This window comes from Cupressus sempervirens, chromosome 9 (assembly GCF_028749045.1).
Source record: "Cupressus sempervirens isolate cs-2001-9-10 chromosome 9, ASM2874904v1, whole genome shotgun sequence".
In the NCBI taxonomy this organism is placed as follows: domain Eukaryota; kingdom Viridiplantae; phylum Streptophyta; class Pinopsida; order Cupressales; family Cupressaceae; genus Cupressus; species Cupressus sempervirens.
Window position 1 is genome coordinate 216,686,643 of NC_143126.1, and position 72,089 is coordinate 216,758,731.

At 35.4% G+C, this 72,089-nt stretch overlaps 1 protein-coding gene across 1 annotated transcript; it reads left to right on the forward strand.

Annotated features, from left to right (window-relative positions):
* The first annotated feature begins 7,635 nt into the window (after positions 1-7,635).
* On the forward strand, positions 7,636-47,727 carry LOC149538281 (uncharacterized). Its single transcript, XM_089799646.1, has 2 exons — positions 7,636-8,269; positions 46,978-47,727. The coding sequence occupies exons 1-2, from the start codon at positions 8,120-8,122 to the stop codon at positions 47,335-47,337; spliced, it is 510 nt and encodes a 169-aa protein (XP_089655772.1). The 5' UTR covers positions 7,636-8,119; the 3' UTR covers positions 47,338-47,727.
* The last annotated feature ends 24,362 nt before the right edge of the window (positions 47,728-72,089 follow it).

The window sequence follows — 72,089 nt, forward strand, 5'->3', positions numbered from 1 at the left end:
TTTCTTTATATCTTCTACCTCCTAGTCCTTTTGACAGTAGGTCCAACTCTACCTTTCTTAGTCAGTAAAGGAGAGGCTTGTTCCTCTTGTGCAGGTAGGGATACCTCATGTGCTTCATATTTTGGGGCTTGTTCTTATTCTTGTTCTAGCAGATGCACTTGTGGAATATCCTAAGTTTGAGCTACTTCTTCATTTTGAGGCTCTTCTTCTTGTTGGGGTTCTTCAGCTTCAGGTTCAGCTTGCTTTGGAGAATCTCTTTTCATCTTATTCTTCCCTTTGTCTACCCTGAAGTAACCAACTTCCCTATCATGATTATATACTATTTTCGGCTTGACTGGAGATTGCATAGGGAAAGTTGATACTATTGTTTTTGCACCTTTACCCTTAACAGGGTGTTTTGTGGCCTGAAAGATCACAACGTGAGGAACTAGGTCCAGCTTAAAGGGCTTCTTGATCCAGTACTTTTTCAATTGTATTATATGTCTCGCCCTAGAATTGATATATGCATTCATGATTGGCCTATCAAATATCTTGTCATGATTGCATAAGGGATCCAAGACCTCTTGAGTGTCTTGTTGGACAACCTTTAGTGGGAACTTATTCTTCAAGGTGCTTCCTTCTAGATATAGAGTCATCCTACAATAATCCCTAATTTGGATATCATAGTCATCTATCGCGTTCATCCAATGATCTTCTACTGCATCTTCAAGAATGAATTGTTTTCCTGCCAAAAGTTGAACTTTTCCAATATTATCAAAAAATGGTCGAGGAGAGTTGTAATCTTCCAAAGGATATTGATCCCATTCTACATGAAAGGTCATGATATCATGTTTCCTCTCAACTTCAAATGGACCTATAATGATGGGCCATATCTAGGTCTTCTTATGTCATTTCCTCACTCTGTCATATGCAAATGTGAGTTGTCTCACAATCTCCAATAAAATGAGCCTATTCGATGGATATCTCGGGAGTTTCTTCAGATTCACAATTGTGTCAACTACCCTTAGGTAGGTGAATGTCTTGAACTGGATGTAATAGGCACCCATCTCTAAAATCCTTACCACTGCTTCTACTAACATCCTCTTGGCATAATCACCCTCAATGAATCAGATGATTGCAAAAATGAAAGCATCATTGACTATTCTATATTCTTTTCTCTGATCCAAGAGCTTCTTCTTTTCCAGTTGGGGGTATACCACATAATGTCAGGGATTAGCATCTTGCATGCTTTCATTCTTATACAATCTTGGATATTTAGTTGTCCTTGATGCCAGTAAATACACTGAGTATGATGTAATGTAAAACTTGGGGTCGACTTTGACTCCTACCAATTGCTCATCTAAGTTTTCAATGAGTATTGTGGCCCAATCAATTGACATTTTAGTTGTTCTTGTTAGAGTAATTATTTGTTTGCACTTATTAATTAAATCACTTTGATTTAATTTAATAAGTTGCCTATTACTCTAGTTTTCTTAAGCTATCTTGTAGGTGCATATAATTAATATTTTATTAATTATAATGTGCAACCCTAGCTTATTTAGGTTTTAGGTTACCCTTTTCGGGTTTCAATCTCCTTTATAAGGATTGATCTCTTTGTAATTTATTGAATCCATTGAATAATATTTTTCTTCATCTAAATACAATTTTTCTATTTTCAGATCAAACCCTTGCCTCTTCTTGTCTTTTTCTTCTCCGTGACAGGTTTTCTACATGCAGGTTTTCTTGGGCTTCATGGATTTTATTGGCTTATTTGCTCAAATCCTACATGGTATTAGAGCCAGATCTGCTATAGCTTGTTTGGTATTTGGAGAAAGAGGGAGAACAAGGGTTTGGCAGATTAGATCCAGTGTTTTTTCAAGTTTTTCTAAGAAAATAGGGGGGTCACTGATTTTCAGAGTAGTTTGAGGCCAAACGGATGTCATAGATGGATTCAGAAGGCCTCAAAACCCCCATTTCCATATAAAATTTATCTGATTCAAACAACATTGATCTAGGAGGCAAAAAAAATTTGTTTGACAAGGCCGTACAACCCTTGGCACACAATTTGAGGCACAAGAATTAAAAAATTGCAAAAAAAAATCATTTTAGGTGGTTTTTGGCCACAGCAGTTAACTAACCACTAGCGGCACCGCATGGTAACCGCTGGCTGCTCCACCGGTGGTTGGGGGGTGTTTTATGTTTTTTATTATTATTTTATTAAAAAAAAAAAAAATTGCATTTTCAAAGGCCCTATCGGTTTTTCTCCGTAACTTGAGCATACAAAAGTATTTTTTCAATCTAAAAAATGTGTTGGAAAGATGGTTTTGAGACAGAGATATTTGTGTAGGTGTTTTTGAGTTTTGATGCAGTTTGGTTGCCTTTTTTGGCAGTCAAAGTTAGATGTTCTATTTTGCACTCCGGGAGGCATATCTTGAGCATCCGATCTCTGATTTTGGACTTCTTTATATTGTTGGAAATTTGTTTCTACTCTCTTTCTAGTGATGCTAGCTATTGTTCTAGATTCTAATCTAGGCACATTTTATTTAGTCATATGCTTTTTTTCATTCTAGTGGATATCCTGGTTGTTTTAGGTCTGAGGATCAATTTTGTTGCTCCAGATGGTTCGTTTTGGGTTGTATCTTCTGTTATATCAATCTTATGCTTGTTCTAATCATTATTGATATTCATTGTAAGCATCTTTATGCAAACACATTGAGATAAAGTGCCACTCTTGCATTTCAGGATCCTTTTCATCATTGTGATTTGTTGTACTCACACTATTTTATAAAGTGCTATGGGGGGGGGATAGTTGTTTTTCATTTTGTGCCCTCTTCCTCTTTTGCCTCATGCAATGTCGGTCACACATGCCTTTATAGGTGTCTATACCTCACTCTCGATGTGTCTGGTTCCTATGTTGTAGGAGATTTTTGACCCACCTTTTCAGTTGCCTGTCACCTCACCTCGTCTGCATTATGGGGGGGGTTATTCTTTTGTTCTAATGCTCCCTTGGTTCGATGGTTCATTAGTGTGAGCTATGTATTTAGTACCTAATCCTACATACTAGGTGATTGCAGTGGCTGGCTACTTATGCATTTCAGTGAGATGGATCATCTACCATATAGGCACTCTCAATTTGTGCCTTCTATTTCCATGGAGGTTCTACAGATCAGCTCTTTTTGACAGAGTTTTGCGACTTTTCATGCTTCAATGGTTCTCTTCATGATCTCTCTTTGTTCCCTATCTTTTGGAACATTCTTTGCTATCTCTTTTTGGAGTAGGGTTTTTCCCATATGGTTTTCTCTATTTCTCCATTTCATAGAGATTTTGTTGTGATTGGATACCTGATTAGGCCTTGTTGCTGGGACCCATCTCTTTGCTTTCATAGCTGTGTTAGGTTAGCTTACCACCTAAGCTTCGCTTAGGGGGGGTGTTAGAGTAATTATTTGTTTGCACTTATTAATTAAATCAATTTGATTTAATTAAATAAGTTGCCTATTACTCTAGTTTGCTTAAGCTATCTTGTAGGTGCATATAATTAATATTTTATTAATTATGATGTGCAACCCTAGCTTTTTTAGGCTTTAGGTTACCCTTTTTGGGTTTTGATCTCCTTTATAAGGATTGATCTCTTTGTAATTTATTGAATCTGTTGAATAATATTTTTCTTCATCTGAATACAATTTTTCTATTTTCAGATCAAACCCTTGCCTCTTCTTGTCTTTTTCTTCTCCGTGACAGGTTTTCTGCATGCAAGTTTTCTTGGGCTTCGTGGATTTGATTGGCTTATTTTCTCAAATCCTATAGTTCTGATGATCTCAATGAAATGTACCATCCAAATATTCAGGTGCCCAGCTGCTGCTAAATCCATAACCCTGCTCGGAAGCACAGTGGAGTATTTGATGTTATCCTTCATGTATCCTCTAGTCATATCTACCTTGCTTGCTTTTCTTCCCACCAGTGTTTTATCAATCAAGAATGATGATTATATGATCTCTTTAGCTTCCTTTTCATTTTCCCTATACCATCTTTCGGCTTGATGGTAAGTAATTTTCACATATTGATTGGCTCTTAGGAGATGGAAATCTTTCTCAATATTTCTCGGTCTTAAGTCCATGACTATCTCCCCTATTGTACTCTTCACAACTCTTTCTTCTGACACAATTCTTTGCCAAGGCCATGACAAGCTTTGAATATTGCATTGATGTGGGATGTGAGGCCGCATTAACCAAGCTTGATTTGATAAGTGTTGAGACCATCGGGGACCTCTTCTTAGGCTTGTTGCAAAGTACTAGGAATGCATTCCAATCTATATGTCTGAATTTCGTATCTCTAATTTTTGAATGTGCATCCTAAAAGCATGATTTCTTAGGTGCCCCTTGAAACTTGAAAACAACTATTTTTGGAGCCATCTTCTCTACAAGTGAGGATGATGAGGAAGCCATTTTATTTACACAAAATAAAACACATTAGTCTAGAGGGGTCAAAATTAAACCTTAACAAACCTAATTACCAAACAACCAAACCCAGAACCCTAAAACCCTTGTGAAACTAGTCAAATCCCCTTTTTAGCTTTGTTTATGGAATTTAGCACACCTTGCACACCTTGATAGGTGCACTAGGTGTGCTTAATGACTAAAAAAATAGTCATTTGCACACAATTATGTACCTGTGCAGGTACTACACACATTGCATGTGCAAAGGGGACTTGGTCGGCTTTGCAAGTTTAAGAGTGCAAAAAATGGTGCACACCTACACACTGCACACCATTACAATAGGTTCTTAGTTTGATTAATAAAGGTGTGCATGTGTGCACCTCCCTATGGTGCGTACATGCACACCTTTTCCTTAGGTTTAGTCTTAGTGTAATCTTTTAAGTTTTTAAAGGTGAAGAAAGGTGCACACCTGCACACCTTGGATAGATGCACACATGCACACCTTTCTTTTATTAACTTAGTGTTTTGGTGTGTAGGTGCATGGAGCTTGCACACCTCTAAAGGTGCGGAGGTGTGCTCACAACTGTTGTAGGATGATGTATGAGGAAGGAGGGGGGTCCTAGGCTTTTATAGGCTCGGGATGAAGCACACCCTTTGGGGGGTGCATACCTGCACATGTGCACATCTCCAAAGGGGAAAAGTGTGCGCTTGTGCACTTAGCGCACTTGCGCACCTTGAGAAGGTGCACATGTGCGCTAGGTGTGCTAGTGCACACCTTTTTGCACAAAATCACCATTTTGTTTTAAATTCTTCAATCTTGGCAGATGGGTTTTTCAAGCAGAGGACTAACTAGGACCCAGACTCTAGGTGGAGTCCTAGAAAAGACTCAGACCTCGAACTAGGGGTCTAAAAAAGAAAAAAAAGTACTAGGGGGTTCCCATTTCTAGGAGAAATGGGGTGTGTGTTATGAAACCACAACATATATGTTCAACGTGACAACTTGTAGATCCATGATAACGTATTTTGTATAAGAAAATAATTTGTATTGGAAGATTGTCTAAACTCTCCAACTTAGGTGAAGGACTTGGCTAGTGCATTATATGTGAGTTTTTCTTTTGTAATCTTATGTATGTGATAGTATGTACTAGACCAAACATTGCCAAGTAGTGGGATTCTTGAGTTGAAATATGGATATTCTTGGATGAATGCATTGGGATGTTGTTAAGAGAGTGTATAGACATTTGAATGACACTTCTAAGTATTTCTTCTATTTTCATAGTTATCCTATTGTATCTCAAAATTCTATGAGCATTCATGAACATAGGGATATGTGGATTCACATTGGGGAGGTGGTATCAATAGTAGAAGATCTACTAATGGTTATGTTTTAACTATGTTTGGTGGTGCTATTAGTTGGATAAGTGGCAAGGTGTAGTCTTTTTGTCTACAATAGAAGCATAGTATATGCCATCTACTCTTTCTTGTAAGGAAGTAATTTGGTTGATATGGTTGTGTTATTAATGTGGGTATAGAGATGAAATCATTACTATATGACATGATAGTAATTTTCTTGGCAAAGAGTTTGACTTTATATGCTAGAATAAAATACATCCATCATAAGTTTGACTATTTTCTTTTATTTGATCCTGTAATATACCCAAGAATGAATGGATACTATTCTAATTTTCTATTCTCTTTGTCCTTTCTTGTTGGAGCCTTGATAATCTCTTACTTTGGGATAATCGTACAATCCTATAATTGTATAAAGACAAGAAACTTTAAGGCTACAAGGAATTAAGGGGAGGTCATAGATAGATTTCTCTTTTGTCACTTCTATGTTGTTCTCTTTTGACATGAGCAATGTAAAATTATTTGCATCTTGTATGAAGATTATGGATTCGCATGACACCTTTTCATACTAACAATTTGGTATTAGGTAGTAGTGGAAAGTGTTCTATTTGGTAGGTTGATTTAGGTATCATAGAGAGACAACTAACATGCAAAAATGTAATCACTTGCAACTGACAAAGCATTGTCAATATGTTCTTGATATGATGTAATTTCATATTACTAAAAGCACCTTGGTTGTAAGAGCAGTGGTGATATAAGCAACTTAAACCCCATAAACCAATTTGATGTATGTATATAATTGCTAGTCCGGGCGAAGATTTGATGTATTCACCATATTAGGATTGAATAAGTCTTGGGCTAAGTTGGGGTTTTTTTCCTTTCCCCATTCTTTTCCCACTAGTTCCCACACTTGAATGAGGTGTACAATAAGTATTTTAATATTAATGAAAGACTCTTTGAGGCTAAGAGCTATTATCGATCCAAAAAATATAAAATAATATATATTATTTCCTATAATGTGACATAAATTACACATTAAACTTTTTCTTAAGAATATGTTCAAAAACATAATTAAAATTCTAAAAAGATCTTTTAAACATTATATAGTTAAATAACAAAACAATAATAAAATAAACTATAATTTATATTTATATGAAATAATTTTGTATTTTATTTCATTCTATTAAAATTTTAAAAATAAAATCTTATATTATACCAAAAATAAATTATATAAAATAATAATAAAAATTATATATTATAGTTCTTAAAAAATTCAAAAAAAATCTTAAAATTCAAATAAACATTAAAAAGTGAAAATTAGATTAAAGTGACAAAAACAAAGCAATTTCCATTCAATTAATTAAATAAGAGAAAAAAAAATCTTTAAAAAATTAAAATTACAAAATTGATCAAATAAAACTATATATATTAAGAGCCTACAATACAATGATAACTTATGAACCTGTTATCTAAGAGGTCTTGAATTTAAGTCTACTAAAATTTAACACATAATTAAAATTTTCTTTCAATAAATAATTATTAATCTATAAGTTTTGACCCATCACCTATCAAACAATATAATTTATTTAAATAATTTATTTAATCATTAATTAACACTATAAATTTATAAAATATACAAATATTATTTGCGTTGTCTACCATTCCAAAATAAATAAATAAATTTGATTACAAAACAACATTAACAAGTTCCAAAAATTTAAAAATTTAAAAATTTAAAAATACTATTTTCAAGTCGCTATCACAGCAAGCCACCTGATACACTATATAATGCGATTGCTAGCCGGGTTCCTACCTTTAGTATTATATTTGCTTGAAGAAAAGTACAATTTTTTATAGCAAGTAAACGAAAAAACGAAATATGAATTTGTATAATTCCTTCCCGGCTGAGTCCGACGATGAATACATACGTTCTGAATCTCTTTGGGCTTACGGAATGTGCACACACAATTTACATAGTATTTGAAGATATAAATATGTAGTTTGCTGCTGGTAAACATTGCGGAAACGCTTCAATTCTGCTCATAAAGTACAATCTGACAATTGAGTACAATAATGATTTGGGGACTATGATTTCAAAATTGTAGATTTGATGTGGGTGTCAAGAATTTGCAGGCGGTGACATTCTATTACCAGTGCTTTCCTTCTGGAGATTTTTTATGGTGCTTGGACCAGTCTAACACCGTCACAAAAACTATTAGTCTGATGTCTTAAACTTCCATTGATCACACAAATATCAAGCAACTAATTTTCTGGCTCATAGCCTTCGCCTTTCCCTTGTTTTGACAGGCAGCAAGAAGAACGTCCTTCTAGTTGAACATTCTGTAATAGTACTTAATATGGCAGAAAATGCAGTGGAAAAAGATTTGGATTTAATCGAGCTGGCCTTAACTCGTATTCTGAGAGACAGTCCACGAGGGGTTGGCGCAGTTTCTAAGCTTGGTCAGGATGAGGAGGACAGACAATTATTGTTGAGACTGTTGGACCAGGTAATTCTATTCTCTAAGAGCAAACATTCCCTTTGAGCTGTATAATATGTTTATGATTTCGTGGGGATTGGAATTTCTGTTGAAATAATTATGATAAACTACTGAAGGGTGCAATTTTTTGATATGATTCATTATTGTTTCTGATGCACATGACCCTTAAGGCTCTGAAGCTCTGCAGTATATCTGGTTTGCCTTAATAGTTCTTAGATTGCTTATTTTATATATATATATTGCCTTAATAGTTCTTAGATTGCTTATTTTATATATATATATATATATCCCTTAAGGAAACCAATAAGGGTTCTTTGCATGGTACCCCTTTTATCAATCTTAAGGTATCCAATTTCGTAAACCTTGTGGCAGTTCTGGTGTGCATCTAGTTAAGAAAATAGAGTAATACTAAGCGGCAAACCAATCTCCACTCTAGCCCTCTGAAGTATTTAAGCTCAACATGGAGTCCCTTGAAAATGTATAAGCACAACATGCAGTATAAAGCCTTTGATTTTGAAGCTTTCAGAGTGCGGTCTCATGAATGGGGCCTTCCTAAAAAAATTCAGTGGGCGTTGTTGATATTTATAAGGATTATTTTGAAGTGGGAGGTCCCATGAATTTTGTACTAGAGTTTATTCTTAAAAAATTTAAATCTCATAGTTAATGGAAGCAGGTGGTCTCATGACTTTTTTTATTTAACATATTTAATTCATCTAGTAAATAAATAAAAATGTTTTAAAAACTTATTGATAAGAATTTGAAATTGTTATATTATTAACAATTGGTAGAAGAAAAGCTCAAGCTGGTGAGGCAATTTCTAGTCCCCCACCTTTTCCACCCCCTCAAATCTGCACCCTAAAATGTAAGGTGAGCTGCACTTGCTGAGATTTTTTTTAGGAAAATTGTAAGGTGAGCAGTCTTATGAATCTTGTAGTGTGCTTTACTTTAGAAGTTTGAACACCTAAGTTTTAGGAAATGTTCCTAAATTTTATTTTTTGGTAAAGATTTTCTTAGTTTTGATGAAAATAAAGTGTATCATTTTTTGACAAGTGGCTGAATTTTGTCCTAAGCTGGTGGGGACATTCCAGCCCCACCTATTTTCACCCACTCAAATTAATAGGCCTAAAAATGCAGGGCTCCTATTGTAAAGGAAAAGATTCTGATTAATTATGCAGCCCCCCAAAAAATTCCTATGGGACCTATTGGACCTAAAAAATAAACTTGTAGCACCCCCTCATGGAACCCCTGCCTAATTCCATTTGAGTAGCTATGGCTTTTAGAGAATATGATTTATGATATTGGAATAATAAAACATGGTAGACCATGAAGTACATCTCAAAGGCAGCTTATGCCAAAATGTGCACTGTCATTTAGTTTTGATTTTGAGCTGGTTAGGCTTAAGGCTGAAACTCAGCCCCACGTTGCATAGATTTTTGCAGTTGAAATCTTGGCTTTTGAGAATTTCTCCAATGAGGGGCACACTGGCCACACTAAAGGCTAGAGCATCCTGAGTTTACACTATACTCCTGGAGGAATAACTCCTAATTTGCTGATAGACCAAAGGTGACACCCTGTGGCTTCACCTCTGAATTGCAAGCTTGACTTTGGAAAGTATGTGCAGTAAGGATTATGCAGCTGGTTGCTGAAGGCCAAACATCCCTTGGATTATATGTAATTGTTGAATGAATCAACCCTGAATTTCGGCAGCAGCAGCAAGCAGGCAGTGCTTGCCGAAGGCCAAGCAATCCTGGTGACCTTAGGTTTACATCTAATTATATTTTAGGGGTCATGCAGTGGCTGCCAAAGACCGAGCAATTATGTTAATCCCAAGATTTAATTGTGTTCATTGATTGATAAACTAATTTTAAATTTGAACTGAATGGATGCAATAGCATCCTGCCTTGGCAGAAACTAAAAATAGATTAAGATGTAGCATTAATGGGACTTAATTTAACTAATTAGTTATCATTATTTTACAAGTTCCTATCACAACATACCACCTGTTGCACTTTATAATGCAATTGCTAGCCCTATTCTCTCCTCTATTAGTATTAATGTATCTGCTTGAAGAGAAGCACATTTTTTAATAGCAAGCTAATAGAAAGAACTATATACAAATTTGTACAATTCCTTTACAGCATAAACTGATAATGTATATATATGTTCTGAATCTCTTTGGGCTTATGGAATGTGCACACACAATTTAAAGTGTTTTGTATATTCAGATATGTAATTTGTTAGCAAACATTGCATGAACCCTTCAAATCTGCTCACCAACTATAAATTACCAATTAGATACAATAATGATTTCAGGACTACGATTTGGAAAGTGTAGATTTGATGAGGGTGCCAGAAATTAGCAGGCAGTGACATCCTATTACTGACACATGCCATGCTTTCTTTCTGGAGATTTGTTTTTGAATGCTTGGGCCAGTCTAACAGTACCACAAAAACTATCTGTCTGATCCCTAAAATTCCATTGATCACACAAAGATCAAGAAACTAATATTCTGGCTCATAGTCTTCGCCTTTCTCTTGTTTTGACAGACAGCAAGAAGAATATCTTTGTATTAAAGCACGCTGTAATAGAACTTATTTCCACTGTTGTTGATGCATGAGGACCTAGGGTGTAAGAGCAATCTAGATGAAGTTGAAGGAATAAAGCTCTGATTTTCCTGCAATTTATAGTGACTTTCGGTGTTTACATGTTCTGTGTGGGCTGATACAATAACATACGTATATGAAAGTTATATGATTGTTTAGAACAATGAGTTAGCTTCTATTTGCAACTGGTTTGAGGTCCTGTCACTCTTTGTGGAGAGAGATGTTGAATTTCTTTTACAAACAGCTCTATGACCTAGGTTTTGTGGGTTTTGTCAAAGAAAAATATTTTTCAGACCATTCCATCAGTGAAATCTTCCCAATCTCGGTGGCATGGATATTTTAAGTATGCTTTTACTATTTTTGGTGGTTGCAGAGCAGGAAGTTGGGGTTTTGAGTGTTTTCAAGCGAGCTCTAACTTGACATCTCAATGTGGCAAACTAGAATTTGAAGAACATTTGATAGTCAGTCATTGAAATAATGGAATTTGTGGATGAAACCTTGGAATCAGACTATTTTTGACTCAAGTTGACTGCAGATATCGGTTTTATTAGTTTTTCAAACATTAGGAGTTAGGATGTGGGTTTGGGTTCAAGTTCGGGTTCAAAGGACTGGTTTGCCAATACGATTTTTAAAAAAAAGGAGTTTGTGTTCATTAGTACAAAACATGTAATTCTTTAATACATTTATATATATATATATACATATTATGAAGCCTAGAAGCATGAGTTAAGATTAGAATGTCACATAATATCAAAACAACATTTAAACAACAAAAACACCTTAAATTTGTAAGCGTAGTATCATGAATCATGATATTACCATCATAGCATCATATACTTCAAGTCCAACATCAAAGATTCAAAACATTAAAATGTCAAGTGATCAATCATAACATCAAGTTCAACTATCATTGTTTCAAGTTCAATAAAATGGATTAAGAATTTATTGATAGTCATCTTCTTCGTCATCATCTTCTTCTTGTTCATTGACATTAGCTGAATCACAAACATAGCTAAGGCCAATGGGATCAGCTGCACCAATAATATTATTGTTGTCAAAATCTTCAAGTTCATCAAGTGCAAGCCAAGAAGTGGGAGCATCCAAGTCCGCAAGATCTGCATATATATCCCACCTCTTTGTCTCTCCTTCAGTGTATTCTTTATCCTTGTGTGAGGCAAGATGCGATTTGTAATGCACAAATACCAAGTTCTCTTCTATTTTTTATTACAACCTATTGTGCTTTACTGAGTGGATGAAAGAATATGTGCTCCAATTTCTTTTTGATGCTAATGAACTAGAAAGGTATGAAAACAAGACAAAGTAAACAATTAAAATAAAATTATCTATCTTATAAAATAAAAATTACTTGCAATTTATGAAGACAAAGTAAACTATTTAAAAAAAAAAAAAAAAAACTTGTGATATAACTTTGACTGTAAGGGGCTGCAACGTTTGGAATCTTTGGTGATGGAGGTACTACCAACTATGATCATCCTTCCTAAACCAATGTTAAAGAACATCATTTCTTAGACCTTTTGCATTGACAAACTCTATGAATGTGTTCGTAATCAAAGCTAACACATCATCATCACGAAAGAGTCTTTCAAATGCTTCCTTGTAGCCATCACACTTATAAATCTCTAAATGGTGGCAGCCTTCCTGGTGGATCAATATATTGGGTGCTATAACATTTGGGCATCAATGCATAAGCAAGAAATATAGAGGAATGGTCATTTGTTCCATTGTTCTACACATATTTTGTGCAATTGTTTGAAGTTCTCCTGAGATCTTGCTCTTTTTCATTTACAATTTGCTTGATCTTCTCAAACATTGAGTCCGTGTCATCATAGATCTCTCCAAGGCAAGGCGTATGCATGTCAGCATACCAAAGCATGCTCATAATTGGCTCGGTGAACTTAATGAGATACTTACGTTGCCACCATGAGTCATCCAATATCCTTTTCTCTATTTTGGTTGCCCTCTTAGAGTTGCTTTGCCTCCATAGAGACCAATTTTTGTTGATTAGCATATTGCAAAGTGCCACTTTCACTTGCACAAGTCATCTGAAGATGATTAAGTTTTAATGCTAAATAGGGCTCAACAACCCATATAACGTAAATTAAAGAGAAAAAATACAACTGTTAGAGACATACTTTTAAAAAGAATACACATCACACAATCAAATTATGAAATTCAAAAATTGTAAAATACTAATTTTATCCTTTTAAATAAATTTACAATCTTGAGTTCAAATTCACTTACCTTCAATAGCTCCAAATGTGAGAATAACTAATTATTCCTTGAGTCATATGGTGGTTTGTGATGAACATTTGGATGTCCTCGGCCTCTTCATTTCTTTGATCTACCCAATTTTGTTCCCAATCTTTTGTAGCATAAGTGATTAAATGGACGATACATTGTATCCCAAAGATATGCTGGCACCACTCTTCAACCAACAAACCAATAGTTCTACAATTCTTTGTGTTGTCCGTTATGACTTGAACAATGTTTTTAGCACTCACTTGTTCCACGGTGGAGATGAGAATGTTAGCAATAAATGGCCCATATTTTACTTGCCCCTCATAATCCACAGATTTCAAAAACATTGCCCCTTTAGGGGTCATCGCCATGACATTGATCAAGGGATGACTTCTTGCATCTTTCTACCCATCTGAAACGAATGATATCCTTGTCTCAATCCATGAATCCCTTATGGGCTTCAGTGCATCATCAATCCCTTGACCTCTCTATCCAACCAGGTGGTCCCTACTCTCTCAAAACTAGGGCCCCTATACGATATATCCTCTTGGAGCTTCATTGGCACTTTTCAACATCTTCTTCCAGTATGGAGAGCAAACACCACTAAAAGGGAGCCCATTTGCATATAAGCATCTTGCCACATCAATATTAGCGATTTCCCAACTTCATTTTGAAATGTAGTTTCTAGTGGTCCCTTTCTTTTGCGTGTAATAGGAGCTTCAAAAATAGTATCAGGGCCAGCTGAGGTAGTATAAAAGGGGTGGTCTTCTATCACAACATTTGTAGAAGGGGATTGCATTCCCTTTGCTTTTTAAGTTTTATTGCCAATAATTGTATTTTGTCTACATGTTTTTGTCTCTTTTGTTGCTTCATGCTCTACAATATATCTTACTACTATTTCATTTGTTATAGCTGCATTTTTTTTCCAGGGCATTTCATAACTCCTCTTCCAAGATTCCACACAAATGACCTACTGCCTAATAATATGAACTATTCATTTCTACATCACAACCTCAACATTACAAATGGAATACACCACCTCCTAGAAGGGGTCTGATAATATCTACATACTTCCACAAAGGAGAATCAGAATGGAGTTTTATTCTTTGTTTAGTATTACCTACTGAGGAAGAGATAGATGCCATTATAGTTCCTTTTCATATGGCAAGAAATTTTATACATTTCAATCTAAAGACAAGAGAAAGAAAATTTCTTTAATAAATAGGTAGATCTAATGGACAATGAAAGAGAAATGAAAAAAAACACTTGGACGAAAACAAAAGAAAATGGAAAAATGACTTACATATTCCACTCATTGTAAGCTTGCAAAGGCACATGAATGAGGCACAAACACTTGAAGAAGATCCACAAATCAATCTTCCGAGTCCTTGAACAACCAAACTCTTGCTCAACCACTTATTTGCTCCATATCAAGAGAAAATAACCTATTTGCACACCACAAATGAGATTTAGAAGTCAACATAAGTTTACAATCCACTGTTTATGGTTGTGGATGTCAAAAATAATAATTTGCAATATAAAACAACTTGGCTGCTGACTTTGACTGCTCGCAAGACCAAGTTCACTACTAGTTTGATTGAGGTTCACAATTTTTCCAGCTGGACTGCCTGGATCCGAACTGGTTATGGACTGGCTCGAACCAGCCTTCTGTAGACTGGACCCTATCTGTATGTACAGGCAGACCAGACCAAGACCACAGACATGTTCGTACTGTGGCTGGTCTGTGGGCCCAAACATGCAAAGTGGACATCCTAGATTAGGAAGGTATTTCCTTTGGTAAAGTGTAATGTTCCCAAATAGAATATCCTCTAATATTCTGGTCTTCTCCCTAATTTCTGATTTGTGGAATGGATATTGTATAAAATATTGAAGGGTAATCACAAGAATGATGTCAACTATTAATAATGAAGCTATTTCTCCAATATTCAATATGGACATAACAAGCTTGCTCACAATGAATTTATCAATTCTGATCAACAAATCGATTACATCTTGTATGTAATTTACACCTAGTAACATAGACAATCACTAAACAAGGAATTTGGATGTCAAATGAAAGGTATACTTAAAGATGCTCACAATGTTTATTTGTTTTGATCTAAATCAAGTCTCCTTTATCTTGTTGTTGTATTTCTAATGTAAGATACTGACGTTGGCAATGCTACTGTTTGGTATATGCACCTCCACTGTATTTTCTTAAATACATCTAAAGCAAAGGCTTTCAATTATGATCTTCGAAGGCCTTGTAGTTGTTATATCTCTGATATATATTCAATTGCATATAATAGTCTTCTCTGAAGCAGGGTGTATATGTGAATGTATAATGACCTCTGATAACACGGTGACAATGTATGATCAATGCCACAATATTTATGTAGAAGAGACAAGATAGAATACCTGCTAGTGGCTCTTTGATTATGTATTGCTCAAGCAATATACTTCTATTATATGGCTATGCTAGATATAATGCGGCTTCTTTTGTGATTCAAGAAGATTTGAGTTTCAAGGTGAACATAGTGTTGATCTCCTAATGCAATGAATGATCAAAATATGGTTCATTTCCCCTATTCGATATTGAATGAATTTTAAATGTAGGTTTCCTTATTTTATTCCTTAATTCGTTTTGTGTGCTCCTGACTATATCCTCCTTTTTTCCATTGTGTACCCATTATATATGTGCCATGATGGATGAGTCACACATTACAATGAATCTGAACTTTTAGTCGCACAACTTCTAGCACGTTGCTTATATTCTTTTACTTGTTGTTAGAATAATACTCTTATGTTTAAGGGATGCGACTAGTGCCTCCTCTCAGTCGCCTCTCTTCTTAAGCATCACATAACATTTTAGGGATTTTATGCTAATTGTGTGTGCCAATTGAGAAATATATGTTTATCAATATATTATCACAATCAATATTTTTAATCATTAATTATCTTGTTAGAATATAAGACTTAATTGTAAGCCTTACTGATTGATTAACAAAAATCGCTCACATACTATATATTGCATCTTAACGTGACATTTTTATTGATCACATTTGTATAATGTAAGGTAAGAGAAATTAGAGTTATCATATTCTTTCCTCATATGATAATGGTTGCTGGCCTCGTACAGGCTCTTTATCTCTGCATGCTACCACCGCTTACTTGAATATGTATCTTTTGTATTACCAACACTGATATATAATGTACTAATCTTATTTGTAAGCCACGTCATAGACTATGTATGGCTTACTGTCTTGTTCATCTATTTGTTCATATAATGTATAATGATCCATGTGTTTCTCTATTCATTGAGCTAAGTATATTGGTCGTATAGATTCATTTTGTCTCCTTCAAGACTTTTAATTTTACTATATTATTTCATCCACATTTTATATCATATTATAATAATATTATATTACAATTAAATCATATTTATATTATAGTTAAAAAATTGATATGTAATATTAAATCAGTAATTATATTTTAATTAAATATTATAATTATACTTAATATTTTTTATACTTACTATTCATTTATTAGATTTTATTTTATTTCTATTTATTATTGAATTCTATTTGAGAAAAAATTGGGACATTATAATCCGCCCTTCCCAAGATTGCTTGTCCTAAAGCAATGAAATCTTTCAATGTGACACCTATCCGATACAATGATCCTATAAACATAATTTCAACATGAGATTAGAGCAATCAAATTTGAAGATGTTATCATAATATTCAATTTTAAAATGCATTAGAATAATTCAAAGGTAGAACTTATCTTGTTTTATGGTAGCACTTGTGATCGCCTCTGCTAAGTGTTGCTTTCTTCATGGATGAGTAAGTCTTGAGAGATTTAGTCTCTATCTTAAATTCTTTTTAGGAATTACAACATTTATTTAGAATGTCCTCTTCATTTCAACACTCATTGAGAATGCTCTTGATCCAATCTTGACAGAATATCTTCAATCTTGACACTTGCTAAGAATGTCCATGATGCTCGACACTCACTAAGATTGTCCTTTCTTTTTTACACTCGCTGAGAATGTCCTTGATGCTTGGCACTCACTAAAAATGCCTTGATTCCCTATCACTCACTAAGAATGTCCTTGGCACTTACTAAGAATGCCTTGAATCTTTGACGCTCACTAAGAATGTCTTTGATTCTTGGCACTCACTAAGAACATCATTGATCTTGATACTCACTAAGAATATCCTTGACCTCAGCGCTCACTAAGAATGCCTTGACCAATCTGACACTCACTAAGAATGTCTTGAATTTTGACACTCACTAAGAACGCCTTGATCTGATTTGAGACTCATTGAAAATGTCTTGGATTACAAGAATCACTAGAAATGCCTTGATCTTTTGTTGGATGTTTCTTTATTATCCGCTTCTTTTATTTTATTTATTTGTCCTCTTTTTCTCTGATGATTATATTTCCATGGTTCTTTAGATTTGAAACATAAACTCTTCTCCATTAGTTCATCTCTTGCTTGGCATTAATAATCTGCACTCTGTTTTTCATTACATACATAACATTTTTTCCCTCTATTGTCCTTCTTTGAATCTTTATGCATGCGTTCAATTTTGGTAAACATCTTAGGTCTTTTTTTTGAAGAATTTGATTCAACCTTCCTTGCCTTTCTTATGGCTTCCTGCAAGTTTTGAGGTTCAAGTGCTTTCACAAAGTTTTTGGTGGAGTCTTTAAGTCCTATAAACATATAAAGCCTCTTTTGGGATAGATTTGAGACCATAATAGATAATCCTTGAAATTTGTGGGTGAATTCTTTCATGATTCCAGTTTGTTTGAGCTGGGTTAGTTCTTGGAATACCATTCAAAGTCCTTATCATCAATTCTACTAACAAGCCTTTGGTGAAATTCCCCATAGGAGTTTACTTCTTAGTGACCTAGGGAAATAAGCCCATGATGCCACCACTCATGCGCTGCTCCTTCCAAGTGGAGTATTCCAAACTAAAGTGTGTGTTCTCCTATCATAGGGCTCAAAGTGAAGAAGGTATTCAATTTATGTAACCATGTGTGCAATATAGTCTTCTTTGACCCATCAAAATTTGGACGTGTCACTTTGTTGACTTTGTGTTTGAGCTCATTTTTTTCATGGCTTTTGGCTGTCTCCCTTCACTTATCTTCACAAAATTCCCTAAATGATACCACTTCTCTAATGTGAGGTTCTAGAGATGCATAAGCTCGTGCAATGTCTTCAACTCTAGTCATTGGTTGTTCAATTCCTTCTCTTGGTATCTCTATTTTGAGTAAGAATGGGGGTTGGGGTATCTCAACTGTGAAACATACGTTATAATTCTTTGGGTGGTTTGAGCTAGTGTTTCTTGCATGGGTAGGGTGACCTTTCAAATAATTAATTGAATTTCCCATATTTTGTAAAGCTTGGAGGAAGACTTGGATTAATCTTTCCATTTGGCTTATCAAAGTTTGGTTTGTTTGCTCCATATAGGATCTCATCTCATTCGCCAAGTCATTCTTATGGCTTTCCTTGTTCTTCTCTTGTAAGTTTGCATAAGTTGCTACTCACAAGATGGCAAGATTATGCTTTGATACCACTGTAATGTTCCCAAATAGAATGTCCTCTAATATTTTAGTCTTCTCCCTGATTTCTGATTTTTGGAATGGATATTGTATAAAATATTGAAGGGTAATCACAAGAATGGTGCCAACTATTAATAATGAATCTATTTCTCCAATATTCAATATGGATATAACAAGCTTGCTCACAATGAATTTATCAATTTAGATCAACAAATGGATTACACCCTGTACGTAACTTACACCTAGTAATGTAGACAACCACTAAAAGAGGAGTTTGGATATTAAACGAAAGGTATACTTTGGATATTCTCACAAAATTGATTTGTTTTAATCTAAATCAAGTCTCCTTTATCTATCGTTGGTGTATTTCTAATGTAAGATACAGATGTTGACAATGCTACTGTTTGGTTTATGCAATTCCACTGTCTTTTCTTAAATACTTCTTAAGAAGAGGCTTTTGACTATGATCTTCGAAGTATCTTTGGCGTATATTCAATTGCATAGAATAATCTTCTTTGAAGTAGGGTGTATATGGGAATGTATAACGACCTTTGATAACACAATTACAATGTATGATCAATGCCACGGTATTTACGTAGAAGAGATAGGATAGCATACTTGCTAGTGACACTTTGATTATGTATTGCTCAAGAAAAGTACTACTTCTATTATATTGCAATGTTAGATATATTACGGCTCCTATTGTAATTCAAGCAAATTTGAGTTTCAAGGAGAATCACAATGTTGATCTCTTAATGCAATGAATGATCAAAATATGGTTCGTTTTCCCTATTCAATGTTGATTGGGATTTTAATTGTAGGTTCCCTTTTCTTATTCCCTAATTTGTTTTGTGTGCGCCTGACTATATCCTTCTTGTTTCCTCCGTGTACCCATTATATATGTGCCACGATGGATGAGTCACACCTTAACAATGAATCATGACTATTAGTCATGCAACTTCTAGCACATTGCTTATATTGTTTTACTTCTTGTTAGGAGAATACCTTATGTTTAAGGGATGCGACCGGTGCCTCCTCTTAGTTGCCTCTCTTCTTAAACATCACATAACATTTTAGGGTTTATATGCTAATCGTGTGTTCTAGTTGAGAAATATATGTTTATTGATCTGTTATCCCAATCGATATTTTTAATCATTAATTATCTTGTTAGAATATAAGACTTAACTGTAAGTCTTAATGATTGATTAATGACAATCACTCACATACTATGTATTGCATCTTAACGTGATGTTTTTATCAATCACCTTTGTATAATGGAAGGTAAGTGAAATTAGAGTTATCATATTCTTGCCTTATATGATACTGGTTACTACCCTTTTGCAGGCTCTTTATCTCTGTATGCTACCACCAGTTACTTGAATACATATCCTTCGTATTACCAACACTGATATATAATGAACATAATCATATTTGTAAGCCATGTCATAGGCTACGTATGGCTTACTGTCTTGTTCATCTATTCTCTCATATAATGTATTATGATCGATGTGTTGTTTGTTCATTGAGCTAAGTATATGGATTGCATAGAGTCATTCAGTCTCCTTCAAGACTTTTAATTTTACTGTATCATTTTTTCGCATTATATATCAATTTATAATATAATGTTATAATTAAATCATATTTATATTATAGTTAAAAATTTGATATGTAATATCATATCAGTAATTATATTTTAATTAATTAGTTTTTTTATTGTTTTAATACTTACCATTCATTTATTAGATTTTATTTTATTTTAATTAATTACTGAATTCCATTTGAGAAAAAATAGGGACATTACATAAAGTGACCTAATAAGGCCTTAGCACAGAGGTTGTGGACCTATTTTGGGTTTGTCATTTTAAAAACAACACTAGGAAATGTTAGCATGTTGTGGAGGGTGGTGACAGCTATCTAAAATTATAGACATCAAGTTGTCATCAGGGATATGTTTGGAAAAATACTCTGTTTAGTAGAAACACAAGGCTACAAGCCGGTTATCAGTTTTGCTAAGGAAGTGCTAATAATTGAGTGCATGGACCTGAGTTTCTTGGTTTTCTAAGACTCTTAAAATGGTATATGGTCTGAAGAGGTCAGTCATGACGCTGAAACATGTTTTGGTAAGCATCTACACTTTGTATGGAAAAACACTTAATTATTGAGGAATGATGTATGGATATGAGAGAGAGAATTGCCTTCCAAATTTGGCTAGTAATTGAATTGTGTGCAGACTTGCTGATTGTGTGTGTTGTGTGATTAAGGTCTTCACTACACCAGTTTGGTATCATAGAAAAGGTTTTGATTATAAGTGGGATAGTGAATGAAAGTGTAAGAGTAAGACCAAGATGCCTCCAAAAGGCACCTCTGCAGCTGAAGAGATTAAGAAGCTGAAAGAGCAGATTTTCATGATGGAGAGGATCTATAAGGAGTCTCAAGAAGCAGCCCTGGCTCGGATAGAAGCCTTGGAGAAGAATTAGTGGAAAGGAGTGGTCAGTGATGACCAAAGTGACAAGGAAGAGGGTGAGAGCAGGAACCCTCCAGCAGGAGTCCAAAGTGGGGAAGAGCCAATAGTGGACCCTAATGAAATGAGAATGATAAGGATGCTAAAGATTGTCAAGGTTGATAATCCTCCATTTGCGAGGTTGAAGTTCCCATGTATGGTGGGAAAATGGATAGCAAGGAGCTATTAGCATGGAGTAATGCTCGTGACAATCTCTTTGAATTTAAAGAGATAGAAGGCACTAAGAAGGTGAAATATGCAAAGACCCAGTTGAAAGATCCAACACTCTCATGGTGGAACTATATCCAAGAAGAAGAGGTGAAAGAAGATCAGGAAAAAGAAAGAGCAGCAAGGAAGGGGAAAAGGAAAGAATTTCAGAGGTAAGGGGAACTTTGGAGGTAGAGGGCAGTCTTACAAGAAACAAGGCAAGTCTAGTGGCAATCAAGAGCAAGGTGGTAAGCATGAGAAAAGTTTGGATTCAAGGGCAGCTTTAGGGGCAGAAGACCTAATGGAAGGGATGGTTCAATGAGCAAGGACGAGGTTCAAGTGCCTTTTTTAGTCGGTGCTACAATTACAATCAGTTTGGCCACCCTTCCTTCAAGTGCCTAGACAAACAACGTACAAGCTCCCATGGTTGTGAAAGAAGACCTCACATTATACATGAAAATGAGTGTGAGAGTGTTAACTCTCATTCACAGCAGTCCAAATGCCAAACTGAGATGGGCGAACCTCTCATAACGAGGACTTAATTAAGGTGCCAACTGCCAAAGAAAACCCCACAAAGAAAGTTCCTGTTTAGGACTAGAAGTCAGTCACATGGCAAGGTATGTAAGATGATCATTGACTCTAGTTGCATTAGAAATGGTAGAGAAGTAAAATTTGAAAAGGATTCCTCACACTAACCCATACAAGGTGTTTTGGCTCAATAAAGGTCAACAAGTTCTTGTGAATGAACAAACTGTGTTGAACTCAATGTATAGGCATATAGGCACAGAATACAATGTGATATAATTCCTACATATGTATGTCACATGCTCCTAGTAAGGCCTTGGCAATATGATCTAAGAGAAAACCATGATGGACACTAAAAGATCCCTGATGGATCTCTTCTACTGATCTGCTATAATTTTATTATTTTTAAATTTTTTTTCCTTATTTATTAAAATTTTCTTGTAGAGCTAGATGAAAGTTGTAGAAGGGTTTGATTGTTTTACTTTTTTGATGATTTTGCAATAAGTAATAATAGAAGTACAATAACATGAACCAATTCTGAAAATGTATTCCAAATACAACCAAAGCCATTTCACTTCAAGCGGATTTTTGATTATAAAGCCTAATTTGTAACCAGATGAAGATTTACAATAATATCCAGATGATTACAACCAAGGATAAACCCAACCTGAAGGCATGAAGGAGAAATATGAGCCCAGAAGGAAGCTACGACCAAGTTCTAGCTCTCAAATGCTACACGTGGGAAAGAATATGGCTGTCAGGTGCTGTCGTATAGCTGCAAAGTGCCCACACATGGATAGAATGCCCAAACCCCAGCTAAAACTCTGACTCAATATTGCGTTCCCCAAAAGAAACAATGCACAATCTCCAAGATGCTTCTGACTGCAACGAATCCAAACCACTGTTTTGGGGGCTACGTCCCAAACAGGCAAAGCAAGTGGGGTTGGCGTCCCAAGTGCTGAAAGCTCAATCAAAGCCCAAATCACAAATCCAAGATGTAATATGTCAATAATGCTTTCAAACTTTGTCTTTACCTCCTTATAACCCACAAAACTTAGCTCGAACCCTAAAAGTGTCCCCATGTGGCATTGGGTTATAAAATAAGATATTTCTCATTTTTAAAGTGGTCAAGTATCTAGAAAATGACCTTTTTCCCAATAGAAAGAAATCCGTTCACCGAAATGCTCTGAGTCAAAAGAGAAATATTTAGAAAAGTTCAAGACCTTTCCAACGAGCTATTACACCAAGGGATATTCACCCAAATGAGGCCAAAAAACCCCTTATTACTCCAAAATGGCTATAACTTAGCCTTATTTAAATTATTAAAATGCTAACTGAGGAGAATATTTAAATATATTAAAAATATTTCCCAAATAGCGAACTGATAGCCAAAACACCTCTACAAGGTGAAACTGAACTCATCACCTCCTGTGTGATGCCGAAGAATCTTAAATAACTGAAAGTCTCATCCCTCAAAATTAGGGATACTCCTAAAATATAGGAACATCTCTGAATCTCCCAAAACTGAAACCATAGAATGATCTCGTAGAGACTCAAGACTATAACCCATCTCCACCTCCTAAAATGTAGGAAACTCCTACAATTAAGGAACTACTCTCAACTGCCCTCCTACTATCTGAAACTCCAGATCTGAACATTGTATACCCTGACTGAGTCTCTAAACACCACTACCAGCCTACGAGACTCCTAATAGGCTAACTCTATCATCTCTGATGTCCACTCTAGAAAGGGGACATGACAATCCTCCCTTCCCGGAGATTGCTTGTCCACAAGCAATGAACAAACTCCTGTTGCGCCACTTTGATATACACTCCTGGGTGTGTGAAATGAAGCAACACCTCAAGGTTCGCCCAATCAAATGCACTACATAGGATAATACCAGGATCCCACACTGGATGAGAGTGTTCCCACAACCAAGGTGGTAACATATTGGAATCCCTGTGAGACAAGGCGTCAAACAAAACAACACCCGGATTCCAACACCATCTGAACTAGCACCCATCCATCAAGTATAAATAGGGATAACTGGAAACCTCTATCATGCCATATCTCTCCACAACCATTGTGATACCACCATGAAAGTAATAATCATCCAAAGCATCATGTCTACTAATACCCACATCATCCTGTAACCATGATCTCGGATGAAGTCTTTGTGATATAGATATGATAGCCCATGTCGGAAACTGCTTGACATAATGCTAGATCGTTTGCTGGTCCTACCAACCAATCCTTCCAAACTGCTAAGTCAAGTGCCTACGGTCAATAACTCTATCCTCTAAAGATTGGAGCGCACTATCGCAACACGGATAGTATAAGTCCTACTTCAATATCCCCATAGCCTTATGAAGAGCATGGAAATCTACCATGGAAAATCTTCCACTATCCTGCTCATCAGTCATAAGAGCACTCCAACTGAGTGTAGATAACATCTATCGAGTGACATCAAAGTGCTCAACCACTATTTCTACCCTCCTGTCATCAACCCTGAGTTGTCTAATCAAGCGATGAGGAGTCTAAAAATGATAGTTCTCAGGCATGTGTACTACCTCTGAATTTGTGCTAGGGTAGAATACTGTGTCGGAGTCATTTACATCATTGTAAGGAGTATCTAGTATGCATTCACTAATGCATGTATCCTCCTTTATAGTACTGCAACTTTGTACCTCTGAGATCACCTCCTCTGTCAATGATGAAACTACTGTCACCACACTATGATCACTCTCATCAACTCCCCATGTGTCTGCACATACAACCAAATCACGATCTTGGGATTTAGTGTCACTATGAGTACACACTACTTTGATTTCTAGGGTATGGTCTAAGAAATCAGACTCATCATGACATGAAGTCTCATCACCCAATGCCTCTGAAATACCTATGTCCGGATTACACTCTTGTGCAAACTCACCAAAATAATCCTGACCCTCTGTATTACTTGTTGTTCCATCCAAATCAATGCTGGCCTCTTCTTCCGTTGGAAGAAATAAAGTTCTAATAGATGATTCCCTTTGTTTCCTTGCATCATCTATCTGATTGTGACATTCTTTGACTCTTTGGAGACATTGATTTGCTTGGGCAGCAAGTATCTTTGCTTGAATAGCTCTATCTAACCAATATTTATTCAACCTTTGACAATGTTTTATATCATCTACCCCAAAGTACACAAGATCAGGCTTATGATGACTTGTACCATTCCCATCATCACATCCCATGCTTGCACCATGTGTACCCTCAAATATAAAATACAAATCATTGTTCTCTTCTTGACCAAAGGACACCACATCTTGAGGTAACGAAGTTGTGTCACTGCTGTTATGAACTTCAGAATTATTATGATGTGTTCTAGTTATATTTTTGACACCTTTAAGTGTATTATCATAGAAAGCCTCATGGCCACCACTTGCATACAGCCCTTCATGACTATTCCCAAGTGAAAGAGTTACCATATTACAAGAAGGAGGGTGTAAGCTATCGCTGCCCCAAATCAGAGTTGTGGGAGCCTCCTCCATGCTTCCATTCCAATCATCAAACAACACCCTATCTTGATTCTTCACATGCTTAGATAGAAGTGGCTCAAAGAAGTCTTCAACTTGGCTTCTATGAGATTCAAAATCAGACTGCCTACATACTAAACTTGTCATCCCATTCTTAAGTTGAATACCATCATCAAGATCATTACCTCCATTTGAAATAAATGTTGCCTCATGATTTGAACTGCTGTTGCAAATTTCAGAATAGGCCTCACACCTTGGTGTCACATTTCCAACATCTCTAATGGTTTGTCCCCTGATTGTAATCTCTTCCAGTTTGTGACCAATGGCTTCTTTATTATCATTTAATATTTATTTCTCCTTTCGCTACAGAAAGGAGCTTGTAGATACCCAATTATCATCTGCTTCAAGTACACCCATATATTCTGTAAAGGAAAGGAGGTTGCATATCTCCTTAGGAAGAGAACAATACTGATGGTAGCTGCTCATAACTGCAACATTGAATGTCTTGGCAAGAGGCATCTTACTTGTGCTTGTTAACGAAGATGAAGCCTTAGAGCACCCATTTTTATTTCTAGCCATGGTATTGGCATGTAACTGAACTAATTTCTTTTCCAACAGGTTGGCTGGTTCTAGGCTCTGATACCGCTGAAAGATCCCTGATGGATCTCTTCTTCTGATCTGCTGTAATTTTATTATTTTTAAATTTGTTTTCCTTGTTTATTAAAATTTTCTTGCAGAGCTAGACGGAAGTTGCAGAAGGGTTTGATTGTTTTATGTTTTTGATGATTTTGCAATAAGTAATAACAGAAGTACAATAACATGAACTAGTTGTGAAAATGTATTTCGAATACAACCAAAGCAATTTCGCTTCAAGCAGATTTTTGAATATAAAGCCTAATTTGTAACCAGATGAAGATTTACAATAATATCTAGATGATTACAACCAAGGATAAACCCAACTTGAAGGCGTAAAGGAGAAATATGAGCCTAGAAGGAAGCTACGGCCAGGTTCCAACTCTCAAATGCTGCACATGGGCAAGAATATGGCTGTCAGGTGCTATCATACAATTGCAAAGTGCCCACACGTGGATAGAATGCCCAAACCCCAGCTAAAACTCTGACTCAATACTACGTTCCCCAGAAGAAACAATGTACAATCTCCAAGATGCTTCTAACTACAATGAATCCAAACCACTATTTTGTGGGCTACGTCCCAAACAGGCAAAGCAAGTGGTGTTGGCGTCCCAAGTGCTGAAAACTCAATCAGAGCCCAAATCACAAATCCAAGATGTAATATGTCAATAATGCCTTTGAACTTTGTCATTACCTCCTTATAACCCACCAAACTTAGCTCGAACACTAAAAGTGTCCCCATGTGGCATTGGGTTATAAAATAATATATTTCTCATTTTTAAAGTGGTCAAGTATCCAAAAAATGACCTTTTTCCCAATAGAAAGAAATCCGTTCACCAAAATACTCTGAGTCAAAAGAGAAATATTTAGAAAAGTTCAAGACCTTTCCAACGAGCTATTACACCAAGGGATATTCACCTAGATGAGGCCAAAAAAACCCTTATTACTCCAAAATGGCTATAACTTAGCCTTATTTAAATTATTAAATACTAACTTAGGAGAATATTTAAATATATTAAAAATATTTCCAAATAGCGAACTAATAGCCAAAACACCTCTACAAGGTGAAACTGAACTCGTCACCTCCTGTGACTGATGTCGGATAATCTGAAACAACTGACAGTCTCATCCCTCAAAATTAGGGATACTCCTAAAAAATAGGAACATCTTCGAATCTCCCTTAACTGAAACCATAGAATGATCTCGTAGAGATTCAAGACTATAACCCATCTCCACCTCCTAAAATGTACGAAACTCCTACAATTAAGGAATTTCTCTCAACTGCCCTCCTACTATCTGAAACTCCAAATCCGAACACTGTAAACCCTGACTGAGTCTCTAAACACCACTTCTAGCCTACAAGACTCCCTGATAGGCTAACTCTATTGTCTCTGATGTCCACTCTAGAAAGGGGACATGACAGACACCTAAACACATACAAAATTGTAAAGATGGAGATTCTTTTGAATTGGCCCCTCTACAAGATGAACCTCTGAATAGACTAATTTGTTCTAATGTTGTAGCGGTGAAAGAAAAGGAGTTTTTGCAGATTCTGAAAGAAGAGAACGGACAAGGATATGCTTTGATAGCTAAGCCAAGTTATCCATCTGTTTTTAACTTTTAGTAGAAAACAAGGAAGAGAGTCTACTTAAGGAAGTCCAAGCTTTGTGGGACAAGTATAGTGATATAGTGGTGGCTGAAATGCCAAGTACCCTGCCTCCTACTAGAGATATCAGTCATCATATTGATCTGATCCCTGGCACAAGCTTACCAAATGAAGAAATGTACAAAATGACACCGAAACAAGATGAGGAGATAAAAAGACAAGTACAAGAATTGTTGGATGATGCTTTGATTAGAGAGAGATTAAGTCCCTGTGCTGTACCCACAGCGTTAGCACCTAAGAGAGATGGAAAATGGAGAGTGTATACTGATTCAAGGTCTATAAACAAAATTACAATAAAATATAAGTTCCCAATGCCAAGAATGGAGGACGTAATGGACTTTTTGGGGAGTGCATGCTACTTCTCAAAGATTGATTTGAAGAGTGGATACCATCAGATATAAATTGGGAAGGTGATGAGTGGAAGACAACATTTAAACAAATGAGGATCTATAATACCCTTTGGGTTATCTAACACTCCTAGCACCTTTATGCGGTTGATGAATGAAGTGTTGAAATATTTCATTCGCAAGTTTTTTGTTGTGTACTTGGATGACATTCTTGTCTTTGGCAGGACAAAAGCAGATCATTTGCAGCACTTAGACATTGTTTACCGTTTAAAAGAGGTAAGTGAAGAAAAATTGGTAATAAATCTTAAAATGTGTGAGTTCATGAAGAGCTTATATACCTTGGGTTTGTAATATCAAAAGGTACCTTAAAAATGGATCCTGCAAAGGTTGATGCTATAATCAATTGGCCTACTCCAAGGTCTGTCCGATCTATAAGGAGCTTCCATAGGCTTGCTAATTTTTATAGGAAGCTGATAAAGAACTTTAGTCACATTTGTTCACCTATGATTGACACCATAAAGGGGGATAAGAAAATAAAATTCAATGGACTGAGGAGGCAGAGAAGAGTTTCAAATATTTGAAAGAGAGGGTATCCAAACAGCTAATCCTTGCCATACCTGATTTCCATAAGGTATTTACCATTGAATGTGATGCAAATGGATTTTCTATAGGGGCAGTGTTGAGTTAGGAAGGAAGACTGATTGCATTTTTCAGAGGCCTTATTTGTTACCCAAGGAATTCATTTTGTTTGCTGATAACCATACATTGAGCTACAGTCAAGACAAGTTGAATTTAAGACATGTCAAGTGGGTGGAATATATGTAGAGTTATACATTCACCATTAACACAAGAAGGGGCAAGCAAATAAAGTTGCACATGCTTTAAGCTGTAGGGTTAGTTTGGTGCATGAATTCATGAAATCAGACTTCAAAGTGTGAGTTTGGTGACCTTAAAGGACATGTATGCTGCACATGAAGATTTCAAACAGGTATATGACACTTGTGTTCAGTTCAAAGACTATTTTCATGAAGAATATTCTGATTTTTTAGTACAAGCTGAATTTTTATTCAAGAGTGCTCAGTTGTGCATTCAAAAATGCTCTATGAGAGCTAATCTCACAAGGGAGAAGCATTATGGATCTCTTGGGGCACACTTTGGTGTCAATAAAACTTTAGAACAGGTTAGAAGATTTTATTTTTGTACCCAAAGATGTAGAAGGATATCAGGAAGTTTGTAGAAAATTGCATGATATGTTAGAAGACCAAGGGAACTACTTCAAATGTAGGCCTTTACCAACCTTTTCCTATACAAAATAAGCCATGGGGGAGCTTAAGTATGGAATTTGTTTCGGTACTACCTAGGACTCAAAGGGGGTATGATAGTGTCTTTGTTGTGGGGGATAGTTTCAGAAAAATGACACATTTCATCCCTTGTAAATGCACTAGTGATGCTTTAAATATTGTAGGGTTATTCTTTAGGGATATTGTAAGGATGCATGGTTTACCACTCACCATAGTTTTAGATAGAGATCCTAAGTTTATTCGCCATTTTTTGAGAGTGCTCTGGAAGAAATTGGGCACTAATTTGACCTTCAGTACTGCCTACCATCCTCGAATAGATGGGTAGACTGAGGTGGTCAATAGGTCATTGGGGAACTTGTCAAGGATTCTCGTAGAGCAGGATGGACAAAAATGTATCTTATCCTACCATAGGCTGAGTATGCATAGATTGACTCCATCGATAGGGGCATTGGAAAGACTATTCCATTTGAGGTGGTGTATGGCTTGAAACCAAGGGGTGTTTTTGAGCTTAGAGATCTAGGTGGAATGGAGAAAATAAGTGCAGAAGCGGAGGAATTTTCTATTGCAATGAAAGACATTCGTGAACAGGTAAAGGAAACTCTCAAGATAAGTGTAGATAAGTACAAAGAGCATGCAAACTTAGGAGACATGTCCAATTTAAGGTGCAGGATCTAGTGCTTGCTAATTTGAGGAAAGAGAGGCTTCCCAAGGGTCAGTGTTAAAACTATAACTCTGATCACATACTGGTCTGAATGTGCAGATCGCACAAACCTTAGCATTGTTAAAATACCTTACGAAATGCCTAGAATATATATTGTTCCTTCTAGAAATAATCGGCGTCCCTTCTAGTAATTAAGTGTGTTAACCTTAAGTAGTTTTAGTTAAGTTTGTTTACATGTTCTTTACCTTGATTGGGCGGCGATCTTGAGGAGGCATTCTAGGCCGACATAGATACGGTCATGTCCCTTCTAGGGACATGCCCCTTTGGTATGGTATTTAAGTAGGGTGTAGTTGAAGGTTTATGGACACACAAAACATAGAAGTCTGCTCCTTAATCAACACTGCCCTAAGACAACTTGCAGAAATTAAAAACAATTCCAGAATTATATTTCTTCATTAAAACAAGACTGAACATTGAAGATTGACTACAACAAGCATAATAAAGGTACAATCTAAGTCTGATTCAAGTTCAAAATTTGCAAAAACTTTGTATGGTATCAGAGCTCTGGTAGTCAAACTTAGGCTTTGTAAATTAAATAATCAGACTTGATATATATCTAGCATCATTCTTCTATCTTCAATGGCATACACAATTAGAGCCGAGGACAGGTTTGATGGGAAAGAACACTTTGATGGTTGGAAATTTAGAATCATGGTGATTCTTGAAGAAAATGATATAAAAGAATTTGTTGATTCAACATCCAAACAACCTACTGTTGAACCTCATAAAACTATCTGGAGTAAAGGAAATAGGAAAGCCATTTAGATCATATTAGATGGAGTGAAAAATGATATAGTACCCATGCTAACGAATCATCAAACAACATTTGATATGATGAATGCATTACTAAATGCATATTAGGTTAACAATGCAACTAGAGTTCTCGCACTAAAAAGGCAACTAAATCACATACAAATAAAGACGGGAGAATCAATAATTTATTACTTCCTAAGGGTTACCAGCCTAAGAGATGAACTTGCAAGTATAGGAACCATAATTAATGACATGAAACTAACACTGATGGCTATAGATGGATTACTAGATTCATGGGAAACATTCACACAATGAGTAAGTGCCAGAGATAATCTTCCCGACTTCAATAGACTTAAGGGAGATTGTCTTTAGGAAGAATCGAGAAAACTTAAGGAGGAAAATTGAAAACAGAAGATGGACTTCATGTTCTTAATATAAATTCCTATAAAGGCAAGAAGAAGCACTTCAAGAAGAAAAGGGGTAATCAAAAGAATGAAAAACCTAAGAAAGATCTATCCAAAATAAAATGCTTCAGATGCAAAAAGTTTGGACACTACAGATCTAATTGCCCTGAGAATTCTAAACAAGTGAATTGTACAAACATTACTAGGGAAGAAGATAACTATGATCTTGAGAATTGTGTATTGTATTCGGCACTATCAAATGAAGTCTCAAGTAAAACATGGGTGATTGATAGTGATCATCTCGACATATTACAGGATACAAAGAAGCACTAGACTCTATATCATAAAAGGTCAATGGCAAAGTCACCATCGGTGATAATTCAGCACATTTCGTCAATGGAATTGGAAATTGCACCTTGAAACTAAAGTCAGGTAGTTATCTTCTTCTCAAAGGATTACTCTGTGTGCCAGGAATAAAAATGAATCTAATCTCGGTTACAACACTTGAAGATGATGGACATAATGTTGCATTCATAGACAGTAAAGTCATAACTTGGGCTAAGAACTCCTCATTTAAAAAAACAAAATTGATTGGTCAAAGAAAATGGTATTTGTATGAATTAAATTCAGAACCTAGTCAACCTATTCAATCCTTAATTCATGAAGTTGTTGATGTAAACAAAATATGGTACAGAAGGTTATGACATCCAAATTTCAAAACCTTATCAACTATGGAGAAGATGGTTACTGGATTACCTAAATTGAATAAAGATTACTCAAGTATATGCAAAGGATGCGCTCTGGGTAAGAACATCAAAAGTCCATTTCATGATAGCACTAGAAAAACTAATAATGTTTTGGAATTAATCCACTCAAATTTATGTGGATCTATGTTTGTTCCTTCTCTTGGAGGATTTTGGTACTATATACTTTTTATAGATGACTTCTCTAGGAAAACTTGGATTTACTTCTTAAAATGCAAAGAATCAGAAGAAATCCTAAAGAGATTTAAAGAATTTAAAACCTTAACTGAAAACATATCAGGACAGAAAATTAAAACTCTTAGGACTGATAATGGAGGGGAATACACCTCAGATTTGTTTAAAAGGTTTTGCAAAGAAACGGGAATTAAGAGGGAGTATACCGTTCCTTATAACCCGCAAAAAAATCGGGTAGCAGAAAGGAAGAATAGAACAATTATAGAAGCTGCAAGAGCTATAATATTTGATCAAAATCTAGAATATTATCTTTGGGTAGAAGCCTATTGTACTGCTGTCTATATTCAAAATAGAAGTCCTCACTCCTACCTTAGAGATAAAACTCCTGAAGGAGTCTTTACTCAAGTTAAACCCAATATAAGTCATTTAGAATTTTTGAGTGCCCAATATATATACATGTTCCAAAAGAAAAGAGAACTAAGTTAGAACCCTCTAGGAGGAAAGGTATTTTTGTAGGGTATAGTGAAACATCTAAAGCATATAGGATTTTCATACCTGGTTAGAAAAATATTGAACATAGTAGGGATGTAATTTTTGAAGAAGATTTAGCATTCAAAAGAGCCCTAAGTTCTGAAGAACCCTCTTCGTTACCTAGTTTTGAAAGAAATATAGAATCTGAGTCTTAGAGGGAGAACATTGAAGAAATTGAAGTTGAAATTCAAAATCTTAATTTTGAAGAAACTCAAAATTCTAAGAAAAGACCACTTTGGGCCATTAAGACAGTAGAGGAAGCACAAGACTTCGCTGCACCATCCAGAACAATCAGAGAAAGCAAAAGACTCAAAAGATTTTCTAGTTATACAATAGACATGAATGATTTGTCTAAATCAGAACCAACCAATGTTTCAGATGCTATTAAACATACAGCTTGGAAGGGTGCTATGACAAAAGAATACCAATCCATTATGAAGAATGATGTTTGGGAAATTGTTCCTAGACCTGAAGGAAAATCTGTTGTCTCTTCGAAGTGGATATTTAAAATAAAGCATGCTGTTGATGGTAGCATTGAAAAATATAAAACCAGATTTGTAGCCAATGGATTCTCTTAGAAAGAAGGGATTGGTTATGAAGAAACCTTTGCTCCTATTGCCAAATACACCTCTGTAAGAGCAGTCCTAGCTATTACAGCATCGAAGGGATGGAAAGTACATCAGATGGTTGTAAAAACAACATTCCTAAATGGAAAGATTACAAAAGAGGTATATTTGGAGCAACCGAAAGGATTTGAAACTCATGATCCTAAAGTTTTTGTTTGCGGGCTCAAGAAAGCTCTCAATGGGCTTAAACAGGCTCCAAGGGCTTGGTATGAAAGAATTGATAAGTATATCACTGGCTTACAATTCTCCAAAAATGAAAGTCGATCCTAATCTATATTATAAAAAGGATTAAAATGATATGGTAATTTTGATATTGTATGTTGATGATTTACTAATAACAAGTGATGATCATCTCATAGATCAATGCAAGAAAGATCTAGTTAGAGAATTCGAGATGAAATATTTGGGACTCCTTGATTGCTTCCTAGGACTGGAAGTACGGCAAAATTCTGACAGCATTATACTTAATCAAGGGAAGTATACGTTAGATATCTTGAAGAGATTTCAAATGTGGAACTGCAAGTCTATGTCTTCTCCAATGGAGATTGATCTACATAAACTTAAAGAAGCAGCAATAGAATCACCTTCCATAGATTCTATGCTCTACAGACAGATGATTAGGTCCCTTATGTACTTGGTAAATACAAGACCTGATATTTGCTATGTTGTCAATGCTATAAGTCAGTTTATAAGTGAGCCAAAGAAGATTCACCTAGTTGCAATCAAACACATTATGAGATACTTACAAGGCACTCTTACCCTTGAGCTCAAATATGAGAAAGTTAACTTGGATTTACATGGATTCACAGACTTAGATTGGGGTGGAAGTGTTAAGGATAGAAAAAGTACTTCGAGATGATGTTTCAGTTTAGGATCAACAATGATATCTTGGATATGTAGAAAAACATTCTTTAGTAGCACAAAGTTTCATAAAAGCCGAATACATTGTGGTAGCAATGGCCTTTCGGAAGCAGTTTGGCTTAAAAAGTTACTTGTGGGATTATTTGGTCAAGCCATGAATATTATGATTATTCATTGTGATAATCAAAGTTCCATCAAGCTTTCGGTGAATCTAGTTTTCCATGACAGGTCCAAACATATCGAAATTCCTTACCATTATGTAAGGGATATGGTAGACAGGAATACTATAAAATTAGAATACATTTGCACTACAGATTAGACAACAGCTATTCTCACCAAACCTCTCTCTCAAGTGAAGATAGATCACTTCAGGAAAAGACTTGGTATGGTTGATTTGTAATTCTTTTGTATCCTTTAAACTATTAATAAAATAATTTTATTGTCAGGCTATTGACTGTTGTAGGCTCCACCATTTGTATTCATTATTTTAGAGGTGACAATCTCTGAGATAATGAACACTTGTATGAACGACATTATGAGAGATGACGATCTCTTAAATAATGTGCTAAACAATAGAGTTCTACTGTAAGATGTATATGAGTTCAAAATCACATTGTGATGTAGACATTGCTATGTCTAGAAGTCACAATTTGGACAAAGGAAGAACTTTATTATTTTTCGGAGTTTATCCTGTGTTCTGGTAGATCTTAATTCGGGATTATGTTGTGATATAGGAATACCAGTACCTATAAGTCACAACTTAATTAAATGAAGAATTTAATTATTCTCTAGATTTATCCTGTATATTGTATTATTTGCAATACTGTTATCACTAGTATAGTTATATGTCATATCACAAGTTTAGTAGTGTGACTTTGTATCATGTGTTCAATAATACCACATGCTCAGAAAAAGATGCAGATAGATATAGAGTATCATTCTATGCTTATTCATCGTAATTGATGATGCTAGATATGTTATCTCTCAGTATGAGTATCAAGTTAAGAGGGAGTGTTAAAGCTATAACTCTGATCACATAATGGTCTGAATGTGCAAATTACACGGGCCTTAGCATTGTTAAGATACCTTATGAAATGCCTAGAATATATATTGTTCCTTGTAGACCCCTTCTGGTAATTAAGTGTGTTAACCTTAACTAGTTTTAGTTAAGTTTGTTTACATGTTCGTTGCCTTGATTGGGTGGCGATCTTGAGGAGGCATTCTAGCCGACTTGGATAGGGTCATGTCCCTTCCAGGGACATGCCCCTTTGGTATGGTATTTAGGCAGGGTGTGGTTGAAGGTTTAAGGACAAAACAACACATAGAAGTCTGCTCCTTAATCAACACTGCCCTAAGACAACTTGCAGAAATTAAAAGCAATTCCAGAATTATATTTCTTCGTTAAAGAAAGACTGAACATTGAAGATTATCTGCAGCAAGCATAATAAAGATACAATCTAAGTCTGATTCAAGTTCAGAATTTGCAGAAACTTTACAGTCAGTACACTAAGCTCTTGATGAAGAAGATAGGGCCATGCAAGGTGGTGTTGGTTCCCAAAACCACAAATTGGGATCCTACTAATCTTGCCAATTTGATGCAGGGATATCAAATTGGTTATGGCCAACTTGACAGAATTGGTTGATTAGATGCAAGTCCTCTACGCTTCTAACTCTACAAGGCCAAGGCGGGTACACCTAATCCTAAACAAAACACTTAGGTCTAAGATGTTTATAACATATCAATTTGAATATGAATGCAACAAAGTTTCCTAGATGGTAAGAAGTATACAAATCTTTCAATTTGAACAATAATGTGGGTTCGTAACTTCAATGGTGACTTCAAAAAGTAAAAGCTTCAAACTTGTGGATTCTGAATTGAAGACAAAATAAATAATTATATGAATGTTTTAAAATAAAAATAATTGTGAATTATTGCAATAGATGAATATATTAATTCTTCAAAGGAAAGATATGAAATAATTGCCAGTGTATGGATTATGAATCACGAGTAATATAAAGACCATTGCCAAAATTTAATGGGAAAATAGAGTCATTGTTATAAGTTTATAACACACAACTTAAAGTTCTATGCAATTAAACTATAAACAATTTAGCAATCAAGACACAACGGATAAAATACATATATACACAGTTTTAAACTTGTCTAGAATGCACTTTAACTCCTAAGGTATGGAGACAAGCTAGGCACAGATACAAAAACAATTAGATATTTCACTATATCTATGATAATCGAGTTCAAAATGCTATAAATGATCTTGTCCACTTATCTGACGTTTAAATTATTTATAGAATTTTAAAAAATATTTATAAAGGACAAAACTTAATAATATTTCTGACTCTAATGCTTTATGCAGATAAATAAAATAAATATTCTTATTGGTGACACCATAAAAGAAAATGCAACAAAGACACGGATGATTGATTCATTGCAATTTGATTCCAAGATCGGATATAAAAATTTACTCAATGATCCAATATCCATGGGCTTAGTTCAAAAATCCTTTCTTTGCCAACCAAAAAATAATATATCATCAAGTGCGTATATAGTATGCAATTTTTTTAGGAAGTTTATATGAATTGTCCTTTTATCGTTAGGCTTGTCCCTATATTTATACATTTGTGAGGGAATGTTGGATGCCTTTCTAAGCATCACACCCCTTCATAAACAATAACTGACTGCTAAAAACATTAAACTTTGATATAATCATGATTTAATGTGGCCAGGGTTCTATTATTCTGATGTTCTCTCTTTTCCAAAGTTATATGTGAATCATGTGATATTTTAAAAAAAAATAATCATATGCTTCAGGAATGCTTCCAAATTATCACTCCATCATGAGTATTTGTTCATGGTACTGCAGATAGTATTCATGCTTCAGTACCTGCAAACAAAGACAAAAGAAGAGTTAGATGTTGATGAACGAAGCTAAAGGATTTGAACTCCTTCAGGTGTCTTCTGAATTTAATTTGGACAGAACAGGGACTTAGCCACGACAATCATCTTCAGACATTAATCATGATACTTCCTTCAAAATAGGATGTGCTCCACAATACTCAAATAGATACTCAAAACCAGATAATGATCCACTATCTTCAGACTCAAACAGAATTCCAACCAACGATAGATCGATGTCTTCACAATTTAATATAACATGGCAAAAACCATGATGAATATGTTAATCTTGGACTGTGCAGATGTTCTTGTGCAGACACATAATTTGATACCCAGCATACATTTTCCTCTGAGTGTCATTTTTATGCCAAAGCTTATTGAGCGTTTTAACAAGAAATAATCCCCGGTGGTTACTTCATTCAAATGTCGACTTGCCCACATAATGTGCTGTGTGTAATATAGGGTCCTATTGATATAAAGCTATCTTCTATTTCCCAAAACAGATGTCATTCTTCATTGTAACTGCTGCCTATCAGACTTCACCTTTCACAAAACATCTAGTCCATATGTAGTTTGTCACTGAGCATGATCTTAGCAATACATTCGATTCATATATTTTTGGCATCCTTAACATCAATAGGTGTATACCATCAGTCTAGGAAGAGCATATCAAAAATGTTTTTTTTAAATTATTATTACCACTGAAGATTCAGTGCTGAAAGGGAGTGACACTTTCATACTCTCAACAGCACTGCATATCCTTTTGTTGCTTGTTCTATTCACAAATTTTGTTGTCTTTGCCATCATTACCTTTAATGTTTCACAGCATAAATTCGAATATGGGTAGTGGGTACAATCTGGTGAGGATTATTGTAATTCTGACCTGGTGACCTGGCTTCTGTAGTTTGAACCTTCTCCAAGTAGACTTTTTCTCTACATATTCATTATAAAGCATGCAATGACTTGTGGCATCTTCTGCATCCAAAGGCTCATGATGTTTTAACCATTGTTTCTGCCAGTTGGAATAATTTGGATATCAATAAAAAACTCTGTATCCCACCTCTTAAATTCTTGGTGTTTATTGAAGCATGCTTCAGTAATCATATTAAATTATTTGTGCATTCACAACATCTGCGCTTGAACATATAGTCATTGATTCCAAATAAATTCCAAAAGAACCTTTTTCCTCATCTTTAAAATCCCATGTTGGCATTTTCTCTTATTTGGTGTTTTGACTTGGCTCCAATAGGATTTCTCTCAGCATCGATTATTTTCCTTGGTCACACTTGTTAATATTGTGTCCTGTTGAGATGGAAACTCAACAGTGTGCAATGGTTTTAAATCACAGATTTCTTCTATGCATTCGATGCACATCATTTGGATAGTTTATCATTGCAAAAACAGTATTGGCCATATAATAATTGGGTCCTATATATTCCATCCATATTATAATCATGTGTATACTAACACCATCTGCTGAATTTGGAACAAGATTTACCAGGTAAATCTGATAAAAGAACAGACTCCATATTTTACCATGCTTGCAAAACTCATGACTCCAGAATATTCCTTCTGTATCACTGAAAAAGATCCTATTGAAATAGTGCTACCAATTCATTCTTGATGGATATGTATATTGTTCTATGATTAAGCCCAGGTATGCTAAGTAGACAATAACTGTAAGGATATATGAAATCAGTAACATTTTGTCATTAAACCATCTCTGTCGTCAAGTGAGCCCTGCATCTGAACTTAAATCTTCGAATCCCTTCTTTCTCCAGATTTCATATTTGCTCACTCTTTAAGATAAAAAATGGAGACTTGAATTTTGGGCTCCATTAGGTGGTCCATATGTTTCAGGAGAATGCTTAGAGATTGAACTCCCACTAGGCGTTACTATCTCGCCTATTTTCAATGTCACTGACCTTTATCATTTCAAAGGATTTTTGGATGCATGTGCAAGTACTGTTAAAGATGTAGAGTGGGTGGGGGATCTTCCTCCTTCTGAACCTCTCAAGTTAGAACCCATCTTGGACAGCAAAGAGGTGAAAAGAACAAGGCTAGAATTTACAACCAATACCTTGTCAAATGGCAAGGCCTACCTCCAGAGGATGCAACTTGGTTGTCTGAAAAAGACATTACAAAGCATTGATCATTAGTGTAGCAACTGATCTTAGGTGGGACTTGAGATTTTCTCCACCCCGGGTGTATTGTGCAGGAACACCTAAAACTTGCAAAATGATGTAAATACGGTTTAATGCGTTTTTGTTTGGGTCAGGGTTGTTTTTGATGTAATAAGTTCCCTAAGGACCATTGGTGATGTTTTAAAGTCATTTTTGGTAGTGGTTTGGAAAAATTGTCAATAGGTAGAAAAATTGTAAAAAATGTTGCATAGCAACTTTGCAACATTTCTTGCATTTTGGAAGACCAATAGTCACCTTTTGAAGTTCCACTTGGAAACCGTTGGGCTTGGCGTAAAAATTGTTCAAAGTTACTCTAGAGCATGGACGCAATGGTGGTTGAAGAAATGGATGAAGTTGATGCAATAAAACTCTTTTCCTACAATTTACATTGACTTTTAGTGTTTCCACATTCTGTACAGATTGACATAGTAACACATGTGCATGAAAGTTATATGAATGTTTAGAACAATGAATTAGCTTCTATGATTCTATCTGCAACTGGTTTGAGGTCCTGGCATTATGTCTGGAGAGAGATATTGAAACTTTTTTGCAAACAGCTCTGTGACCTAGGGTTTTGTCAAAGAAAAATGTGTCTCAGGATGTTTTAAGTATGATTTTATTGTTTTTGGTAGTTGTAGGGTAGGAAATTAGGGTTTTGAGTGTTTTCAAGTGAGCCCTAGCTTGACATCTCAATTTGGCAACCTACAGTTTGAAGAACTTTTGATAGTCAGTTACTGAAATCATGGAATTTGTGAATGAAACCTTGGAATCAGACTATTCTTGACCCAAGCTGATTACATGTATCGGCTTTGTGAGTTTTCCAAACATTAGAGGGTACTTCCTTTGTTAAAGTGACCTAATAAGGTCTAATCCAGAGTAACCTCAATCACTGCGATTCAAGCGATTTGGCGATCCGACTAAGGCCAAGCGATTCATGGTGAGTCGGTGAATCAGCTCACCAATTTTTGCCCCAGAAATTGCCAAAATCATGATTCATGATGATTCACCAAAAATTGCCTGAAACCGGCTTGAAAAATCGGTTGCGGCAAGCATGAATTTGTAACTTAAAAACATAAAAATTAAAACACTTTTTTAATGTTTTATTGCATCTTTCCTCTTTCTTATAATCCTAAAGGGCCTTCTAATTGTTTAGTATGAGAAGAAGAGAGGAAAAGTGAGAGAGAAGAAGAGAAAAGAGAAACCATAGGGTTTCAAACATCAAGAAAGAAGAGCATCAAGGAGATCTTGAATAATCTTGTATTTGTTCATTACAACCTTTGCCTTAGGACCAGACAGATTTTGGCCATTGACTCCTCTCCGATCATTCTAGAGGAGATTGGTCCAGAGTCAGAGTGGCTCAGTAAGGCTACAGATGCAACAGTCTTCACTGAGGAAGACGATGAGTGGTTGACCAGGTAGATATAGAGGCAAAGGCTGTGGCCATGGCAGAGGAGGAGGCTAGAGCATGTTCAAGCATCGGTAGATGCAAAAGTGCACACACAGAGCACGCCACAAATACAGGCCCTAGTGATGTTTGTGCAACCATCTCACATGTGGAGGCTATGGCTCAACGGTCCTCTAGGACCTACCTTAGACACCTTTGTAGAAGGCATTTAGAGGCTGAGTCTGACCTTGAGGCTGCAGCTGCTTTTGAGGATGATGATGAGCCTGAGGCTTGAGCTAGAGCCTTGTTTTTTCATTTTGTTTACACTTTGACCTTACAGATAGACATGTGTTTCATGATTCTTCATCATGGATCTTCATCTTACATACATTACGATTTGATGTCATTTTGATTTGGTTTTATGATTATCATTATGGATCTTCATCGTACACACATTTATAACTCTATAATCTATATATATATATATATATGTCATGACTCATTATGATCCTATGATTTTTATTTACTCAAGCTGCAATTTACATTTCACGTATGTGATGGATTTATCAATTAGGTTTTTTGTTTATGTATGTTAACTTTCTATTTGATGATGTTATAGCGTTTTTTAGTTATATTCAGTAAAGGGTGTATGAAACAAGTTTTAAATCGTTAAAATCTTTAAATTTCAAGGGTTTTTTCACTTTGCCGATTCATAAGTGATTCACGATTCGAGTAAGCCTTGCCGATTCCGATTTTTGGTTCTTTGGTCTAATCGCATAGGTTATGGGCCTATTTTGGGTCTGTCAGTTCAATACAACACTAGGCAAGGTTAACATATCTTGTGGAGGGTGGTGATGGGTATCTAAAAATATATACATCAAGTTGTCATCAGGGAGATGTTTGGAAAAATACCTAGTTTAGTAGAAAAATAGGGCTACAAGTTTGTTATCAGTTTTGTTAAGGAAGTGCTAATAACTAAGCGCACAGACATGTGCTTCATGTTTCTTTGAGACTCTTAGAATGTTATATGGTCCTAAGAGGGAAGTCATGACCTTGAAACATGTTTCAATAAGCATCTACACTTTGTATGGAAAATAACTTAATTGTTGAGGAACCATAATATATGGATAGTGAGTTGTTGAATTGTGTGCAAACATGTTAATTGTGTGTTCTGTGTGATTAAGAGCTTATTTGCATCAGCTTAGGTTAGAGACTGTCTCTTTCCTTAAGGATATGTAGGAAGTAACTCCCTCAACTAATTCAGTATGGCCCCCATCTGCACATCTTGTTCTACAATCGTACTTCTTGGTCAGCACTGTTGGATTTTCGAGATTGCTGCAAATGTACTAAGCACTGTTTATGTGATATGTGTTTCCCAATTGCGGCCTCCCCTTATAAGAGTGAGAGAATAGACATGTCCCTTCATGGGACATGTCTGTTCATTATCATAATTAAACTCACACACACACACACACACATATACATATCTTGATGTCATTTATCCAAGTAAAGCTACAAATCATCAACACTCCCTCTTAGTTAGGGAGGATAAACACATGACCATTTATTACCTCAATGTAATATAAGAATATTTTTAATCAGAAGATATTCAACATTTTGATATCACATTTGATATCATGAGTATTGGTCTACCAGAATATCGACATTTAATATTCACCAAGTACTCAAAAAAATTTGATATCACATCTGATATCATGAGTATTGGTCTCCCAGAATACATGATATTCACCAATTACTCAAAAAATGTTTGATATCACATCTGTTATCATGAGTATTGGTCTCCTAGAATATCAATGATATTCACCAAATACTCTTTGAGTAATGGCCTTCCAGAATGTTGAAATGCAAGATATTCACCAAATATTGTGAGTAATGGCCTTCCAGAACATCAAGTCGTATGATAATCACCAAGTACTCTGTGTAATGGCCCTCCAGAACATCAATTTGCATAACATTCACCATGTACCCAAAAAACAGCAACAAAAATGTTTATAAGGTATGTGCACACACATTCTCATAATGCTTATCATATAAACACCCACCATGCAAAGTATAATCTATCATGATCTACATAGACATCGTAAGATATCCATCACAATAGAAAATTAAGTTATTGTAAGATCGTCACCTTTCACTAACTTCTACAAATACAAGTGATGATCATTTGGAAGTCTTCACTTCCTGATGATGTATACAGGGGGTAGGCCCATTAAATCATGCAGTCACATGCATAATACCAAAATTTTACATGAAGTCAAAACTCCATCTGATTCTGATATGATCAATATCTTCAAAGATCAGTTCATGGATGTCCTCTATCCACTCAGACGGATGTGTTTGACTCCCTCTGAACATCAATCTTTTGAGCCCCTTTACCTTTGAATAAGTGTCAAACTCCCTCTGCATCTGATATCAATCCTCCTTTTCTTGCAGTAACATTCTCGGAGGAAAAGATCAAGGCAAATGGCTCTTACGTATAATAAATAAGAGAGAAGCTACAATGATTAGACAATTATGATGCTCAAAGAAAATAAATACTTCTCAACATCCTTGATTGTTCTTGTCATTGTTGATGTGATATTTCACCCTTCTTATAAGATATTATATTGATCTCATAAAATATCAATCATTTCTTAAATAAATATTATTGATATAAATAATCTGATTTTAAGAAATTCACAATGTTTTACACATTACACTACATTCATCATATATATTATATAATTCGTTACCAACTGTATTTTCTAATTATAATATCCATATCATATAAATAAATATTAGCACAAACATACCTTAATACCCACCTTTAATGGGTTGGTGCTTGATGCAACTAATGCCTTCACTTTATATTGTCAATGTTCTAATGTGGGCCACTTTCATGGAATATCATGCTCAATTCTTAACTATGCCTTAGTATAGGCTAAGTGCACACATCTCAATATAGTGCCTTGTAACCTTTGTCCTCCTTATATCCTCAACGACCTTTTTATTATGCCACAGTTTCCCATTGACAGTTGTAGGCTCTTCCACACGTTACTTGAAATGATACCCTCTAAATGCTTAGTTGTCAGCAATCGTCCATAATTCCTAAGTCTTCTCATTTATTTGACACAAATCATGCATAATTTAATTATCAAGCTCATCAATATTGTACTCCCTTGTCGATGATTGCCATTTTATTTTAGCAGAATGTCCCTCCAGAAGAACGACCATCCTTGATGGCTTCTCCATGTTCCTTGTTTTAAGCAGTGTCTCCACCCTATATTTGGTGTTATGTGGATGCCACGTAATTGGTGTGACTTGAAATATGGCTCACAGATCCTTCTCATTTTATACAGTTGATCGATTCTTTTTCCTACTTAATATTTCAGATCCCATCAATTATATGATCACTGTTACTAAATCAGTTGCATACAAAAAAAATGAGCACTCATGATTACACAAGGAGTCTTCAAGATCTTTAGTTAGTTATCTTGGTTCATAGAACCGGTGCCTTCCACTTGTAGCATCACAGAGTCATGTTGAGCACTCTGCTACCATTTCAATCAAAGGGAGAGTCGGCTACCTATATCTAAATGTATGTGTTATCCACCAAGATATAACGTCGCAAGACCATAAGAAAATTTAAACATGGGAACCTTTCCTCAGATGTCACAAAGCAGGAGATGAAAAATAACAACAAGAAAGCCTCAATGCATAATGAATACAGGGACTTCGTCAACAAAGACAATGTGCCTGAAAAATTAGCAGGCCCAGACAATAAACATAGAAGGCACGTGTTCAAAGAATAGAACCGGTGCCTTCCACTTGTAGCATCACAGAGTCATGTTGAGCACTCTGCTACCATTTCAATCAAAGGGAGAGTCGGCTACCTATATCTAAATGTATGTGTTATCCACCAAGATATAACATCGCAAGACCATAAGAAAATTTAAACATGGGAACCTTTCCTCAGATGTCACAAAGCAGGAGATGAAAAATAACAACAAGAAAGCCTCAATGCATAATGAATACAGGGACTTCGTCAACAAAGACAATGTGCCTGAAAAATTAGCAGGCCCAGACAATAAACATAGAAGGCACGTGTTCAAAGAATAGAACCGGTGCCTTCCACTTGTAGCATCACAGAGTCATGTTGAGCACTCTGCTACCATTTCAATCAAAGGGAGAGTCCGCTACCTATATCTAAATGTATGTGTTATCCACCAAGATATAACGTCTCAAGGCCATAAGAAAATTTAAACATGGGAACCTTTCCTCAGATGTCACAAAGCAGGAGATGAACAATAACAACAAGAAAGCCTCAATGCATAATGAATACAGGGACTTCGTCAACAAAGACAATGTGCCTGAAAAATTAGCAGGCCTAGACAATAAACATAGAAGGCACGTGTTCAAAGAATAAGAAGCATCTAGTTATAAACCAAACATATGGACCATAAGTCTCTACATGCCAACTTCCTAGGTCACAGATGACTGATGTATTTGCATCATATAAAGCAAGGAATCCATAATCATCATCTCTGACTTAGTTCCTGAAACTATCTAAATCGGTTTTTTACTAAACAAATTCTACAGGCCAGTGGAAGAACCAGCTCTGATACTATGTTGGATTTCCAGGATTGCTGCAAATGTACTAAGGACTGCCTATGTGGTATGTGTTTTCTAACTGCAGCCTCCCCTTATATTTATAAGAGTGTGAGAGAATAGGCATGTCCCTTCATGGGACATGTCTGTTCATTGTCATAATTAAACTCATATATGAATGTAGGCATCAGCATTCTGCTTCAGAGGAAAGGAGAATCAGGATCCAAGAAACCAATCCGCTTGTTGATGTTTTGCAGCTTTACTTGGATAAGTTACATCAAGATATGTGTATCTTGATGTAACTTATCCAAGTAAAGCTGCAAAACATCAACAAGCGGATTGGTTTCTTGGATCCTGATTCTCCTTTCTTCAGATACATATCTTGATGCAACTTATCCAAGTAAAGCTGCAAAACATCAACAAGCGGATTGGTTTCTTGGATCCTGATTCTCCTTTCCTCTGAAGCAGAACGCTGATGCCTACATTCATTTAGTTGCAGTTCATCTTTCGCAGTCATTGGACTACTTTCTACATTTGATGTTTCCCACACTTCCACTCATCTGGGAAGGAGATCCCGTTCAGGTCTTTAATTATTGGAAACTGATTTGTTAGATTAGTTTCAATTCATTGAAATCTTCTTCAATTGTGCCTCTCTGATTTGACATTGAACTGGATCTCTGATTTGTCAATGCCACCTCCTTTGACACTTAAGGAACTTCTGCTGGGTTGACCTCGTCACAGCTTCATGGAACCAAAAACCTCCGTAAACTTTAATCTGTTTTCGGCAATCCTTCAGTACATGTGATCTCCACACATGCACTAATGGGATCATGACTTCTTTTGTGGTTGTAATTGATATCAACAAATTATTAACATGAGAATGATTATTGAATAATTAAAGGGCATGATCAACATAAATATGAAATCCTTAGCACAACCTTTAACATATCAGTGACCAGTTCTTCATAATTCACACACTTTTATTTGGTAAAGCTTAGTCATGTCAAGATCACATATCTTAAACATATTAATCAATTCACAGGTTTTGTCTAAACAAAACTTGGAAATTGCCCATAAAGGATCTAGACATGCTAGAATAGGGGTGCCGATTGAGCGGCATATCACAGAATCGTCCAATCTTGTGTTTTCTTCACCTGTGTTTTAATGTTTGTTGAGATGAAGTATGTGTCATCTTTCTTTGTCGATCTATTATTCTGAGAAGAAAGTATTCGAGATCCACTTTTTTAATATACTGTAAAATCAGATTCTATGCTGTTTTAGGGAGTTGTACTTGCTCAGATAGAACAAAGTTTTATGGATGTGAAAATCTGCTATCGATGTCTGCAATGGATTTTTTCGGTGGTAGAGATAAAATATAAGCCTCCCGGAATGAACTCTGTATCTTTGTACCCAGGAGTTGCAGAGAATGCTCGAAGTGACATGTTTTTATCATAAATTTTCTAAGCTTGCACCAAATGATACCCATTAATCTCAGCTATGTTTTCTTGAAGTTTCTTAATTATGGCCAATGACATTATTTCTGTGGTTGTTGTACATGTATTTGTAGCTCTGAGGACTTGTGTGGAGATGATACAGTTTTTTGCAGAGTTATTAGAATTGAGTTGTCTGTATAATATTTTTTCTTGTAATCCCATCTTGCAGTTGAATTCATTAAGGACAGAGCGAGAAGAAAAAGCTTTACTGCCCATAATAGAATATTCTGGGAATTCTGATTCAGTAGGCTTAGATGAGAAGATCAAGAAAACAGAAGAGCACGTTGGACTTAAAGTTACTGAGAAAGATCTCATAAGAGAGCTAAGATTTGTGAAGAAGCAAAACATAGTCACTCATATGGCCCTTGGCATTATGCTTGTGTCAAGTACAATGTGGCGTTCATCACAACTATTAGTAGCTTTAAGGATAAGGAACAAGATCAATAATCCTTTTAGAACAATAGCTGGTATGGTAAGTGGCAAGGGTTCTCATTTGTTTGCATGGAGATTCCATCACTCCCCCGAATGAATCAGTCAACAACATTTTAATAGAAGACAATTTCTCTAGATCTAATGTGCAATTGGACAGGATGAAGAAAGTAAATCTGTTCAATCATAATTTGCTGGAATACATGTCAAGGAATCCATGACTCAAATACCTATGTACCATTCACAATCAAGATCTTTGTAAATATAGCTTCAGAAATCTTATGTTGGTGTTTCATATTTGTCTACAAATGTAATGCTCTTTGTATTCATAGAAAAGAATAAAATTGCAGCATTTCTACAATGCACAGTAGGCTGCAGCTGAAGATCCTCTAGCGAGAAAAAATAAAATTTGGAAGCTAGAGAAGCATTGTAATCGCCAAATGTTATTTGTGATTAATTTCCTTCTCTTATAAAAGCATTCATATTTTCATGGTTGGAGCAACAAGAATTCTACTATGGTTGTTCTCCTGGTTGCCAATAGTATTGTTCTTTTGGAATTTGACACTACAATATAGATGGGAATTTTGACTTTTTTATAGTGAACATTGACAAGCTTATCCTTTATAATCTGACGTTTAATAGAATCAAACATCTTTGACTTCCACAGTTGAAATCTAAAAAGACTCCTATGAAAACCATGCAAGTTTTGAATGGATTCAGAAATAAATAAGATTACAACAGAAATGAACAGGCCATAGCCATACAATCTTCACTACCTTAGTGTTACTTTGATTGATTTGAACATCATGGAGACAAGTATTATCATGTTGTTGCTTTTGAATACAATCTTCTTCAAGAAAGGAAACTGAACCATTCTTGTTATTATAATCATAATGCTCTCATATTATAGATGGTTCAAACAGCTTGTGAAGAGAGGTAAATGAATTTAAATTTGATAAAATGCCTTGAACAACACCTTGGAAATTATTGAGAAGAATGATGTGATTTAGAGATTTTAGGAAATGGTGCATCCACTATAAGTGGCCTGCGGTGCCTTTTTGATACTGCTATGTTTTGAGTCTATTATCATATTTAAATTTATTATTATTCAACCTGAACAAATTTTTTCCCTAGTCAAATGTTGACCACTCTAATTCAAACATAGCAGTACCATATATAAATATTATTAATTTCTTTTATTGGCATTAACAAAGTTGATAAGAAGTAGTTCATAAAATACGTAACATTTACAATTTAAACTCCACGAGTACTAGTAATTTTTTCTTGGTCAAGGCTTTGAGGGTTGATTTTAACACAGATTTGATCCATGTTGCTGCAAGGTGACCTGCATAGCGCACAAAAGCCCATCTCTTGCACATCAATGGAAAATTAATCATACGAGGAAATAGGAATTGATGTAGGGATTGAAATGTTAACTTGTAATATTAAATATGGGGAGGATTAAATGCATGTTATCTATGTAAGAAAGAAGGCCACGTGAGTAGGAATTGCCCTCTTGTTGAAAGGAATATTAGGGATCTAAGCCAACCCAAAATTATCAATCCAAACCGTAGAGAGGATATGGTGGAAATTGTAATATTGGTAATACAAGCTATGCTAAAACAATGTCGAGTTTAGTCATTTTGGATTAAAAACCTGAGGAAGATGTTTAAAACTCCATTGCCAAGAAACATAATAGTGTTAACTAGAAAAAAAATATAGCAGGGATTCTCAATAAAAACCCTAATGATAAATCTTACAATGCAAGTTCTATTGGTAGGAAGGAATCTAATGAGAACTAGTTTGTTCTATCAAAAACTATGGTGGAAATAGTAATATTGGTAATACAGGGTATGCTAAAACAATGTCGAGTTTAGTCATTTTGGATTAAAAACCTGAGGAAGATGTTTAAAACTTCATTGCCAAGAAACATAATAGTGTTAACTAGAAAAAAAATATAGCAGGGATTCTCAATAAAAACCCTAATGATAAATCTTACAATGCAAGTTCTATTGTTAAGAAGGAATCTAGTGAGAACTAGTCTATTCTATCAAAAACTATTAATTCGAGAATTTCAAATGCTCTTCCCAACTTAGCATTCCCCTGTTGGAGCTTAAATTAATAATAAATGAGGTTTGATATCCTTACCTAACTCTAACCCTAGACACAAGAAAAATGCCCGAGGCCTAACTATAATAAATGAGGTTTGATATCCCTACCTAACTTGAACCCTAGACACAAGAAAAATGCCCAAGACTTAGCCTTAGATGACATCAAACAAAAGATTGCTAAATCGAAGCATGAGAACAGAGAAATGGAATAAAAATGAGAAAGTTGTAGGGCATATAAAACCCTTGTTTAATGAGGACTACCAAAAACAGGATGCTAGTGTAAATATGGTGAATGAAACAATTATGGTTAATGATATGAACCCTAACAACAAGACTAAAAGTGAAAAATCTAAATATATGATCAACATATATCAAAATAAACAAGTAGTTGCATTGTATTGACATCTGCAAAAGACACTATTAATGATAGCATTTTCTAGATGGGAGAGAGTAAGTCTTAGACAAGGGTAAGCATAAGGGTGCTAAAGATAAAGACATGAGTAAGTGTAATAAAGAAAAGGAAACAACAAATTGAAGAGTGTGATTAATCCCACTTTATCACATCTCATAACATAACCTTGGTTAAATAATAAATTGTAATACCCTCTAATAATGAAAGTAAATATTATATCATAATAATGGAATATAAATATATAATCATAATCTATTATTGATAATACCTAATAATTGATTTTAGATATTCATTTAAATATATATAATCTAGAGTTAAAACATAAACGATAATTCAATATATAATATTAAATTAATTACAAAACATATCCAAAATAATCATTATGATAATGACATAAATACAACTAATGTCTAAGAGATGACATCAATCATTTAACATTTTATAATAACAATTGAATTAGTAAATCACCAAATGGTGGAAGGGACATTCTAAGCACATCTATTGACAAGGGATGTGACTTGTTTAATAGGGTGAGGGTATTATATGTACCGTATCGGTAGTAGATAGGATGATCATTAGTCAAATAAGAAATGATATCCAAAAAAGGTTGAAGGGGTGACTACCCCTGTGTATTGTGCCACAAATTCCACATTATAGCTTTGCCATCATGGAAGACCTATTAAAGTATGCAAAATAGACATGGTTGTATGTGACATTAAAAGGTAGAACAAAGCACATAGCAGTAAAGAATAATATGCTAGTCCCAATTGATCATGCTCAAGATAAGGGAGACAATGTATGCCATATCAATTGTTATGTTGTCATTGATGTCAAGCCTTAATAGGTAAGACATTATGCTAATCCAGTAAGGTGTCAAATCATCTGAAAGATGTAGTGTTGATTGATGAAGAGTATGGAATGGAAGACAATATTGATAAGTATGAGAATTTCAATGGGCACTTGATGAGTCAGACTTTGACTATATAATGTTGATTTAATTATTTTACATGATTTGATTAAGTGTTGAGATCATGTATAAGCAAGATATGTTTGTTGACAAGGAAGGAAAGAAGTAATGAAGTAGAAAGACAAAAAAAAAAGAAGTTCCATCGAGCTAGTTAGTGAAGTCGGTAAATGAAGGACTAATGGTCATCGTGCTATCATAATTTTTATGAAGTGTATGTTAAGTGAATGAAGAATGAATAGTGTTAACCGACCTTAGTATTGATTGACCAAGAATAGTGTTAACTGAGCAAGGAAAAGAAGAATAGTTTCGAGAAGAATCAATTGGAGGCCGACATTTGATGAAAATATGGATTGTTCAAGAAGTTTCTAAGATAAGGATGAAATTTGTTAAGTTATCTACGACTGGAGAAATTCAAATAAAATATGATGGTGGAGATTCAATGATCGGAAAAAGGAGTTCAAAGCTGGAGGACAAAACATGTTCTCCGAGTGTCTAGATTCAATGCATCCAATCTAGAAGATGATCGGATGGTTGTGATTAAGCAGGAAAACATTGGAGAATATGATGGAGCAGCAATAACCTGTTTATTTAAGGGATGACCAAGATGTTCATAGTTGTTGATCAAAAGGCATTTGTGAAGGTGAAGATAGAAGATGAAACTGAGTAGAGAAACATTGTGAAATTCAACACAAGAAGTGTGAAGTTAATGCATGTGAGTGGATTAGCCAGAAGGAATAAAAGAGGTAGAACTAGGACAAAGGATGAGTGAAATGGAGATTTGAAATAGAAAAGGCAGTTGCATTACTTAGCATATCATTTCATTGTTACTCTTCGGCAATTGTAGTAGAAAATCTCTTAACCAAGTGGACTTAACAATCATATTTGTAAATCCTTTTTAAGGTGACATTCCTTTGAATGTTTGCAATTCCTTTACAACAAACCACTCAATTGAGGAGTGATAAACTCTAGATGATCTCAAGTTGAAATCCCCTAACATGGTCACATTAACAATGTGCATGTAATCTTTAACTTGGTTGGTGCCTAACCGAGCTCACTTCAGAAGAATGAAAATTTTGGGTTGTTGGTTCCCAGTTGGTTTTTCTCTTAATAGGGTTTCTATGTTAAAAATAGTTGTGTCAAAATGTGTGGATGATTATGTTGCATGTTTATTTGATGTTTATTGTTTCATCCTACAACTTGGTATATGAGCTTAATGAAGTATATAGTAACAATCATTTACTCTAATACTCGATGTACAAGCTAACAATTTATTGGAAAAGCTTGAATTAGTTATAACTGTGAAATTTAAATGTATTACTGAGCTTGTTTATTAGGAGTTGAAATTGTTAAGTTGTTGAAAAGTGAGATGAGGACCTGAGGATAACTGATTCATCCCCCCTCTCAGTTATCTAACAATTGGTATCAAAGCTAAGTGCAAGGAGAAAGTTTGAAGGGACTTAAGCTAAAGATCAAAAGATGTATAAGAGAGTTTTCTAAGCTAAACAAAGAGAGCTTTGCATCATGGAAAAGCATGATGAGATTGTACCTATTAGGAATTGGATATTATTCATTTTACTATCTGGATAATCAATACAATTCACCATCATTTGGACCAATGACAGTTGAGTAGATGAAAGAAAAGCAAGAACACAATACCATGATGATAGGGATTGCTTCCTCTTCGAAGGATGCTGAATTTGATGATTTCAAGGACTATGCTACTACCAAAGAGATGTGGGATAAGCTTTCACTTGTTCATGGAGGAGATTAGAATGTGTTGAGGGAAAAAGAAAAAAGCCTAAGAGGAAAATTTGATGAAATACAAATGAAAGGAGAGAACATTGCATAATACAGTAACTAAATCAAGGAAGTGGTTAGTGTCATCAAAGTTGTTGGAGGAATAATAAGTGATGAAGATGTTGTAAGTAACGTACTAAGAACCTTGTTGCCTATTAATATTATTAGAGTTTCAGTTATTCAAGAATTTAGAGCTATTTCTGGTAATGCACTTACTTTTGATGCTTTGGTTGGTAGATTGAGTGCTTTTAAATTGAGTAATCTTGACAATAGTTTACCTGACGTAGAAAATGCTTTCAATTCATCTCTAAGTGGAAGTTCAAGGACAAATAAGAATAGCAAAGATGATAGCAAATTTGATTCCGATGAGAAAGAGAAAAATGAGCTAGAAGCATTGTTGGCTAGGAGGCTACCAAGAGGAAAATGAAAGTTCAAAGGTACTTTACCCCTAATTTGTTTCAAATATAATGAAGTTTTTCATATTGCATCTAGATGTCCAAACAAAAGCAGAAATTATAAGAATGACAAAAGAGAGAACACATAACGAAGGAACAAAGATTGCAAAGACAACATAAAGAAATCTTGTTACCTAGCAAAGGAAGTACATATTGAGTTAGAATATGATGATGAAAACTAAGGTGAGGAAGTTGTGTATTTTACTGTGAAAGAAGATTCAAAGGATGAAAGGTATGAAGAAGAAGAAACTCTTATATCTCATGTCACTAAAACTAATACTTGGATTATTGATAGTGGGTGTTCACATCATCTTATTGGTGATATTCTTAAGTTCAATAAACTTGAAGAGCTTGATGGTGGATTTGTTAAACTTGGAAATGATGTTCTATGTCCTGTGAAAGGAAGAGGTTTGCTAATGTTGAATGAAAAGATAAGATGTGATGATGTTTATTGGGTTCAACGTCTGAAATACAATTTATCGAGTATTGTGCAGCCAAATGACATAAGTTACCGACTAGTTTTTCCAAATAGAAAGGTAAAAATCTTTGATGTTGATGGAGAATTGATAGGAACAAGTGAAAAAACAAAAGGTAACTTATTCTATCTAGACTCCACTATATATATATATATATATATATATATATATATATATATATATATATGCATGTTTGCTAAAGTTAAAGATGTTTGGTTATGGCATAAGAGACTCTATCATGTGAACTTTGATAATATGGTTAAAGTTAGTAAGAAGAAGAAAGTGAGGTTTGCCAAACTTGCATAAACCTAATAATGCTATTAGTGTAAAGAATATCAACTCTATAAGACGACTAATTCAAGTCTCTCAAGGAAGTCATATTCATCTAATGATATATTGGATTTAGTTCATATTGACCTCTTTGGTCCTTTGAAATTTGAAAGCTATTGTGGTGATAGATACTTCATTCTATTTGTTAATGATTATTCAAGAATGATGATTGTGATGTTTCTAAAGCTTAAATCTGATGCATTTCAAATGTTCAAATGGTACGAGACGAGAATTGAGAAGGAAACTGATAAGAAATTGAAATGTTTAAGATCTAATAGAGGAGGTGAACTCATGTCTGTTGAGTTTACTAACTTTTGTATTGAGAATGGAATTAAAAGGAAAATATCTGCACCTAGAATGCCACAACAGACTGACATTGCAGAAAGGAGAAACAAATCCATGTTGATTGTGCTAGAATGTTGTTGATTGAGAAGGGTGTTGCACAAATTTTCTAGAGGAAATTAGTACTATTGTTTACATGCATTACCAAGCACAATTGAGGAAAGGTACCAACAAAACACCTTATGAACTCTAGTATGGACACAAATCGAATGTAAGTTATTTCAAAATCCATGGAAGTAGGCATTATATCTATAAGGATGCTAGAAATGGAAAGTCTAATTCAAAAGGAGTTGAATTAATATTCCTAAGACACTCTACAAGGAGCAAAGCATATAAGTGTTTGAATAAAGTGATTGATGCTTTGGTTGAAAGTGCAAATGTGAGAATTGATGAGTTTGCAGATGAAAATGATGAGGAAAGAAAGAAAGAACCTAAAGACTAAAATAAACTTGTCTATGTTAGGGAAATAACACTTGATACCTTGTCTGAGAAGAAAACAAACTCATAATAGAGGATTACAAAACAACAATAGGGAGCCATTGAGAAACAACCTATACTACCCAAGAAAGAGCTATAAGAAACTGGGTAGAATGTTGAGGCCCAAGTGAATATTGAAAATGATGGAGAACATAGAATCGAGCATGTTTTAGCAAAATATGTTAGAAGACATCATTCATAGAATCAGATAATTGGAGATAAGAATATTGGAGTCACGACAAGAAGAAAGTTAAGAGACAATACATGCTTGATTTATGAGTTTGAGCTTAGAATAGTAAAATATGCACTTGAAGATGATGATTGCATCAATGCAATGAAAGAATAGATAAATCAGATTGAGAAGAATAATACATGGACAATTGTACTGAGACCCAAGGACAAGAATGTGATTGGAACAAAATGGGTTTTTAGGAACAAGTTTAATAAAAAAGGAGAAGTTGTGAGGAACTAAGCAAGACTAGTATGTAAAGGTTATGCTTAGGAGGAAGGAATTGACAATAGTGAAACATTTTCCCCTGTTGCAAGACTGGAAGGAGTAAGAACACTATTTGCATATGTTGCATATAGAAGATTCAACGTATATCAAATGGATGGCAAGTCTGCATTTATAAATGGAATTCTAGAGGAAGAGGTCTACATTGAACAACCTAAAGGATTTGTGGAAGAAGATTAGAGGAGCATGGTTTGTAAATTGCATAAAGCCTTGTATGGATTGAAGAAGACACTTTGAGCATGGTATGAAAGATTACATTCTTATTTGATCATAATTGGTTTTGTTAGAACTAGTGACAACAATAATCTATACTTTAAGAGTGAAGTTGAAGATAAGGTTCTAACATGAGAGATATTTTTTTATGATATTATATTTAGAGGAAATAAATTGATGTGTAAGTCATTTTGTTCATCATACGAGTAAAGAGTTTGAAATGTCTATGTTTGGTGAGATAAAAAAATTTATTGGTTTACAAGTTCATCAAGCTAAAGGAGGAATATATATTACTCAAACCAAATACATCAAGGAGATACTGAAAACATTTGGCATGGATGCGACAATATCGGTAGGTGCACCAACAGTCACTAGATGTAAATTGTCTAAGGATGACAACTCAATAGAAGTGAATGAGACATTGTACAAATCTATGGCTAGAAAGTTGCAATATGGAGTTCACAATAGACCTAATATTGCACATGCAGTTGGAATGGTAACAAGATTTTCAATTAATCCTAAGGATACACATATAATTGCAGTGAAAATAATGTTTAGATATCTAAAGGGAATTGAAGATTATGGATAATGGTACAAGAAAAATGGAGATTTTGAGTTGAGAGTCTACACTGATGTTGACTGGGCAAGAAATTTTGATGACAGAAAGAGTACTAGGGCAGGATATTTTGAGGAGAAAGATATGTGACATGGATAAGTAAGAAGCAAAGTTGTGTCTCACAATCTACTGTTGAAGCTGAATATGTAGTTGTTGCAATCAATTGTTCAAATATTGTATGGATCAAATAACTGTTAGAAGGTATGCAAGAGGAAGCCAGAGAACCTATAACAATCTATTGTGATAATACTAGTTCTATTGACATATCAAAGAATCTAGTGATGCATGCAAAGACAAAGCATATATCAATTAAGTATCACTACTTGAGAGAAAAAGTTCAAGAAAAACAATTTAGATTGGATTATGTGAAGTCTAAAGAGCATATAGCAGATATATTCACCAAGCCATTTCCTAAGTATGCTTTGAGTATCTAAGAGGTAAATTAGGGGTCCTTCCCCTATCCAATGTTCACTAAGTGAAAGATGTAGGGTTGTATCAATTAATGGTTAATCAAAATATATTTATGGAGTTAATGTAGGATTTGACTCTTTAGAAATCGTCCTAGAGTTTTGAAAAGGTTGCAATGCACAGAAGTGATCAGTACATGCAAGGTACAAGGTATAACTACGAGGTTTTATAAGTTTGCAACTGAAGCTTATAGTTACCTTTGACATTTTTCCCAAAAGGGGAGATGATGTAGTGTTGGAATGAACAAAGATGGTGTAGAGAATAAGTCCAACAGGGGAGAGAATAGTAATGAAGTCAGAGAAAGAGTTACTTTCAGAAGATATTGAACAAAGATTGAAGTTGTAGTGCCTCTCGTGTTTGCACTTTGTACCTTGTTATATTATGTTCTGAGAGATACTTTATTACTCATGTTATTATACATTTGAGAGGACCTAATGGTTAGATATTATATTTTGATTGCCAGTATCATAGATGTTAAATGCTATGTTGTTCAGTTTGATCATATCTGCATGATGATGTGAATTGATGTGACATGATGCTTTATGATGATATATGGTTATTTGTATTCAGACATATACTCTATTTATGTTTATATGATGGACTTATTGGATTCTAGATGCTTGGATTTGATGCTATGGTTATTTACTTCGTTCTTGCCTTGTGTTATGTTATGCGAAAGTGAGTGATGTAAATGTATTATTTTAGTGCAATTAAATAAATGGTTAATTAATGTGATCTAATGCATTATCGCTTTGGCTATATTATTATATGCAATTTCTCTAGATCGTGTGGTTTAATGTGCATGATTTATGTCCCTGGCAATGGCACATGGAGTTAGTGATTCAGTTGTTCATATTTAACCAATGTCATCCCTATATGGTCGATGTATCATATTTAATTGTTTAAATTAAACCTTCTAGTGATTTAATAAATCCGAACTCATTTGCGTTCGCATTTGTTATGAAAGTTATTAAGGAATTCTGTGATTTTGGTTAAGGGAAATTTGGGCTTTATCTTATTTTATGTAATTTCTGATAGCTTTGTTGTAGTTGAATTCTAATTACTTGGAATAACCTATTTTCATTTGGGTTGATTTAGGGTTTAACTAGGTGGCCTGGTTAATTACCCTAATCCTTTATTCACTCAAAAAGTGAATATATATATCCAAAAAGGAATTTAATTCCTCACTTCTCACTTTTGGAAATAGAAATTTGAGAGAAAATTTCCAAATCCTCTTCTATAGGATTGTGTTCCTATTCGTTGTAGGAGCTACGAGTGTGGGATTGTCATGAGATTGGTCTCATTGGATCTAGCTCAGGGAGACCTTAGATTGTCGTGATTTTCGACAATTTTTGCAACATTTTTATTTTACTATTTAGATTCATGTATTTTTCTTTTTGGTTGTCAGGTAGGGCTCTCTTGGTTTTTTTCAGCTTTGCTTGTACTTCCATTTTTGTAGTTATTTTTTAGGAGGTTGAGAACTAGTTTTTGATTGCTATCTCTACCTAGTTGAGCGGGTATGAGCATTCCATTTTTTCTTATGGGGTTCAAATCCAAATTTTATTGGATTTATGTGGCTCATTTACCCAAGGGTAGAATGAGTTTTATTTTTGTTGATTTTTGTCAACGTTGAGTTTTTGAGGTTTTCACCTCGATTTGCATACCCTCCAATTTTCTCAAGTTTTCTTGGCATGGTGTTGGTCAGGGATTTGGATTATCCATAGGATGTCAATCTAATCACTATTGCATTTTTTTTTTGCATTGGGATGTGTGCCACATCCGTACTCCTGATCTTATATTCAGGTGAGTGTTGTTTTGCTTATCTTCCCTTCTAGCCCTTGTTATTTATGATCTTTGTGTTGTTGGTGTGGCCACACACAAGCACGTGCATGTGCATTTATCAGGTGCTTACAAGGCCCAATCTCATGGTTATCATCAGTGGAGTTATGTTCATTGGGGTTGGATTGGGAATATGCATTGCCTATGGGAAATCATCATGTGATAAGCATGGGTATGTAGGGTAGACGTGTGGAGGGGCTTCTCTACTTATCTCAGTTACCTTCCGACAAGATAGTGTGAAGAAGTTTTTAAATAAGTGTTCCCTAAATAAATTACTAGGTAATAAATCTAAGATAGTTAAAAAATGTGAGCACCCAAAGTTGATCCGAGAACACGGTGTGATGGCCTCCCTAGGAAGTTGATTCCACATGATATTTAGCTTGGGGCTTCATGATGCCAAGTGACTTACTCTCCTTCAGATTCCCTACATAGTTGACTCATAGAGTGTCTGACCAGGACCTATTGTACTTGCATTATCTCATGATCTTGGTTTTGTTCCTTCTTACTATCTGGTGTGAGTGTTAGCCGTGGACATTTGTTTTATGTGTGTTTGTGTTTGGATCATTATCTCTATTAGCATGACGAGAGTGGGCATACAGGTTCCATGTTGTTGGGAAGCATAGCTACCTATACCACTGCTAGGGACCAGTAACAAAGACAACTTATTTCTAGTTGAGATCAATGCTTGATGTTCACTTGGTATTTCAGGTTTTTGGAGTATGTTTCCTTGTGATTTATGCATGTTTAGCTGAGGTTAGTTTCATTTGATGCATTCCTTTATTACGATGTTATACCATATGATTAGATGATGTGATTCACTTCTAGTTGGAGTATATATGCTTTGTTGGATTAGCATGTTAGATATCCTTGTTCTTATGAAGTTACTTACGTTGTAGTAGCAACACCCTCATAAGTCAACTCTAACTATCTAGTTGGTAGTTTGGGATGTTACGCTCGGGGGATGGTTAGGATGCATGCAATCTCATGACGGTATTACGGTTGGGAGGAACCAAGCATGAGTTTTAGTTGTTTGGGTATTTAATTGTTCATGTTTTCCTTCTTATGATGTTTGATTTATGAACCATGTATGTACATTGCGATGTTGTTTTCCACATTATTGGTAAACAAATTTGTCTTCACATGAAAAGCTTGCAAGATGACTCAAAAATGCCCAAACTAGAAGATAAAACAATACCAATAGTTTGGTCACATTGCAATGAGATTATGCAAGTGCCCTCTGAATTTTACAGGGTATAGCTCCCCAATTTAGATATACAAAGAATGTAATTAAGAAATGCTTTTAACCTGAAAGCGAAGGCTACCCTCACTATTCTTGGATAGGGGGAAAATTACTATAACATAAATAAGAAGAAAAGACTTCCACATACAACAATGGAGATACACAACCCCTCCACCCGCACATGCATTTAGAAAGACTGAGAAAATATTAAATTAGCAAGAACAAACTTTGCAACAAATGGATTAGCAATAGAATATGATTCTACAACTCAATCTTAATCTACTTCTAGATCAAGAAAATGATTAATTCAAAGCACACAATCTTTGAAAAAATGAAATTTCCATTCAACTAAAAATTATACAATTTCTGAGTATTACTAACAATCCAAAATACTTGCAGAAAATTGAACAAGAAAACTAAATAAAAACGAACAACCCTGATCACCATCAAAATTGCCCATCTTTATGCAATCTACTACACAACATACAATTCATTTTTTCCCCTATCATGCAATATACCATATATGGAAAAGTGGAACCTTTTTCCATGAAAACTTCTCACTATAAATAGCTGCAACAAGTCACATTTCAGTTCCCTCAACTAGATCTTGAAATAAATTTCTAAAATTACCCTTCATGGCCCCCCCTTACTCTTTATCTCTAGATTATTTATAACATTGTTAAATTGATTCCATCGACCTATGATTCATTTCTAATACAAATATAGCACAGTTGTAGTTGTTGTATCGCATGAGTCACCACAAACTCCTCATTCCCAAACCATGGGTCCTACCAATTTGGGCCTCAGTACTTTCTTTAAATAGTTATATGTGATTTCCCCAATGATGCATATTGGGTTCTCTATTTCAATTAACTGATTCCATATATAGGCATATGAGAAATGAATCTATAGATACCTTCATCGAAACTTTGTCATAGTCAACATTGAGTCTAATGGTGACATAATGATGGACTTTATCCACATCCTTAAGGCACCCTTTATGATTGATATTCTTTAATTTCTCCCACTTTGATTTCTCATGCATAGACATCTCATTACTCAGATGAAGACCTTCATGTGCCTATGGGTTTACTATCTCACAAAAGCTTGGCTCAGGCTTTCAAACTATGAGTTCAGTAGAAATATTGAGATCAGTATGAATGTAGATTCCTAGCTCCTCATCCTTGATGCTTTGTTCAAATAATTGCATCAGTGCCTTAGTATGTGTCATGAGCTATGAATCACCCTTGATTATCTCATCTTTGACTTACGGCTTGAAGGTTCACTGTTGTTACATCCTAAAATAATGAGGAAATCATGTGTCACCACAAGAAACATAAACCAAATGATCTGCAATCAGGTTTGACAGTTGTGAATGAATGCTCAGTGTCGCCACCAAAAACACAAAACTCATGGCATATGTTCAAGTGTTTACCACTTTATCTGTTGGGCTCAGGTATCATGATAACTTATCCTTGAACAAAGAAAATAGCAACCCACCCCAACTCTTTCCAGTTGACTGGTGCATATGATCAGGTTCCTTTTGTTGATTATCACTTCTCCTTGTGTTTATTGAACTTAGGCATTTTGTCAAATGGTTCACATTCATCCTCTGTCCATGTTAGATACCATCAATTTTGAATGTATCTAGGAAATATCGATTACTATTCCCATTTTGTATTGAACTACTTGAATGGGGATGTGAACACAACTTTTAGCTTGGTATGTCGTGCTCCTTCATGGTCACCTAATCTTCCATTGTGGAGTCTAAATCATGGGGCACCTTCCATTCTTTTTATGTTTCGCACTGATACGAGTGACACATCCAAAGACTCCATTTCTTTTTTAAAGACTCCCTCATAGGGTTTACAAGAACCGGTTTACATTGATGGTTCTGCCACTATTTACTCCTCTGTCGAACAACTTTGCAACATAATTGGTGAAGCTGACATGATATGGGCTTGGAGATATCAGGCTCCAATATAGATGGATGCCATGTGGATTTTCTTTGGGCTCCAGGGCTTAGACATTTCCTAATGTCATCTCAACACTACGACATTACTACCATGGGCAATGCATTGATAAAATACATGATGCCTTTTGAATATTAGAAGGTAGGAAAGATGCTTATATGACATGGTCGACATTGATAAATCTATATTCAAGTACCCTACCTGAGGCATGAAATGTTTCATTCAGTGGCACTTTATAATATTTAGATCTGAGTCAATTCTACTCTAGATTCGGTGATTTATAAGTGGTCCATGAGGCTCGAAGATGTTGAGGCGATACACCCTAATGGATTTCTTGAAAAGCCCATACGACACTCCATGAAATGTGTCATAGAGTTCAGTTTTGGGAAAGTCACTAATGGCAATACTTGAAGCAATTCTTCACTTGTTACACTTTCATCAATAATAGTGATTCATTCATTATGCATGCACAGTTGTGGTGCCCCTATATTCATATTGCCACATTAAACAACTAGTTTATGCCATCAATATCTGCAAATCTCAATGAACATGTGTGAGTTTTAAAAATAGTAGTTGTTTGGCCATAAAGAGCATTCTCACAAACTCTATACAGAGGTTTCAACCTTCCCTTACTAAATAGAGCCCCCAACTCTATAACATTGTACTAACAAGTTGCATGTCATTCTGATTTGAACCATTGAGTTGAAATGAGATTTTGGTATTGGACTAAAAATGGATTATGGACTTCTCTGAATCAATGAATCTACATCTCGAACCATGAATCTAAATTGAACTCTAAATCTAAAGTTGAACTTCAAACTAGGATACTCGAACTTGCATATCAAAGTCGAACTTGGATCTGTATTTGGACTTCAAACTATTGTGCCATATCAAACCAATGAATCTGTTGAACCATTGAACCTTGTTCAACTGGTTCCAAAATTACAAAGGGGAGCGTTGAACTTGTGTACTTGAGCATTTTGGTTCATTGTCATGAAACTTCATCTGAAACCTATCTTACACAACATATCCTTACACAAAATTTTAATATAAATCATAGAAGAAAAGAGATTCCAAGGGAGGGTCATTAAGAAGGTTGGATTTTCAAGCTTAAAATTAGGAGTTGAAATACCAACTAACATCCATCAAAGATGCAAGATGAGCTGATAAAGTTGAGGGATGCAAAAATCATCAAGCCAATTAGGCATTCTTCTTGGGTATCAAACTTGGTTCCTGTTAGGAAGAAAAATGATGATATAAGATTGTGTGTTAACTTCAAGAATCTAAATATTTCTTCATTAAAGGATAAGTATGGTTTCCCAAATATGGAGGCTATGTTGTAAAGAGTCACTGGATCAGAGTTGATGTCCATGATGGATGGATTCTCTAGATACAATCAGATGGTTGTAAAGGAGTCAGAACAATACAAAATTGCATTCACAACACCTTGGGGAACATATTTTTATAGCAGAATGCCTTTTGGTTTAACTAATGTTGGTGCTACTTTTTAGAGAGCCATGGATGTGGCCTTTGTAGAATAATTTGTAAGTTTCTAGTGGTGTACCAAGATGATTTGACAACATACTCAAAAGATGAAAATGATCATTGTATGCATCTAGAAAAGGTATTTATCAGAGCTCTCAAGTATGGTATCTCTTTGAATCCTAGGAAATGTGCTTTTGTTGTCACTGAGGGTAAATTGTTAGGTCACTTGGTTGGAAAAGGAGAAGTTAGGAAAGACTCGGGGAGGGTAGAAGATACAGATAAAATTCAAAAGCCTAAGAATGTGAAAGGCATTCAATATTTCTTTGCACAGATTAATTTCCTCAGAAGATTTGTCACTAATTTTGTAGAGATAAGTAGACCATTCTCCAAGATGCTAAAGAAGGGCTCTGAAATTAGATGGGATGGTGAACCAAATTTGGCTTTTCAAAAGATAAAACAAGCAATAAAAGATGCTCTTGTCTTAAGGGCTACTAATTATTGTAAGCCAATGCACATATTTTCCTTTGCTTCATTCCATACTATTGTAGCAATTTTATTGCAAAAGAATGAGGATGGATATGAATAGCCAATAGCATTCTTTAGTAAGTCCTTGCAGGCTACATAATTAAAGTATGACATTAATGAAAAACAAGCCTATGCATTGGTCAAAGTTGTGAAGGCATTTAGGTGTTATCTAATGGGAGCTATTGTGATTTCTTTTGACCTACTGTTGCAGTGAAGGATATCTTCTCACAACAAGAAGTCTCAAGGAGAAGATGTAGATGGATCAATAGAATTCAAGAGTTAACTATAGATATCTAGATTGCCAAGTTGATAAGAGGACACAAACTTACTAAATTGATGGCAGAGGCTAATCTTGAAGCAAACCAAATAAACCAGCTTGATGATAATTACAAAAGTGGATTGTGTGACATGGATGTCTATGATTGGTACAAGGAAGTAATATTTTACTTACAACACATGAAAACTCCTCTAGGGGAAAATGATAATCAAAGAAGAGCCTTAAAGTTGCAAGCTATCAAATATGTTATTGTGAGTGGGTAGCTATTGTGGAGAAGTTTGGAAGATGTGCTACTTAAATGTGTTGATAAGGAATATTCAGCAATAATCTTGAATAAAATGCATGGTGGAATATGTTGAGGCCATTGCATGGCTAAGACAACAACTCACAAGGTAATCAAAGTAGGATTTTGGTGGCCCACTCTTTTTAATGATGCATATGAACTTCTGAAAAAGTATGATGCTTGTCAAAGATTTACTAGCAAGTTGAAGTATTCTGGAAATATGTCATTGAAACCAATAGAAGTGTAGGCACCATTTCAATAGTGGGGAATTGATTTTGTAGGTGAAACTGCAAATAAGTCAAGTGGAGGGAATGCTTGGATTCAAATAGCCACTAATTATTTTAAATATGGGTAGAGGCAATCTCTACTAGAAAGTCTACTAGCAAGGTAGTAATGGATTTTATCTTAAATAAAATCATTGTTGGGTTTGGATGCCCAGAACTGTTAGAGTAAATAATTAATTAATTATTAATTATTTATTCTATTACTTAAGCTTACTTAGGTAAATGCATTTATTTAATATATAGTATTTAATGCATGTAGTGGTTAGTTGTTGACAACACGGGAGTTTGTTCCCTTCAAGCATGTTCCACCTTTTGTGAATATGTGTTGAGTTGTCATCCTTATCTTCTACCACCTTCCAGCTTGTTCTAAAAGCTTCCATGAGCTCTTTATAATCGGGCTCTCTCATTGTATTTTTATAAGGCATTGTGCATATTGTAAATACATTTTTCTTCTTGTGTTTGCACATATTGTCTCTCATGTCTGTTTAGTGTTTTACCCTTGCTCCATGCTCTTCCTCTCCTTGGCTTCTCTTTGATAGGTTCTCGCATGCAAGTGATCTTGGGCATCTTCGGAGTTGGCTTTCATCAACTCCAACATGGTATCAGAGCCTTCTTGCTGTTGCTTCGTTGAAGATTTTTGAAGTCATGATTTGGAGTCACAAACCCTAGTTTGTTTGTGCATTTTTTCTTCAAATTAGGGGATCAGCAATTTTTTGAAGCACTTTCAGCTCAAATGGATACCGCCATTGGATACGGAAGGCCATTTGCAGTTAGGATTCATATAAAGCTTGTCGTTTTTGGAGACAGAGCTCTGGGAGGCAAAAAAAATTTCATCAAGGGCTGTCGTACGGACTGTACAGACAATTGTCATTCAAAAAAAATTTTAAAAAAATTTTTTTTGGCACACCGTCGGGCGGCCACCACCGCACCACCCAGCAGCCGCCGCCATGCAGCTCGTCGGCCGCTGCCACCAGCAGCGCCACCGCAAAGTCGCTGCGGCCAGGCACCGCTCCTTTCCGGCACCTCCTGAGCCGCTCCACAAGCTGTTCTGTCGCCTCCGACCGGTGTAGATCCCTAAACTGCCACCTCTGTTGATCGAAGCTCCTCTGCCAGTGCAACGCTTTGCCAACTCTACGCTCTACTTTCTTTGCACAGTCAGCGCGTGTCACCGCGTGACACGTGGAAGGGCTGCCACATGGCACTTTACCACGTGGCCCCTGCCACCTCAGCATTTTGCCACGTGGTGTCCACATGGATTTTTTTTTACCGTGACAGCTGACAAGCCGTCAAATTTTTTTTGTCAAATGCTGACGTCAGCACTGCATCAACCAACCTTGCACATCTCCAAGGTCACTTTTTGACCTACCTTCGGTTTTTTGGCCATAACTTGAGCATACGGATGTATTTTTCCAATCTGAAAGAAGCGTCGAAAAGCTGGTTCCAAGACGGAGACATTGGTGTAGGTATTTTTAGATTTTGATGCATTTTTATTGCCAATTTTTGCAGTTAAAGTCTGAAGTTCTTTTTTTGACTCCGACAAGCATATCTTTTGTGTCCCATGCTCATTTTTTGAAAACTTTATATTTTTGAAAAGCTGGTTCTGTCACCTTTTAAGAAATGTGGTCCTTTTCTTGAGTTTTTGGCCCATGCTCTTTCTATCATAGTTTTGGCATTTTTGCTATATGGTCGATATTTTGAGTGTTTTAGGCCCGAGGATCATTTTCCTGGCATGGATTCTCTTGTTTTTAGGTTGTACTATGTTTAGTATCAGCTTTTTTTAGTTTTGATCATTGTAGCTATCATTTTAAAGCAGTTTTATGTATCGCATTGAGATAAAGTGCCACTTTGCATTCCGAGGATCATGAACGTTGTTTTGAGTCAGTTGTACATGCACTATTTTCATAAAGCACCATGGGGGGATAGTTGTTTGTTGTTTTAGGCATTCTCCCTTTGTCAAGTGAGTGTCCCTTTCATGACATTAGCCCCATGTAGATTCAGTTTGACCGTGTCTTTATAGGTGTCTGTACCTCTTTTCCTCTCTCGTCATTCTCGGTTCGTCTGCAGGAGACTTTGGCCCATCTTCTCAGTTGCCTATCATCACACCCTGTATGCATTAAGGGGGGGTTATGTTGTTGTTCTAATGCATCCGTGGTTCGATGGTTCGATAGTGTGAACTATGTATTCAGTGGTTGATCCTATGTACAAGGTGATTACAGTGGCTAGCTACCTATGCATTTCGGTGAGATGGATCATCTACCATATAGACATGCTCGGTTCGTGCCATCTTCTTCCATGGAGGTTCTTTAGATCAGCAGTTTGGTAGATTTGTGGATTCTTCATGCTTCAGTGATGCTTCTTCATGATCACTCCTTATTCTTGTTTTAGGGGACATTTCCCTAGTTGGAGGCTTCTTCAGTTCTTCACTAGGTTACCTCTTTTTGGGGGAGGGTTTTTCCCACGTGGTTTTCTCTCTTTCCTCATTTTCAGAGGTTGTATTTTGTTGCATTGTACTTGGGTACCTAACATGGCCTCGTTGCCGGGACCCATTCTGCATTCATCTTAGTTTTGTGAGCTTAAGGCATTTCCCTAAGTTGCACTTAAGGGGGGGTGTTAGAGTAAATAATTAATTAATTATTTATTATTTATTCTATTACTTAAGCTTACTTAGGTAAATGCATTTATTTAATATTTAGTATTTAATGCATGTAGTGGTTGGTTGTTGACAACACGGGAGTTTGTTCCCTTCTAGCATGTTCCACCTTTTGTGGATATGTGTTGAGTTGTCATCCTTATCTTCTACCACCTTCCAGCTTGTTCTACAAGCTTCCATGAGCTCTTTATAAGTAGGCTCTCTCATTGTATTTTCATAAGGCATTGTGCATATTGTAAATACATTTTTCTTCTTGTGTTTGCACATATTGTCTCTCATGTCTGTTTAGGGTTTTACCCTTGCTCCATGCTCTTCCTCTCCTTGGCTTCTCTTTGACAGGTTCTCGCATGCAGGTGATCTTGGGCGTCTTTGGAGTTGGCTTTCATCAACTCCGACAAGAACAGATAGTCACAAACAATACAATGTGTTTTAGATCTGAAGAATACAATTTTTTTTGTGAAAAATATGGTATCACTAGATCCACTTCATCACCATATCATCCCCAAAGAAATGGATAGGCATAATCAAGTAATAAGAGTCTACTAAAGATTGTTAAAAGGATCTTAGATGAAAACAAGAGAGCTTGGGATTCCAAACTACCACTGGCACTATGGGCTGATAGGGTAACAATAAAAAATGTCATAAGATGTGCCTCATTTGATTTGGTATATGGAATATAAGCTAGATTGCCCCAAAATAATCTAAGGGGAATGTACTAATTTGCCTAGCAATATGATGAAGACATCATTGATGAAATGCATATTAGAATGGATGATATTCTGCAGTTGGATGAGACAAGAGAGATGCTTCTATCAAAAGTGCAAAGTTGGTATTCTAGGTTAAACATTTATATGACAAAAGGACAGTAGCAAGAAAGTTTCAGCATGAAGATATGGTGCTACTATGGAATGCTAGGTTAGAAGAAAAAGGCAAACATGGAAAGTTTGATCCTATCTAGTTAGGCCCATATTTGATTAATGAAAATTGGGGAAAGGATTCTTATTTTATCAAAGAACTATCAGGAGGTATTCTGGAGTTTCCAATTCATGGACAATTCCTAAAGAGGTATTTCTATTGAAATGCTTTTTTTTTCATGAACATTAGCCTAGGGCTCTTGTATATGTTGTACATTTTGAAAAATCTTGTACAGTATGGTTGTTCCTTTTTGTTGTATGTGTTTCCCTTGCTTTGTCAGGAGTTGCTCTCTAATGTTCTCATGTGATGTCATGTCTATGGTCTGCTTAACCCAGAATTTCTAAATTCTTGCATGAATACAAGTTATCTATCATCCCCAAACAGAGCCAATGATGGTTTGAATTTTCACTAAGCTTAAAATTTTGGTATCTTGTGAAAATCAGGAAGAAATTGTGTTTCCATTGCTTAGGGTTTCTTGAAATGTTGTTATTCCTCAAGAAAAAACCCTAAACCATTATTCATACCTTATGGTTTGTAAGATTATGCATAAGTTGATATGTAGCTAATAAAAAGGGATACATTAAAACTTTGGTTATATGCCTAAAACTTCCATATCCCTAAGTCTTTTCTTTAGTTCATATATTATAAAGTTGTGGTCTTAAGTATAAGTTGCAAAAACTTTTTGATCGCTCCATCTCTTCATTGTGTTCTCCAACTATTTTGAGAGTGGCGATGTTTTGAAACTATTTGTTACAAGGTTTACGCCACATCACGAGTAATATGGCTAGCATCAAATTCAAGGCTCTAAAGTGGAGATAAGCATAGATTCGTAGGGTCACGACTTGTGTTTTACTTAGTGGCTTTTAAGTTGCAAAGGTGTGAATTGTAACCATGGTGATCAGATTTGAAGTTATTGCTACATCTCGTGCAGTTAAAAATTACCTGAGGTTAAAGTTGTGAAGTGGAGATAGTTGGTCATTGCAACATCGTGGGGTTAAACCATGAGTTAAGTGTTTTATGTTGCAAAGCTGCAAAGAGGGTAATAGTTGGATTTGAAGCAATGTTCGCAACATCGCAAGGATAAAAGATGTTATGTTCCTAATTGTCGTGAAGTGGAAAAAGGGTTAAAGATGAAGTCTTCACAACATCTTGGATGTTGAAAGTGTTAAGTCATAAACCATGGAGAAGTGGTGAAAAGGGAAAAAGATAGGATTTGCTGCTTCACAAGGCTAAAAGATATGTTAAAGAAATAAGTTATGATGAGGAGATAAGCATTCTTGTGCCTTCACAAGTATTGAGCTACTGTTTGATTTTAAGATAGAGATGTTGCAATGAAGGGTTAACTAACTATGTGATATGGATCATTGGGTCCTTGTGGTTAATAAAATGAATGATTGAACTATTGTGATGTTGTGAGATAGGTTAAGAAGTAGTAGTTCACTACTACGCGGGTCAATCACAAATATTTTTTTTCAAGTTGCGATGGAGCGATGATGTTTGATTACCAGTTAGTGCTACGTCTCTGCAGTCTTGAACAATAAGCACTTAACTATTGTGATGATGCAAAGAAGGTTAAGTAAAGGTTTTGTTGCTTCCTTGATCCACGTAGTAAATAACAAAATAAGGTTGTAAAGTAGAGATTAACATGTAATGTGACATTGCGGTCTTAAGTTGACAGTCAATTAATCAAGTGTTGAAGTTGTGAAATGGTTGCAATAACCATTTTTGAGCGACTGCGGTCAAAAGTAAAGAAAGACATGAAGCCACCGAGAAGTGGAGAAAATAAGTTAATTTTTTCTTTGCCACTCTCAGTTTTAAAAGTAAAAAACAAAGCTAAAAGCATATGTCCAAGTTGGAATTAGATGGTAAGCTAGAGGTACAAATAGTGTAAAATTTGAATGCAAGGAAGCTTTTGAAGTACTAAGAAGATTTTGTTCATGCTATTTTAATGTCATTAAAGCCATGCTCTAAATTGCAAAAAAGAGATAAAAGGTAAGAAGGGCCAAGAATTTCATTATTAGTTGTAGAGTTTTAAAAATCACAAAGTAGAATTGAAGTTTTAGAGCAAGTTTTCAGAGTTCAAAGTTTAGTAGTGTGCTGATAAGTTGAAAAAATGGCATAGAAGGAAGGAGAGCTAATTTACCAAGCTCAAATTGAAGAAGCTTTTTCAAGTTCTTGGAAAGGGAAGAGCCCTAGCCCTTTTGTTGATGAATAGTTACACTTCTTACCAAGTTCATCAAACCTCCAGTCTACAAATGACCATGCCTTCAAAGACCCATGTAGTTTTTGTAGAGGTGCAGAGATGTCGGATAGAAATGAGAATGAACTATTTTGGTACTTTTATAAAAATAGGTTAGAGAAGGTCCCTATATCCAACCCTTGGAATAGAAATGTGGGAAAAATTTATTGTGCCAGAGGTTTTTGTCGATGTTGATTTGATGAAGGCATTAATTAAGGTCTACAATCCTATTAGTAAAACATTCCATAGGAAGGACATAAGAATACTTTGCTCATTGGATAAGGAGTGTTTTATCGAAGCTTTTGACTTAGGGGGCCTATGTCATTGCCAATTGACTTGGAGAAATTCGATGAGAATTTTATTAACCACAAGAATTTCTACACTGGTAGTACCATGTTAAGACACACCCCAAAGTTGAGAAAGGAACAAGGAGATATACCAAAGAAGGTGGGAGATTTTGTGCCTCTGGGGCATTTCCAGAGATATCTTCAAAACACATTGTTTGGATTGAACAAGGTCTTAGGGTCAAATGTGACCATGAATGCTTCTAGTGGATTGTACATCATGACACTGAATATTTAGGACCCACACACCAATGTTGGGTATGACTTTGTCACTTGCATAATCAATCGCATTCATGATGAGATTGTTGCAATCCGGGAGGAAAGAATGGAGAATTTTAAATTTCATCATTACTCTCTACTCATGCATTTGATTGTGTACAAAAATGTTGGGTGCACTGATCAAAGCTTCATTGAAAGCACAAAAGAATTCGAAGAAAACCTGCTTGTGTAGTGATGGACAAGGGTATGGCAAAGGTTCTACCCTTATTCAAATGATATTTCATTTTATAATGATTTTTTTAATAATGTTTTAAATATGTTGGAAGTTATTAGAGAGGGTTCCTAGGAATGTTAGGAAATTGATAAAACCCTCTAGATGCTTCAATGATGGAAAACATTTAGGGCATGATTGGGTAGCATTTCTCTGTTCAATGATTGTACAGTCATTAGGGTTTTTGGGTGCCCTTAGTCACCACATATTCTCCCTAAATTTTTTTTAGAGAGGTTAGGAATTGTAGAATTCTTCTGGCAACTAATTTTAACAAATAGAAAATATTTGGGCCAAAGTGTCAGAAGGGGAACTTTCTTATGTAGGTGCTCTGAGATTGGGAATTTTAACATTGGTAAAAATGCAATTGAGGAAACCGATGCATTTCATAGAGACTAAAAATTGCCTACTACCCCTGCATGAACATATGATTCAAGCAATGTTGTTAGGAATGCATTAAAGCAAATGAGGGGATACGACTTGTCTGCGACCAAATGTCTATGGGAGGAAGATGTAATTGCATTTTACTTGGATGATAATATATGCAAAGATAGAATGGTGAAGTGGAGAGACATAACGAGTTTCAAAGAAGAAATGAGAAAAAATGACCCATCTTTAAAGGGTTTTTATCATGAAGAGGGCTATTGGCCAAGATTTAATAAATGTAATAAGAATTTTGATGAGATTGTAGCTCAGATTCTAGAAGAAATTAGAAATAGACTCAATCCTAAATCTCTTGAGCCAGACATCGTAGTAGAAGTAAGTGTTGATGAAGAGAAACCAAAGAGCTCATCATGGGATCATCAAAGAAGGAAGAAGCAAAAGATGGTTGAGATTCCTCAAAAGCCAAGAGAGAAAACCTTGCAGATTATGCCTAGGAACAACCAATACTTTGATGATACAGGGTGAAGCTTCCCAATGGCTCAAGCTACTAAAGATGAGCAAAGGGCAAATAAGTTGAAGTTGTAGGCCAAGATCATAGATGACTAGATTGTCTAGGCTAGAGAATTTATGAAAGATAAAACTTTCATAAAAATAAAAGAGTTCAAAAGCTTCTTGTTCAAATTGAAACAAAATGAATTATCCTTGCAACTGAAACTAGGTGACTCCAATGAGAAAGTAGAAAAGATAGT

Bases quoted from the DNA above. Each gene is read 5' to 3' on its own strand.
- LOC149538281 (XM_089799646.1), top strand. From the start codon at position 8,120: ATGGCAGAAAATGCAGTGGAAAAAGATTTGGATTTAATCGAGCTGGCC. The intron at 8,270-46,977 runs GTAATTCTATTC...CCCATCTTGCAG, and splicing joins TGTTGAGACTGTTGGACCAG to TTGAATTCATTAAGGACAGA.